Source organism: Amblyomma americanum, chromosome 10 (assembly GCF_052857255.1).
Source record: "Amblyomma americanum isolate KBUSLIRL-KWMA chromosome 10, ASM5285725v1, whole genome shotgun sequence".
NCBI lineage: Eukaryota > Metazoa > Arthropoda > Arachnida > Ixodida > Ixodidae > Amblyomma > Amblyomma americanum.
This window is the reverse complement of record NC_135506.1, coordinates 48,092,328-48,164,008: the sequence shown is the minus strand read 5'-3', so window position 1 is coordinate 48,164,008 and position 71,681 is coordinate 48,092,328. Positions and strand designations below refer to the sequence as shown.

The following is a 71,681-nucleotide window of genomic DNA, read 5'->3' as shown; positions in this document are numbered from 1 at the left end:
TGTTGTCTTCATCATTCTTTCTCTTGGCGCTGGACGCTTGAACTATATACCAAACCAACTTGATCATCACAGACATTATATGCCTCTATAAGTTCTTCAATTGTGTTGTGGAGCTCTTAGTGGAACAGTCGCTTGGTTGATGTTGATTGCGGTGGTCCCATAACTATATTATACGGCATTATAACTTTGTCGAGATACTTTATATCAGGTTTCTTCAGGTGAAGGTATCTGGCCACATGTACTATACGGCTGAAAACAAATGCCCGTAGAAGGCGAAGAGTGTCATTTTCCTTCATACCGTGTTGTCTGACTGTGATTCGAGCAATGATACGGGCAACTTGTTCATTCACGTCACGGAGTTTTTTTAGTGTCAGTGAATTATTGCCCCTGTTTTGAAGCCCGAGTATTCAATCTGTGTAGAAAGAAATAAACTGTGAGCTGTTAGTACACCTTACGTGTGTGTTGTCTTCATCATTCTTTCTCTTGGCGCTGGACGCTTGAACTATATACCAAACCAACTTGATCATCACAGACATTATATGCCTCTATAAGTTCTTCAATTGTGTTGTGGAGCTCTTAGTGGAACAGTCGCTTGGTTGATGTTGATTGCGGTGGTCCCATAACTATATTATACGGCATTATAACTTTGTCGAGATACTTTATATCAGGTTTCTTCAGGTGAAGGTATCTGGCCACATGTACTATACGGCTGAAAACAAATGCCCGTAGAAGGCGAAGAGTGTCATTTTCCTTCATACCGTGTTGTCTGACTGTGATTCGGGCAATGATACGGGCAACTTGTTCATTCACGTCACGGAGTTTTTTTAGTGTCAGTGAATTATTGCCCCTGTTTTGAAGCCCGAGTATTCAATCTGTGTAGAAAGAAATAAACTGTGAGTTGTTAGTACACCTTACGTGTGTGTTGTCTTCATCATTCTTTCTCTTGGCGCTGGACGCTTGAACTATATACCAAACCAACTTGATCATCACAGACATTATATGCCTCTATAAGTTCTTCAATTGTGTTGTGGAGCTCTTAGTGGAACAGTCGCTTGGTTGATGTTGATTGCGGTGGTCCCATAACTATATTATACGGCATTATAACTTTGTCGAGATACTTTATATCAGGTTTCTTCAGGTGAAGGTATCTGGCCACATGTACTATACGGCTGAAAACAAATGCCCGTAGAAGGCGAAGAGTGTCATTTTCCTTCATACCGTGTTGTCTGACTGTGATTCGGGCAATGATACGGGCAACTTGTTCATTCACGTCACGGAGTTTTTTTAGTGTCAGTGAATTATTGCCCCTGTTTTGAAGCCCGAGTATTCAATCTGTGTAGAAAGAAATAAACTGTGAGCTGTTAGTACACCTTACGTGTGTGTTGTCTTCATCATTCTTTCTCTTGGCGCTGGACGCTTGAACTATATACCAAACCAACTTGATCATCACAGACATTATATGCCTCTATAAGTTCTTCAATTGTGTTGTGGAGCTCTTAGTAGAACAGTCGCTTGGTTGATGTTGATTGCGGTGGTCCCATAACTATATTATACGGCATTATAACTTTGTCGAGATACTTTATATCAGGTTTCTTCAGGTGAAGGTATCTGGCCACATGTACTATACGGCTGAAAACAAATGCCCGTAGAAGGCGAAGAGTGTCATTTTCCTTCATACCGTGTTGTCTGACTGTGATTCGGGCAATGATACGGGCAACTTGTTCATTCACGTCACGGAGTTTTTTTAGTGTCAGTGAATTATTGCCCCTGTTTTGAAGCCCGAGTATTCAATCTGTGTAGAAAGAAATAAACTGTGAGTTGTTAGTACACCTTACGTGTGTGTTGTCTTCATCATTCTTTCTCTTGGCGCTGGACGCTTGAACTATATACCAAACCAACTTGATCATCACAGACATTATATGCCTCTATAAGTTCTTCAATTGTGTTGTGGAGCTCTTAGTGGAACAGTCGCTTGGTTGATGTTGATTGCGGTGGTCCCATAACTATATTATACGGCATTATAACTTTGTCGAGATACTTTATATCAGGTTTCTTCAGGTGAAGGTATCTGGCCACATGTACTATACGGCTGAAAACAAATGCCCGTAGAAGGCGAAGAGTGTCATTTTCCTTCATACCGTGTTGTCTGACTGTGATTCGGGCAATGATACGGGCAACTTGTTCATTCACGTCACGGAGTTTTTTTAGTGTCAGTGAATTATTGCCCCTGTTTTGAAGCCCGAGTATTCAATCTGTGTAGAAAGAAATAAACTGTGAGCTGTTAGTACACCTTACGTGTGTGTTGTCTTCATCATTCTTTCTCTTGGCGCTGGACGCTTGAACTATATACCAAACCAACTTGATCATCACAGACATTATATGCCTCTATAAGTTCTTCAATTGTGTTGTGGAGCTCTTAGTGGAACAGTCGCTTGGTTGATGTTGATTGCGGTGGTCCCATAACTATATTATACGGCATTATAACTTTGTCGAGATACTTTATATCAGGTTTCTTCAGGTGAAGGTATCTGGCCACATGTACTATACGGCTGAAAACAAATGCCCGTAGAAGGCGAAGAGTGTCATTTTCCTTCATACCGTGTTGTCTGACTGTGATTCGGGCAATGATACGGGCAACTTGTTCATTCACGTCACGGAGTTTTTTTAGTGTCAGTGAATTATTGCCCCTGTTTTGAAGCCCGAGTATTCAATCTGTGTAGAAAGAAATAAACTGTGAGCTGTTAGTACACCTTACGTGTGTGTTGTCTTCATCATTCTTTCTCTTGGCGCTGGACGCTTGAACTATATACCAAACCAACTTGATCATCACAGACATTATATGCCTCTATAAGTTCTTCAATTGTGTTGTGGAGCTCTTAGTGGAACAGTCGCTTGGTTGATGTTGATTGCGGTGGTCCCATAACTATATTATACGGCATTATAACTTTGTCGAGATACTTTATATCAGGTTTCTTCAGGTGAAGGTATCTGGCCACATGTACTATACGGCTGAAAACAAATGCCCGTAGAAGGCGAAGAGTGTCATTTTCCTTCATACCGTGTTGTCTGACTGTGATTCGGGCAATGATACGGGCAACTTGTTCATTCACGTCACGGAGTTTTTTTAGTGTCAGTGAATTATTGCCCCTGTTTTGAAGCCCGAGTATTCAATCTGTGTAGAAAGAAATAAACTGTGAGCTGTTAGTACACCTTACGTGTGTGTTGTCTTCATCATTCTTTCTCTTGGCGCTGGACGCTTGAACTATATACCAAACCAACTTGATCATCACAGACATTATATGCCTCTATAAGTTCTTCAATTGTGTTGTGGAGCTCTTAGTGGAACAGTCGCTTGGTTGATGTTGATTGCGGTGGTCCCATAACTATATTATACGGCATTATAACTTTGTCGAGATACTTTATATCAGGTTTCTTCAGGTGAAGGTATCTGGCCACATGTACTATACGGCTGAAAACAAATGCCCGTAGAAGGCGAAGAGTGTCATTTTCCTTCATACCGTGTTGTCTGACTGTGATTCGGGCAATGATATGGGCAACTTGTTCATTCACGTCACGGAGTTTTTTTAGTGTCAGTGAATTATTGCACCTGTTTTGAAGCCCGAGTATTCAATCTGTGTAGAAAGAAATAAACTGTGAGTTGTTAGTACACCTTACGTGTGTGTTGTCTTCATCAATCTTTCTCTTGGCGCTGGACGCTTGAACTATATACCAAACCAACTTGATCATCACAGACATTATATGCCTCTATAAGTTCTTCAATTGTGTTGTGGAGCTCTTAGTGGAACAGTCGCTTGGTTGATGTTGATTGCGGTGGTCCCATAACTATATTATACGGCATTATAACTTTGTCGAGATACTTTATATCAGGTTTCTTCAGGTGAAGGTATCTGGCCACATGTACTATACGGCTGAAAACAAATGCCCGCAGAAGGCGAAGAGTGTCATTTTCCTTCATACCGTGTTGTCTTACTGTGATTCGGGCAATGATACGGGCAACTTGTTCATTCACGTCACGGAGTTTTTTTAGTGTCAGTGAATTATTGCCCCTGTTTTGAAGCCCGAGTATTCAATCTGTGTAGAAAGAAATAAACTGTGAGCTGTTAGTACACCTTACGTGTGTGTTGTCTTCATCATTCTTTCTCTTGGCGCTGGACGCTTGAACTATATACCAAACCAACTTGATCATCACAGACATTATATGCCTCTATAAGTTCTTCAATTGTGTTGTGGAGCTCTTAGTGGAACAGTCGCTTGGTTGATGTTGATTGCGGTGGTCCCATAACTATATTATACGGCATTATAACTTTGTCGAGATACTTTATATCAGGTTTCTTCAGGTGAAGGTATCTGGCCACATGTACTATACGGCTGAAAACAAATGCCCGTAGAAGGCGAAGAGTGTCATTTTCCTTCATACCGTGTTGTCTGACTGTGATTCGGGCAATGATACGGGCAACTTGTTCATTCACGTCACGGAGTTTTTTTAGTGTCAGTGAATTATTGCCCCTGTTTTGAAGCCCGAGTATTCAATCTGTGTAGCAAGAAATAAACTGTCAGTGGTTTTGTACGCCTTACGTGTGCGTTGCCTTCATCATACTTTGTATTGGAGATGGACGCTTGAAATATATCAAACTGGCCATGAGCACATTTTATGCCTCTATAAGTTCTTCAATTGTGTTGTGGAGCTCTAAGTGGAGCAGTCGCTCGGTTGATGTTGATATGGGTGGTCCCATAACTATATTATACGACATTCTAACTGTGTCGAGATACTTTATATCAGGTTTCTTCAGGCGACAGTATCGTGCCACATGTACGATACGGCTGATAGCAAATGCCCGTATAAGGCGAAGCGTGTCATTTTCCTTCATACCGTGTTGCCTTACTGTGATCCGGGCAATCATACGGGCAACTGGTTCATTCACGTCACGGAGTTTTTTTAGTGTCAGTGAATTATTGCCCCTGTTTTTGAAGCGTGAGTAATTAATCTGTGTACCAAGAAATAAACTGTGAGTGGTAAGTATGCCTTACGTGTGCGTTGCCTTCAACATCCTTTATCTTGGAGCTGGACGCTTGAAATATATCAAACCAACTTGCCCATGAGCACATTTTATGCCTCTATAACTTCGATTTTGTTGGGGAAATCTCAGTGGAGCAGTCGCTCTGTTGATGTTGATTGCAGTGGTCCCATAACTATTTTACATGCCATTCCGTGTCGAGATACCTTATATCAGGTTTCTTCAGGCGAAGGTATCTTGCCACATGTACCATACGGCTGAAAACAAATGCCCGTAGAAGGCGAAGCGTGTCATTTTCCTTCATACCGTGTTGTCTCACTGTGATTCGGGCAATGATACGGGCAACTTGTTCATTCACGTCACGGAGCTTTTTTAGTGTCAGTGAATTATTGCCCCTGTTTTGAAGCCCAAGTATTCAATCTGTGTAGAAAGAAATAAACTGTGAGTTGTTAGTACACCTTACGTGTGTGTTGTCTTCATCATCCTTTATCTTGGATCTGGACGCTTGAAATATATAAAACCAACTTGCCCATGAGCACATTTTATGCCTCTATAACTTCGATTTTGTTGTGGAAATCTCAGTGGAGCAGTCGCTCTGTTGATGTTGATTGCAGTGGTCCCATAACTATTTTACATGCCATTCCGTGTCGAGATACCTTATATCAGGTTTCTTCAGGCGAAGGTATCTTGCCACATGTACCATACGGCTGAAAACAAATGCCCGTAGAAGGCGAAGCGTGTCATTTTCCTTCATACCGTGTTGCCTTAATGTGATCCGGGCAATCATACGGGCAACTTGTTCATTCACGTCACGGAGTTTTTTTAGTGTCAGTGAATTATTGCCCCTGTTTTTGAAGCGTGAGTAATTAATCTGTGTACCAAGAAATAAACTGTGAGTGGTTAGTATGCCTTACGTGTGCGTTGCCTTCATCATCCTTTATCTTGGATCTGGACGCTTGAAATATATAAAAAAAACTTGCCCATGAGCACATTTTATGCCTCTATAACTTCGATTTTGTTGTGGAAATCTCAGTGGAGCAGTCGCTCTGTTGATGTTGATTGCAGTGGTCCCATAACTATTTTACATGCCATTCCGTGTCGAGATACCTTATATCAGGTTTCTTGAGGCGAAGGTATCTTGCCACATGTACCATACGGCTGAAAACAAATGCCCGTAGAAGGCGAAGCGTGTCATTTTCCTTCATACCATGTTGTCTGACTGTGATTCGGGCAATGATACGGGCAACTTGTTCATTCACGTCACGGAGTTTTTTTAGTGTCAGTGAATTATTGCCCCTGTTTTGAAGCCCGAGTATTCAATCTGTGTAGAAAAAAATAAACTGTGAGTTGTTAGTACACCTTACGTGTGTGTTGTCTTCATCATTCTTTCTCTTGGCGCTGGACGCTTGAACTATATACCAAACCAACTTGATCATCACAGACATTATATGCCTCTATAAGTTCTTCAATTGTGTAGTGGAGCTCTAAGTGGAACAGTCGCTTGGTTGATGTTGATTGCGGTGGTCCCATAACTATATTATACGGCATTATAACTTTGTCGAGATACTTTATATCAGGTTTCTTCAGGTGAAGGTATCTTGCCACATGTACTATACGGCTGAAAACAAATGCCCGTAGAGGGCGAAGAGTGTCATTTTCCTTCATACCGTGTTGTCTGACTGTGATTCGGGCAATGATACGGGCAACTTGTTCATTCACGTCACGGAGTTTTTTTAGTGTCAGTGAATTATTGCCCCTGTTTTGAAGCCCGAGTATTCAATCTGTGTAGAAAGAAATAAACTGTGAGCTGTTAGTACACCTTACGTGTGTGTTGTCTTCATCATTCTTTCTCTTGGCGCTGGACGCTTGAACTATATACCAAACCAACTTGATCATCACAGACATTATATGCCTCTATAAGTTCTTCAATTGTGTTGTGGAGCTCTTAGTGGAACAGTCGCTCTGTTGATGTTGATTGCGGTGGTCCCATAACTATATTATACGGCATTATAACTTTGTCGAGATACTTTATATCAGGTTTCTTCAGGTGAAGGTATCTGACCACATGTACTATACGGCTGAAAACAAATGCCCGTAGAAGGCGAAGAGTGTCATTTTCCTTCATACCGTGTTGTCTGACTTTGATTCGGGCAATGATATGGGCAACTTGTTCATTCACGTCACGGAGTTTTTTTAGTGTCAGTGAATTATTGCACCTGTTTTGAAGCCCGAGTATTCAATCTGTGTAGAAAGAAATAAACTGTGAGTTGTTAGTACACCTTACTTGTGTGTTGTCTTCATCAATCTTTCTCTTGGCGCTGGACGCTTGAACTATATACCAAACCAACTTGATCATCACAGACATTATATGCCTCTATAAGTTCTTCAATTGTGTTGTGGAGCTCTTAGTGGAACAGTCGCTTGGTTGATGTTGATTGCGGTGGTCCCATAACTATATTATACGGCATTATAACTTTGTCGAGATACTTTATATCAGGTTTCTTCAGGTGAAGGTATCTGGCCACATGTACTATACGGCTGAAAACAAATGCCCGTAGAAGGCGAAGAGTGTCATTTTCCTTCATACCGTGTTGTCTGACTGTGATTCGGGCAATGATACGGGCAACTTGTTCATTCACGTCACGGAGTTTTTTTAGTGTCAGTGAATTATTGCCCCTGTTTTGAAGCCCGAGTATTCAATCTGTGTAGAAAGAAATAAACTGTGAGCTGTTAGTACACCTTACGTGTGTGTTGTCTTCATCATTCTTTCTCTTGGCGCTGGACGCTTGAACTATATACCAAACCAACTTGATCATCACAGACATTATATGCCTCTATAAGTTCTTCAATTGTGTTGTGGAGCTCTTAGTGGAACAGTCGCTTGGTTGATGTTGATTGCGGTGGTCCCATAACTATATTATACGGCATTATAACTTTGTCGAGATACTTTATATCAGGTTTCTTCAGGTGAAGGTATCTGGCCACATGTACTATACGGCTGAAAACAAATGCCCGTAGAAGGCGAAGAGTGTCATTTTCCTTCATACCGTGTTGTCTGACTGTGATTCGGGCAATGATACGGGCAACTTGTTCATTCACGTCACGGAGTTTTTTTAGTGTCAGTGAATTATTGCCCCTGTTTTGAAGCCCGAGTATTCAATCTGTGTAGCAAGAAATAAACTGTCAGTGGTTTTGTACGCCTTACGTGTGCGTTGCCTTCATCATACTTTGTCTTGGAGATGGACGCTTGAAATATATCAAACTGGCCATGAGCACATTTTATGCCTCTATAAGTTCTTCAATTGTGTTGTGGAGCTCTAAGTGGAGCAGTCGCTCGGTTGATGTTGATATGGGTGGTCCCATAACTATATTATACGACATTCTAACTGTGTCGAGATACTTTATATCAGGTTTCTTCAGGCGACAGTATCGTGCCACATGTACGATACGGCTGATAGCAAATGCCCGTATAAGGCGAAGCGTGTCATTTTCCTTCATACCGTGTTGCCTTACTGTGATCCGGGCAATCATACGGGCAACTGGTTCATTCACGTCACGGAGTTTTTTTAGTGTCAGTGAATTATTGCCCCTGTTTTTGAAGCGTGAGTAATTAATCTGTGTACCAAGAAATAAACTGTGAGTGGTAAGTATGCCTTACGTGTGCGTTGCCTTCAACATCCTTTATCTTGGAGCTGGACGCTTGAAATATATCAAACCAACTTGCCCATGAGCACATTTTATGCCTCTATAACTTCGATTTTGTTGGGGAAATCTCAGTGGAGCAGTCGCTCTGTTGATGTTGATTGCAGTGGTCCCATAACTATTTTACATGCCATTCCGTGTCGAGATACCTTATATCAGGTTTCTTCAGGCGAAGGTATCTTGCCACATGTACCATACGGCTGAAAACAAATGCCCGTAGAAGGCGAAGCGTGTCATTTTCCTTCATACCGTGTTGTCTCACTGTGATTCGGGCAATGATACGGGCAACTTGTTCATTCACGTCACGGAGCTTTTTTAGTGTCAGTGAATTATTGCCCCTGTTTTGAAGCCCAAGTATTCAATCTGTGTAGAAAGAAATAAACTGTGAGTTGTTAGTACACCTTACGTGTGTGTTGTCTTCATCATCCTTTATCTTGGATCTGGACGCTTGAAATATATAAAACCAACTTGCCCATGAGCACATTTTATGCCTCTATAACTTCGATTTTGTTGTGGAAATCTCAGTGGAGCAGTCGCTCTGTTGATGTTGATTGCAGTGGTCCCATAACTATTTTACATGCCATTCCGTGTCGAAATACCTTATATCAGGTTTCTTCAGGCGAAGGTATCTTGCCACATGTACCATACGGCTGAAAACAAATGCCCGTAGAAGGCGAAGCGTGTCATTTTCCTTCATACCGTGTTGCCTTAATGTGATCCGGGCAATCATACGGGCAACTTGTTCATTCACGTCACGGAGTTTTTTTAATGTCAGTGAATTATTGCCCCTGTTTTTGAAGCGTGAGTAATTAATCTGTGTACCAAGAAATAAACTGTGAGTGGTTAGTATGCCTTACGTGTGCGTTGCCTTCATCATCCTTTATCTTGGATCTGGACGCTTGAAATATATAAAAAAAACTTGCCCATGAGCACATTTTATGCCTCTATAACTTCGATTTTGTTGTGGAAATCTCAGTGGAGCAGTCGCTCTGTTGATATTGATTGCAGTGGTCCCATAACTATTTTACATGCCATTCCGTGTCGAGATACCTTATATCAGGTTTCTTCAGGCGAAGGTATCTTGCCACATGTACCATACGGCTGAAAACAAATGCCCGTAGAAGGCGAAGCGTGTCATTTTCCTTCATACCATGTTGTCTGACTGTGATTCGGGCAATGATACGGGCAACTTGTTCATTCACGTCACGGAGTTTTTTTAGTGTCAGTGAATTATTGCCCCTGTTTTGAAGCCCGAGTATTCAATCTGTGTAGAAAAAAATAAACTGTGAGTTGTTAGTACACCTTACGTGTGTGTTGTCTTCATCATTCTTTCTCTTGGCGCTGGACGCTTGAACTATATACCAAACCAACTTGATCATCACAGACATTATATGCCTCTATAAGTTCTTCAATTGTGTTGTGGAGCTCTAAGTGGAACAGTCGCTTGGTTGATGTTGATTGCGGTGGTCCCATAACTATATTATACGGCATTATAACTTTGTCGAGATACTTTATATCAGGTTTCTTCAGGTGAAGGTATCTTGCCACATGTACTATACGGCTGAAAACAAATGCCCGTAGAGGGCGAAGATTGTCATTTTCCTTCATACCGTGTTGTCTGACTGTGATTCGGGCAATGATACGGGCAACTTGTTCATTCACGTCACGGAGTTTTTTTAGTGTCAGTGAATTATTGCCCCTGTTTTGAAGCCCGAGTATTCAATCTGTGTAGAAAGAAATAAACTGTGAGCTGTTAGTACACCTTACGTGTGTGTTGTCTTCATCATTCTTCCTCTTGGCGCTGGACGCTTGAACTATATACCAAACCAACTTGATCATCACAGACATTATATGCCTCTATAAGTTCTTCAATTGTGTTGTGGAGCTCTAAGTGGAACAGTCGCTTGGTTGATGTTGATTGCGGTGGTCCCATAACTATATTATACGGCATTATAACTTTGTCGAGATACTTTATATCAGGTTTCTTCAGGTGAAGGTATCTTGCCACATGTACTATACGGCTGAAAACAAATGCCCGTAGAAGGCGAAGAGTGTCATTTTCCTTCATACCGTGTTGTCTGACTGTGATTCGGGCAATGATACGGGCAACTTGTTCATTCACGTCACGGAGTTTTTTTAGTGTCAGTGAATTATTGCCCCTGTTTTGAAGCCCGAGTATTCAATCTGTGTAGAAAGAAATAAACTGTGAGCTGTTAGTACACCTTACGTGTGTGTTGTCTTCATCATTCTTTCTCTTGGCGCTGGACGCTTGAACTATATACCAAACCAACTTGATCATCACAGACATTATATGCCTCTATAAGTTCTTCAATTGTGTTGTGGAGCTCTAAGTGGAACAGTCGCTTGGTTGATGTTGATTGCGGTGGTCCCATAACTATATTTTACGGCATTATAACTTTGTCGAGATACTTTATATCAGGTTTCTTCAGGTGAAGGTATCTTGCCACATGTACCATACGGCTGAAAACAAATGCCCGTAGAAGGCGAGGAGTGTCATTTTCCTTCATACCGTGTTGTCTGACTGTGATTCGGGCAATGATACGGGCAACTTGTTCATTCACGTCACGGAGTTTTTTTAGTGTCAGTGAATTATTGCCCCTGTTTTGAAGCCCGAGTATTCAATCTGTGTAGAAAGAAATAAACTGTGAGTTGTTAGTACACCTTACGTGTGTGTTGTCTTCATCATTCTTTCTCTTGGCGCTGGACGCTTGAACTATATACCAAACCAACTTGATCATCACAGACATTATATGCCTCTATAAGTTCTTCAATTGTGTTGTGGAGCTCTAAGTGGAACAGTCGCTTGGTTGATGTTGATTGCGGTGGTCCCATAACTATATTATACGGCATTATAACTTTGTCGAGATACTTTATATCAGGTTTCTTCAGGTGAAGGTATCTTGCCACATGTACTATACGGCTGAAAACAAATGCCCGTAGAAGGCGAAGAGTGTCATTTTCCTTCATACCGTGTTGTCTGACTGTGATTCGGGCAATGATACGGGCAACTTGTTCATTCACGTCACGGAGTTTTTTTAGTGTCAGTGAATTATTGCCCCTGTTTTGAAGCCCGAGTATTCAATCTGTGTAGAAAGAAATAAACTGTGAGTTGTTAGTACACCTTACGTGTGTGTTGTCTTCATCATTCTTTCTCTTGGCGCTGGACGCTTGAACTATATACCAAACCAACTTGATCATCACAGACATTATATGCCTCTATAAGTTCTTCAATTGTGTTGTGGAGCTCTTAGTGGAACAGTCGCTTGGTTGATGTTGATTGCGGTGGTCCCATAACTATATTATACGGCATTATAACTTTGTCGAGATACTTTATATCAGGTTTCTTCAGGTGAAGGTATCTTGCCACATGTACTATACGGCTGAAAACAAATGCCCGTAGAAGGCGAAGCGTGTCATTTTCCTTCATACCGTGTTGTCTGACTGTGATTCGGGCAATGATACGGGCAACTTGTTCATTCACGTCACGGAGTTTTTTTAGTGTCAGTGAATTATTGCCCCTGTTTTGAAGCCCGAGTATTCAATCTGTGTAGAAAGAAATAAACTGTGAGCTGTTAGTACACCTTACGTGTGTGTTGTCTTCATCATTCTTTCTCTTGGCGCTGGACGCTTGAACTATATACCAAACCAACTTGATCATCACAGACATTATATGCCTCTATAAGTTCTTCAATTGTGTTGTGGAGCTCTTAGTGGAACAGTCGCTTGGTTGATGTTGATTGCGGTGGTCCCATAACTATATTATACGGCATTATAACTTTGTCGAGATACTTTATATCAGGTTTCTTCAGGTGAAGGTATCTGGCCACATGTACTATACGGCTGAAAACAAATGCCCGTAGAAGGCGAAGCGTGTCATTTTCCTTCATACCGTGTTGTCTGACTGTGATTCGGGCAATGACACGGGCAACTTGTTCATTCACGTCACGGAGTTTTTTTAGTGTCAGTGAATTATTGCCCCTGTTTTGAAGCCCGAGTATTCAATCTGTGTAGAAAGAAATAAACTGTGAGCTGTTAGTACACCTTACGTGTGTGTTGTCTTCATCATTCTTTCTCTTGGCGCTGGACGCTTGAACTATATACCAAACCAACTTGATCATCACAGACATTATATGCCTCTATAAGTTCTTCAATTGTGTTGTGGAGCTCTTAGTGGAACAGTCGCTTGGTTGATGTTGATTGCGGTGGTCCCATAACTATATTATACGGCATTATAACTTTGTCGAGATACTTTATATCAGGTTTCTTCAGGTGAAGGTATCTGGCCACATGTACTATACGGCTGAAAACAAATGCCCGTAGAAGGCGAAGAGTGTCATTTTCCTTCATACCGTGTTGTCTGACTGTGATTCGGGCAATGATACGGGCAACTTGTTCATTCACGTCACGGAGTTTTTTTAGTGTCAGTGAATTATTGCCCCTGTTTTGAAGCCCGAGTATTCAATCTGTGTAGAAAGAAATAAACTGTGAGTTGTTAGTACACCTTATGTGTGTGTTGTCTTCATCATTCTTTCTCTTGGCGCTGGACGCTTGAACTATATACCAAACCAACTTGATCATCACAGACATTATATGCCTCTATAAGTTCTTCAATTGTGTTGTGGAGCTCTTAGTGGAACAGTCGCTTGGTTGATGCTGATTGCGGTGGTCCCATAACTATATTATACGGCATTATAACTTTGTCGAGATACTTTATATCAGGTTTCTTCAGGTGAAGGTATCTGGCCACATGTACTATACGGCTGAAAACAAATGCCCGTAGAAGGCGAAGAGTGTCATTTTCCTTCATACCGTGTTGTCTGACTGTGATTCGGGCAATGATACGGGCAACTTGTTCATTCACGTCACGGAGTTTTTTTAGTGTCAGTGAATTATTGCCCCTGTTTTGAATCCCGAGTATTCAATCTGTGTAGAAAGAAATAAACTGTGAGTTGTTAGTACACCTTACGTGTGTGTTGTCTTCATCATTCTTTCTCTTGGCGCTGGACGCTTGAACTATATACCAAACCAACTTGATCATCACAGACATTATATGCCTCTATAAGTTCTTCAATTGTGTTGTGGAGCTCTTAGTGGAACAGTCGCTTGGTTGATGTTGATTGCGGTGGTCCCATAACTATATTATACGGCATTATAACTTTGTCGAGATACTTTATATCAGGTTTCTTCAGGTGAAGGTATCTGGCCACATGTACTATACGGCTGAAAACAAATGCCCGTAGAAGGCGAAGAGTGTCATTTTCCTTCATACCGTGTTGTCTGACTGTGATTCGGGCAATGATACGGGCAACTTGTTCATTCACGTCACGGAGTTTTTTTAGTGTCAGTGAATTATTGCCCCTGTTTTGAAGCCCGAGTATTCAATCTGTGTAGAAAGAAATAAACTGTGAGCTGTTAGTACACCTTACGTGTGTGTTGTCTTCATCATTCTTTCTCTTGGCGCTGGACGCTTGAACTATATACCAAACCAACTTGATCATCACAGACATTATATGCCTCTATAAGTTCTTCAATTGTGTTGTGGAGCTCTTAGTGGAACAGTCGCTTGGTTGATGTTGATTGCGGTGGTCCCATAACTATATTATACGGCATTATAACTTTGTCGAGATACTTTATATCAGGTTTCTTCAGGTGAAGGTATCTGGCCACATGTACTATACGGCTGAAAACAAATGCCCGTAGAAGGCGAAGAGTGTCATTTTCCTTCATACCGTGTTGTCTGACTGTGATTCGGGCAATGATACGGGCAACTTGTTCATTCACGTCACGGAGTTTTTTTAGTGTCAGTGAATTATTGCCCCTGTTTTGAAGCCCGAGTATTCAATCTGTGTAGAAAGAAATAAACTGTGAGTTGTTAGTACACCTTACGTGTGTGTTGTCTTCATCATTCTTTCTCTTGGCGCTGGACGCTTGAACTATATACCAAACCAACTTGATCATCACAGACATTATATGCCTCTATAAGTTCTTCAATTGTGTTGTGGAGCTCTTAGTGGAACAGTCGCTTGGTTGATGTTGATTGCGGTGGTCCCATAACTATATTATACGGCATTATAACTTTGTCGAGATACTTTATATCAGGTTTCTTCAGGTGAAGGTATCTGGCCACATGTACTATACGGCTGAAAACAAATGCCCGTAGAAGGCGAAGAGTGTCATTTTCCTTCATACCGTGTTGTCTGACTGTGATTCGGGCAATGATACGGGCAACTTGTTCATTCACGTCACGGAGTTTTTTTAGTGTCAGTGAATTATTGCCCCTGTTTTGAAGCCCGAGTATTCAATCTGTGTAGAAAGAAATAAACTGTGAGCTGTTAGTACACCTTACGTGTGTGTTGTCTTCATCATTCTTTCTCTTGGCGCTGGACGCTTGAACTATATACCAAACCAACTTGATCATCACAGACATTATATGCCTCTATAAGTTCTTCAATTGTGTTGTGAAGCTCTTAGTGGAACAGTCGCTTGGTTGATGTTGATTGCGGTGGTCCCATAACTATATTATACGGCATTATAACTTTGTCGAGATACTTTATATCAGGTTTCTTCAGGTGAAGGTATCTGGCCACATGTACTATACGGCTGAAAACAAATGCCCGTAGAAGGCGAAGAGTGTCATTTTCCTTCATACCGTGTTGTCTGACTGTGATTCGGGCAATGATACGGGCAACTTGTTCATTCACGTCACGGAGTTTTTTTAGTGTCAGTGAATTATTGCCCCTGTTTTGAAGCCCGAGTATTCAATCTGTGTAGAAAGAAATAAACTGTGAGCTGTTAGTACACCTTACGTGTGTGTTGTCTTCATCATTCTTTCTCTTGGCGCTGGACGCTTGAACTATATACCAAACCAACTTGATCATCACAGACATTATATGCCTCTATAAGTTCTTCAATTGTGTTGTGGAGCTCTTAGTGGAACAGTCGCTTGGTTGATGTTGATTGCGGTGGTCCCATAACTATATTATACGGCATTATAACTTTGTCGAGATACTTTATATCAGGTTTCTTCAGGTGAAGGTATCTTGCCACATGTACTATACGGCTGAAAACAAATGCCCGTAGAAGGCGAAGCGTGTCATTTTCCTTCATACCGTGTTGTCTGACTGTGATTCGGGCAATGATACGGGCAACTTGTTCATTCACGTCACGGAGTTTTTTTAGTGTCAGTGAATTATTGCCCCTGTTTTGAAGCCCGAGTATTCAATCTGTGTAGAAAGAAATAAACTGTGAGCTGTTAGTACACCTTACGTGTGTGTTGTCTTCATCATTCTTTCTCTTGGCGCTGGACGCTTGAACTATATACCAAACCAACTTGATCATCACAGACATTATATGCCTCTATAAGTTCTTCAATTGTGTTGTGGAGCTCTTAGTGGAACAGTCGCTTGGTTGATGTTGATTGCGGTGGTCCCATAACTATATTATACGGCATTATAACTTTGTCGAGATACTTTATATCAGGTTTCTTCAGGTGAAGGTATCTTGCCACATGTACTATACGGCTGAAAACAAATGCCCGTAGAAGGCGAAGCGTGTCATTTTCCTTCATACCGTGTTGTCTGACTGTGATTCGGGCAATGATACGGGCAACTTGTTCATTCACGTCACGGAGTTTTTTTAGTGTCAGTGAATTATTGCCCCTGTTTTGAAGCCCGAGTATTCAATCTGTGTAGAAAGAAATAAACTGTGAGCTGTTAGTACACCTTACGTGTGTGTTGTCTTCATCATTCTTTCTCTTGGCGCTGGACGCTTGAACTATATACCAAACCAACTTGATCATCACAGACATTATATGCCTCTATAAGTTCTTCAATTGTGTTGTGGAGCTCTAAGTGGAACAGTCGCTTGGTTGATGTTGATTGCGGTGGTCCCATAAGTATATTATACGGCATTATAACTTTGTCGAGATACTTTATATCAGGTTTCTTCAGGTGAAGGTATCTGGCCACATGTACTATACGGCTGAAAACAAATGCCCGTAGAAGGCGAAGAGTGTCATTTTCCTTCATACCGTGTTGCCTGACTGTGATTCGGGCAATCATACGGGCAACATGTTCATTCACGTCACGGAGCCTTTTTAGTGTCAGTGAGTTATTGCCCCTGTTTTTGAAGCGCGAGTATTTAATCTGTGTTCAAAGAAATAATCGTTGATTGGTTAATACGCTTTACATGTGCGTGTCTTCACCATTATTTGTCTTGGAGCTGGACGCTTGAAAAATACCAAATCAATTTGCCCATGATCACATTCTATGCCTCTGTAAGATCGATTTTGTTGTGGAAATCTCAGTGGAGCAGTCACTCTGTTGATGTTGATTGCAGAGGTTCCTTAACTTTATTATATGCCATTCTGTGTCGAGATACTTTATATCAGATTTCTTCACGTGAAGGTATCTTGCCACATGTACTATACGGCTGAAAAAAAAGGCACGTAGAAGGCGAAACGTGTTATTTTCCTTCATACCATGTTGCCTGACTGTGATTCGGGCAATCATACGGGCAGCTTGTTCATTCACGTCACGGAGCTTTTTTAGTGTGAGTGAATTATTGCCTCTGTTGTTGAAGCCCGAGCATTTAATCTGTGTAATAAGAAAAAATGCCAGTTTTTAGTGCGCCTTAAGTGTGTGTTGTCTCCATCATTCTTTGTATCGGCGCTCGACGTTTGAACTCTATAGAGGCATATACTTCACGGCTAAAAGTCGTCCGACTGCCGACCAGGTATACAGAGAGAAGCGTCTTTAGTAACTTCAATATTGAGTGCCTCCTTATCCTTCTTACTAAACAAGGCAGCCCACGCGCCTATACAGAGCAAGTTTCAAGGCAGCTAGTTTGTTCCTCTAGTGCTTCCTTTTGTACTGGACTCTTTGAGCTGCTTTCAGACTCAGATTTATTGAGTGGAACGGGCTTTTTTCAACTTTTTCTGCTGTCACTCTTTTCACCTCTTGTATTTGCTTATTTTTACTCCACCGATTTTAGCCTTATTTAGCCCACTTCCACCCAGAATTTTCAGTCGGCCTATTCCTTCCTCAAATATTTCCCTTCTGTTTTTTTTACTTGCGGCGGTTAGCTCCACAAGCTTCAAATATAAAGTCAAAGCCTTCTGACCTCTCTTTCGTAGAGCTAGATCTTTGTTTTCTTATAATATGCGTGCTTCAAATGGTGAGCCTTTTCCGCTGTCATACATAGGGAGCTTGTTTTCGTATTCTTTAATTTAATTAATTTTGAGAGGCGTTAATTTCGAAGCTGGAGTTTCGCTTCCTATGTCAGCCAGTTCCGTCTCGCCATAGCAGGCTGTTTAATGCTTCCTCCTTACTTATGAAATAGCTCCAACATGCTTGTCCTTGCAATTGAGGTTGCTGTACGCTCTCTGGTCTGCTATGTATTCCACTGAAAACATGGCGTGACTTATGCTCCCATAGCTAGCTCATTCATAGGTACCGTATTACTTCGAGAACAAAACTTTACTACCTAGGTAATATGTATATTTGTAAAATATACCGTGGAAACACAATGCTGTTATATCTTAAACAATGCTGGTTTATAAGCTTTCTATAATACTTGGCAGATTTATTCAATATCACAGCGTTTAAAGGATTCCAGCATTAATGATCACATTGTTCCCGCTGTTGCACAGGGATTTGCAGTGTGCCCAGTTAAAATCAGAGCTGAAATGTACAGAGGCTTCACACAGCCCAGGTACGCCTATATCAGACGACAACGAATGGCACACCGTCACTGGTTGGTGCGATGTTTAGTGGAACCCCTCAACGTGGAGTGGTTTTGAGACGGAGTAATTACTCATAGCGTCAACCCAACGGCAGCCACACGGCTACAATTGAAAGCTATACAGCTTACCCAGAAACCTCGTCGTAGCTGATGAAAAATTCGGCCTGGTCCGAACCCAGAACCACCGCCACACCGGAGGAGTCACAGTACACACTGGGCTACCCTGGAAGGCAAGCATATGGTTGGGCGAGAGCACCAACTGAGCCACTGGGGAAAGCTAGCGTATGGTAAAGCGACAGCGTTTTACTGAGCTTCACTGAGCATCACTGGTTGATGAGCCGTCGCGTGATTTCTAAATGGTGACACCGCTAGATTGCATACAACGTTGTAATCTCCGCAAGCTTTACCTCGTATATACAGCTTTCGCTGTAATATGCGAGCCCAAACCCAAAACTAATCGCTGGCATGTCGCACTGTTACAAGAATTCTCGACAGCAAACCAACCAGAATGGACAAAAAGTAGATTAACCAGAGTGGGCAACAGACGCTCAGAGGTTAGATAGATAGCAAGAACTTGACTGTTTCTATATCCGAGCAAAGAAAATAACAGGTTGACAAAAAGAGAAGAAAAGGAGAAATAAAAAGTTGGTAGGGGTTTGATGTAGTTAAAACGAGTAGAAGTCATTTTTCAACTAGAGGGGGCACTTAAGCTCCGCCTTATGAATGTCAGACGATATTTTTAGTGGATTAATGCCCATATCTGCAGAACTGTTCATTCTCTACTTAAAATTTATGGATGGCGGTGAGTGTTCAAATCCACTGCCAGCGCAGAGGCACAGCAGTTAAGAGGCGCGCCACTTCACTGGCTGGTGGCTGTTTCCATCACAGCCACCGCTAGGGATTGTGTGAACCATGTTGTTCATCTTGAGCAGCTTTGCACGCAGCTGGCGCGATGCACCTCGATCCGAACTTATCCGAGCTTACCCGAGCTACTCGAGTAAGCTCGGGTAGTCACCCTCGTTGCTAGCAACAGCACAAGGTCGTATGTGCATACGTACAGTGAACGCACGTGCGGTGATAAGATTATTGATTGTGGTTGGTGAGCGTATGCGTGCTTTTGCACTAAAACTACAACATACATTCTAACAGTGTTCACAAGTGACGAAGGGCGACAGTTAGAGGTAAGTGTACGACAGCGCAGCGCGTGAGCTTTCTTGTTATGGTACTACCTTTATACCGTCCATGCGCTCTTTTGAGTCTGGAAATTTTCTTAATAGCAGTATTTTTTCAAACACCGGTTATAAGATGACTAGTTCTTGCGCCAGTAACGATTCTCTAGGTGGTTACCTGCAAGATTTTGATATGACGGGTATAAGAACATGGTGTGGCGGCGGATATCACGTCACACGTCCCCACTTATGCAGCGCGTCCTGCTGAAAGGGCTCCCGGATATTTGGGTCTCAGACATGAACCTCAGAAGGCCCTTAGACAGCTGCACAACTCTTCGTTACCCTGCGGAGTAAAGGCATGAGAGTGACAGTTTCATCACTCCTCTCTGCCTGATATAAAAATTAAAATTAGTTTCCAGTAAACGAAGTGGCGCAGTAGCTGTCTCATTTCTCTGTATACCCCTGAACCACGCCGTCAGGGAAAGGATGGAGGAGGCACTTGAAGAGGAAACAGAGAAAGATGTGCCGTAGTGGAAGGCTTCGGAATAATGTGAACTACCTAGGGATCTCTAACGCTCACGTACATTGCGCAGCACTTTGGCGATTCTTGCCTATATACGAGGGTCCAGTCTGAGGCGCAAATTAGCAAGGACCATGTGGAACATATGTGACCTCAATGTATGCATACCCGAGAGCTCCCATTCTCCTCCTTCCTAGCGCCTTTCTGCAAGAATGTGGGGTGAAGTGCCAGTATCTATTCATGCCGTGCAGAGGAGGTTTTGCACTTAATCAGGTAATCTTAACGTGCATTGAGTTTTTACGGTGGGCGGTCTGGCAGCTGCACTAATTGTAGTTGAGTTGCGCACAAGAAGTCTGCGAAACATAGCAAGCTATTTACCTTCGAATGTTCATGGCTTCACATGCAGATAAGAAATACAATTTCCCAGGGGTGTTGCACAATCCTCTCACAGGGATGACGTGATCTGTGAAATAGCAGAGGCTCAGATAGGCAAAACAGGAGAGAAAAAAACATGAGTCAACCCGCACTCTGCATCGCTGCTAGAAGCGGAGCTTCTGTTCTTATGCACTACGTAGGTTATTTTCGTGTTTCAGTCTGTTCTCATTCTGTTTTCTTCTGTCCTATTGTGTACATATTCTCTCTCAGGTAAAATCGAACTTGCTTTATTCAGTCTGCGGAACTTCTCTTTTTTGCGACCTCGTCTGCCTACGTTGTCAAATAACCAGTAAAATAATGACATCTTCGATTATTCTAACGCATTAAGCTTACATGACCTAGAGAACAGTGTTGTCAGTTCGGTACTTTCTAGTGATGCAGTTTATATGACGTACTCAAAAATGCTGCCAAGTTGGTACTTTAGAATCATGTTTGTACTCTTCTCCTCTGTACATGTGTTTATCTCTCCCACCGTCCCCTGTGTGATGTCCCCTTATGATCTTCTGGGTCAACAAAATGAATGAATAAATTAATGAACAAGAGTACGCATGATAGAATATAAGAACGAATGACAAACTTACATCAATCCCACAGGTATCCCTCCTTTCGCGAGCTTCTATTCTGGAGATCACGTAGGTGGCGTCCTGACATACCTGAAATTGAATGACGGAGCCTGCAGTCATGGCAAGCAAGGAAGAAAACGCAGATGTCATGAACACGGTAGAAACCGCCGTATTCAACCATCCTCGTGAAAGCACCACCCCGGCATCCGAATCCTTTGACCAAGCACCTGGAAAGAGAGAACGCTGAAATGGCACCTCCTCGAGTATATAAAGCTGAGAAAAGAACGATATAAAAGAGTAAAACCTTCAAGATCGCTTGCAGCATACTGATCGAGTAGAGGCAGTAACCGTGAGAAACTGAGGACAACGTCCAGCTTATAATGATAAGCTAGAGCACAATATCTGCACTTTCCAAACGCCTGTACATGTTACCAAGAGGTCAATAAAGAAAACACGTTTGTAAACTATCCAGGCTTTTCAACGTTGCTCATGAGAAGAACGCCTCGTCACCTTCCTGCCTTATTGACGCTAATTTAATGCAGGCCTTTTCTAACTTTGGGAACAGTACCTAGACTGTGGTAGCTAGATTTGTCAAGACCAAGCCTCTTGGATAATTAATAATGCTTTCCTACTTTTCCTGCTCAATTTTTAATTTCTGTGCAAGAGCAGAACGTGACCGACGCCGCACAAAAAACGGAATGCGCTGGCATTCTACAAATCTTGATACATCTTGCAATAATGGCCATAACAAATCGGCTCCGTCCGCGATGTTCTGTTCAGCTGCTGCCTATCCATTAGACATCAATGTAAGCATTTTCAGGAAGAAGTCATTCCTCATAGAAGCGTGGCTTTCTTCACATTCATTACTGACTGAATTATATGTGAAGCTATTTTAAGCCTCCAACTATGCCACGCTGCTTAATGCCTTCGGGTCTTTAAGGGAAAAATAAATGAAATGTTATCTATCAAGAATAGCTAATCATAACTGGGAATTAACAAAACAACAATGATAAACCTCAGAAACAAATACGTCCCAATGGGTATCAAAACATGAGGTAGCAGGCAAGGCAGAGAATCGTTAGTGGCTAACCTCCTGGCTCCTTAGAAGAGGCACTCTGCTTTCTACACGCTTCAAGAAACAAGCGCTAAACGTGTTCACATCGGAGCCCACTCAGTGGCCTCACCTTGCTCTATAAAATTATCTGCGGAACAGCTTTAATGCCTTTTTGCTACATATGCGGAACAAATTTCAATAAAATGCATCCTTAACGTCTTTTTCGATTGTAGGTACAGCCCTGAAATATCCTTTGCGATGTGAAATTCCAACAGCTCATTTTGCCCAGTACTGTCGGCAAAGGCACGTTACAGGTCATTGATATGCCTTTTGGTCTCTTCCCCAAACCATCTGGAAGCTAACCACAAGAGAGATTTAGATCAGACTAATAATGAATTATGTTATGAAGAGAGATGAATAAATAGGAACTCACAGGGAACCACTCGATATCGAGGCTACAAATTCTGCTGGTGGCACGGCAATGGAGGTCTCTTTGCAGAGACGGAACAAACAGACGAGTGGCATGCCTCGCTCGAACGCTTCAGTAGAGCGACTATTATACCGAGTATCAGTGAAGAGTTGAAAATAAGTACAGTACCTTGAAATACAACGACGTCATAATCTGAAGGCTTGGTACAAAACCAATATTGGAAGACACTGCCGAGTGCACACTCATTCCAACATCGTAGAAACATGCCGACACATTCCCAATAGCTCGTGTCCTGGTATACCGCGCCTGGCGTGTTCAAGCCCCGCAGTCTTGTATGCAGAGCTCCTGCATCATGGGAGATCACACAATACAATGAATTCAAATCACGATATATATTTAGAAGATTGCTTACGATGGCCTCGTCACGTAGTTATGGGTACCTAATATCAAATGTTATCTTGAGCGAGGCTCTCACGCAGAATGCGAAACTACATAGCATTCAGTTTTCATCTGTTAAGGCATGATGTAACACCTGCTTAACGATATAATTATGTCTTTTCGAACTTCGCACGTACTGACTCTGAATTCGGCACACAGGATGTGTGAATAATTTGGTCGCTAATATCGTGCTGTGCAGAAGCAGGACACCTTCTAGAAAGATCAAGGCAGCAATATATTCCGTGTTTCCCCTTAAAAAGCCATTTATGGCAATAAAGCGAGATGAAACGAAACGAAAGAAAAATTCAAGTGCAGGTTGAGTACGCATAAAAGTTCCTCCAAATTTTCGATGTGCAAAACCACGTATGTGTGCAGTGAAAACAAAAACAAACAGTTTCTGTACCTTCCTGGACAGAATACTTCCACGATGTGTGACAAAGTTCGTTCGCAGCTCCAAATCATTAAGGAAACACATGTGGGGCGAAACCCACATGTTCTCCAAAAATGCTGGCTAAAACATGACGCACCAATGGACCGCTGCACTAACACCTCAAAACTGATGTGATATCAAACATCATCCTCAAGTACACTGCTGTGGAGCACCTCATTCAAGCGTAAAAAAAATGTAAAAAAAAACGAAGAGCCTCCAGCCTGTCGTCTTTATGTCGCTGCGATCGCCAGTGTAGATTTCGATATTATCACGAGGCTTGGTCGTGCTTCACTTATTTAATTGACGAGTCTCTGGAAAAGTTTTGTTTTCTAGATAATTCTCAAAACTTTTTAGGTGCACTTTTTTTAATTGTCAAAAACAGAAAAATTCACCCATGCAAATTCTCACGTCGAGTGGTTTCGAAATAAAACTCAGTTCATGTGGGCAACAATGACATTATTGGTTTGGCGGCAAAGTACTGTTATCAGGAGGTTCGCGCTTGGTTCATGCTTGGTTCACGCTACGCGTCCGGAGACGCAAGCGCTTTTATGCCGTTGTTCTAATCCGTTATCAGAATAACGCCGGTAAGGACACCACAATACGGTGCACCCAGCGATCTGACAGCAGTCAAGAACGGCGTGAGTCCAGCCCGCTTTGGCAATCTGCTGGGCCAGAGTAAGCCATCGTCTATGAACTTTCATTACGTATAGTCGCTGCTCTTTAAGAGTTTTCTTGTTTTCTCACAGTGGCTATTCTTTATTTCTGTGCAGTAGAAAACTACCGAAGAACGATGACATCAGCACCGCAGCCTCTCGCTGAAGATGGATTCCGCGATGCCTCAGCGGCGTCACCTCCGAGTATTCCGGCTGTCATACTGGTGCCGTTAGCTGTTTGCGATGGCCGCACTGAATATATGCCTGTTCCGGCACGATATTTCATTTTCGTAGGATTCCACGGCGCTCCACCGGCGTCATCTTCCAACACGGCTGAAATACTGGTGCCGATTCTTGATTCTGATCTCCGTTTTTGTTACAAGCCTGTTCCCGCACGGGATTGTGTTTTCCTACCAGAAGGACTCTGCGTGCTGCCGATGATTAATGCCGAGACACCGATGGAAGTCGACAACTCGTCTGGGCCCTCTAGCTAAGAAGATGTTATGCATTTCACCGATGAAGCTTCGTCCGGTGACGATCCACTCATCGATTTCTCGGTAGGGGATTAGACGGACAGTAGAGACAATTTTTATGCTCTCTGTGCATTTTTTTTTGTTTCATCTCTGTTTACTTGACTGGTCTCAATCGCAAAAGTGTTGAAATGTTCTGGTCGAACTCTAAAAAATGTCATGTGGTGTGCATGAGTGCGCGATGTGTGAAATAAACGACATAGCGGCGCCGATGAGTTTCCCGCCAAAATCACTGTCGTGCTTCAGACATTTTCCTTCATTCAAGAATGAATGGTTCAGAATGTTATCACCCTTGTCCCTAGTAGGTAGGTTGAAACATGGGCTGTGAATTGTTAAATGCTGTAAAGGCAAGCGCATAACTTTTAATTAAAGGTTTTCGAACGCAGAGCTGGTCTCTCTTGTTTCAGTGCAGAGGGAGAATTTCACACTTGCGATGCAAGCTCCGGGCGGCCACGGTAGATGGCGACACTAGCCTTAGGCGAAAAAGCCTTTTGTAAAAATTCATTCCAAAAACATCCGGGAGGTGTCACTTGCAACCCGCTCGACCTCAGCTACTCGATATCAGTAGCTATCGTCACCCCCTTTAATCCGCAACTTGGAAAGGTGTACGGTAATATCTCCCACTCTTCTGCCCATCGGTACAGCATTCTTCCCTCCGAACATTGTAGTGTCTTATCACGCTTTACTGCCATGCTTATCCATTACTTTTATTGCAGGAGGAAGTAAGAATTGCAGTTACTGTTCAAGAAAGCGCGGCTAACAAAAACGAAAGGGGCCATTTTAGCTTAATAAACAAAATTCAAACACAGAGGACAAGCTCAGATAGGCAGAAATAGCAGCTCCTAAACAAATGTTGCGTTATAAAAACAAGCGAATGTTCACTGAAGTTCGTTTGCGTTTCACGTCCCAGCTTCGGCACCAGCACTGCAATCAGAACGTTTTAGGATACCGCTACCACACTGGCGCAGTCGGTTCCCGATGCGGTGACAATAGCGGCAGGGCTGTAACTACAACATTAAGCACACTTACAGAGTGTATGCGAGCACCGTACTAGCTCCGAACCGCAGTGGTAACGGCAAGAGTGCCCATTAGCCGGTAGCACACATGCTTTAGATTTAACGTTTCACGCACCCCGAACACCCCGTACTCTTCAAGACAACAGCAGCAGCCTGAAATGCCGCTGTTTTGATTTCGAACGCCAACGAACATTAGGAATGACCCTACGAACAGCTTTAGTGAAACTGCAACTCACCGCGTTCTCGGTTGCTTGGGAAGCGTACTACGAATGTCAAGAGTATCCATCCAGGTAGTGAGATTGCCCCCTCACCAATCCCGGCGAGAAATCGCCTCCACAGACATCACATTTGAAACCACATGCGCACACTTGCTCGCCATTTTCCTGGAGTCAAAACTAGCCTGCATCGAACATAAAGTCAATCCTCGCAGTACAAGACTTTCGGCGAAACTGCACATCACTACGTGGAGTTTCTTATCAAGGCAGCTTAATCATCGTATCCGAGCTGAGCTAGCAAATGCATGAATGTACACCCCCATGCTTTTCACTTTCGCGCGAAAGAAGCGTATCTGTGAGCGCTTTTACGCTCGATTAGACAAGGAGGAAAAACAATGGCACAATACGAATTCGAACAATGGAAGTGGTTGTCTCATAGCAAGCTTCGTGAAGAGGCCAACGCCAAAGACAAAAAGCGTGCTTCAAAGTAGGCCAAGAAAGTTGTTCCTAAGCACTGTATATCTCAACGCGTGACTGCCGAGGTATCTCTCAGTGCACACCCTCCATGTCTTGACATATTTTTTTCTTTGCATTCCGCAATGGGCGTAATCTCGTGCGAGTCGCTGCTTGAGTCAACATTGCACTGCAGTAGACTAATAAGGAACTTTCTACGCGAAAACCTGAGTCGTTACTGGCACTGCATTCGCATACAAAAAAATTTCGAGCATTCAGCGCGTGCCCAAGGACAACTTTGCCCAGAGCAGCCTGAGTCATCAGGGACATGGGGATAGTGCCAAGGACAACTTTGCCCAGAGCAGCCTGTGCAATCAGGGACATGGGGATAGTGCCCGAGGACAACTTTGCCCAGAGCAGCCTGAGCCATCAGGGTCATGGGGATAGCACAGTGACCAGTTATGATACTGTGCCATCTGGTGTAACGAGGTGCCGCAAGACTTCGGAACAAGTGCACTCATGGAAGCCATGAGAGACTTGAGCGACCGCTATGGACAATGTGCCACCTATGGCAACAAGATGGTGCTGTGTCTGGGAACGCGTGCACCCCTGGGAACGTGTGGACTTTCAAGAGTTCTCATGGCAATCCTCCAACTGAAGCGTCTGATGATTAACGCAGGACTATCGAGTGCAGAGTGGCAATCACATCTCAGCCACGTCGTTGAGTCTTATGAGTACGGTTTAGAAACGCTGAGTAACTGAAATGTTACTGACTGTTTGTGTGGCCTACTGTAGCATCTAATAGGCCCATAATAATGGAGGCTGCATCGTGTGTTGGCTTGTATTTAAAATTTGGGAAAACGAACAGGCGCATTGGTGCCCAGGTGTGCAGTGTCTGAGCTAGGAAGTGCGTATTTCAGAATTCAAGAGTACCGCCAAGGAATATGGCACTCCTGATATTCCATTAATTACACATCACCGCCAACCTGCCAATTCCAGCCCGAAACCTCAAGCGGATTGCCTGCTGTGAGGCCCTCCATCTCATCCAGATAACGGTCAGTACTTTAAACAGACTGCATTATTTAAAGGTTGCCTCCTTCTCCAAGACAAAGGCGTCCCTATTGTAGTACTGTACTACAGATTATCCATGTCTTCCAGGTGAGTCTAGGAATAAGAGTAAGAAATGTTAGAAATTAAATACGAGGGCTTCAGCAGAATCATGTGGGAGCTCTCACTCGAAAAAGCAGAACGGAGCAGTAAAAGCACGATAATCCGGCGCCAGTTGCAGGATCCCTACGTGGCAGTGAATTTCGGCAGCAGTCACATTCAGAGTATCGCAAGTGCACGTTCTAATATTTCATTTTATGTAATGACGACAATTCGCAGACAAAAACCTGTTCGTTTTTCCAACACTTCTCATCGACAGTAGCTGCACGGTCGCTTTTACTTAGCATGAACATTATATATTCTGCCATTATCTTGTGCGCAACATGAGAAGAGTAGCACCTTGCTCTTCCAACCGTTTCTTTCACACATTTGAGGAAACGGGACATTTTTGACCGCATGATATCGCCACGGTCAGCAAACAAGCGGAAGTTTGTGGATAAATTTTAAGTCAAGAGCGATTCTACACAGGGTGACACCGGTAGCAGTGCTCTCTAATGTCGCCTTATTGGGTCAATTAACACGCCGCCTCTACGTCGTAAAAATCTCGCTGTGTCCATGAAGGCTGACGTTTGTAATGCGGCTAATCCTCTCCCCTTCAATCTCATTCCCACATCTGCTTAATTGGAAAAATATAGCCCGAAAAGCAAACAGTACAAGACTGACTGCTCTGCCAGGGTTCAAGCTGCTTTTTTTTTTGGTACAAATACTCTTAGCACTACTTAAGACGTAGCCTCACTGTGCGCACGTATGATGTAGCACGAATGATAACGCCGGCTGCGCATATCAATAGAAACTAAGTTTTGGAATACTTTTCGATTATCACAGCTTACAACAACACCACACACAACAACAGCGTACTTAAGCCGGAATGAGTGACGGTGATCAAGATTGTATAGCTTATTGGCGCCATTTACGTCACCAGCGAAATCGAAAGAGACAAAGCAAGCAGGAACGTGAGCCAAGATTGGTGAGCAAGCGAAAAGAGAAAACTAATTATTAGATTGCAACTTAGGAGCGTGGCCTCAATGAACGTAATAACGGCGACCGCGGAAAGTGCTACTCTGACAGTCCTCATTATAGAAATAAATCCTGGGCATAAACTAAAATATTTTATTGTCCTTGAGCAAGATCCTCGCGTTTCGAGTGGGTGAGAATCCTCCTTGCATCATCGAACTACGTCCCAGGTGTATTCAGCTGAAGCATCACTTTCTATTTGAACGTGGTATTTCGAACAGTATCGGCTTGCTCAGCAATGTTATCAAACCTGAGCCTTCGTATGACAGTGTAAACGTTTGTAGGGTATGCCTTGACTGTCCACACATTCAACCATTTTCATGGATCTGAAAAAAGCGGCACCTCTGGTGTGCCCCCGCCTACCACTCTTGAAGCACGACCTACCTCCTCCGTCACTCATGTGACCCAAACAAACCTGGATAGCGTTTTCGTTGGTGTTTATTGAAGCGCCTGAGTATTCGTTGGCAGTATACCACGAGGTCTTCGAGAAAGTACCACCATCGGATGTTTCCTTAAAAGTCGGACTTAGCGCTGGGTAAGACGACTTTTTAAAAAAAAAAAGCCTAACATTGTGGCGCGCGCGCCGGCACGCAGCCCGTGCATCAGCCACGCTGCCGAAGACGACGAAGAATTATCAAGACGGGTGGAGGCTGAGCTGGTGGACAGCTCGCAGCGTTGCGATGGTAAGTCACCTTCTTCAACCGCACAAGCTGGGCAACGCCGGTGCCACAGCGGCCGTAGTCACGCTGGGCGACTCGCGGTACGCCGCGGTGCGTCATTTCCGCCGTTACCAGCCATGACTACCTGCGCGTTCACACTTGGACATTCGGCGGCGAGAGAGAGCGGAATCCGCGGCCGCCGAATTGCTGTCTCGTTCACACTTCCCGGCCACCGCGTCGCCGCTCATCGTCTGCTCACGGCGTACAGAGATGTGGCAAGAGGTTAATCGATGCTGTCTACATACCAAAACCGTATGCACGCTTGCGTACGCTAAATGCAGCTATTTTGTCGGATGTTACGCCATTTATAACATTCTCACATTTTAAACGCCTAGTGGCGCCATCTGGTGGTTAGGAGAGGAACCATTGTTGTCAACAAACCGACGCTCTTATTAAGCCTAAAAGGCGAAGAATCGTCACCCGAAATAAAAATTAAAGCAAATTTATCGCTCAAACGTTTTCTTATGGGCGATATAAGACAAATATAAAGAGCGCTAGCTCTTTTATGACCAGTAAACGCGCTAAAAAAGGCAGTAACAGCGACGAATTCAGTCCGAAGCGCGGCGTCCTGCATCGAAGGGCGCCGCCATGTTTGTCGCCGCGGGTACTCGCCTTCCTATTTATTGGCTGACGAGATTCGGCGGGTTTTTTTCCGGCGGCAGAATTCGGTCCTGGACCGATCGGCCTTTCCGCTGGGTATTCCGGCGGAATCTGTGCCGCGGCAGCGGATTCCGCTCGCTCTCGCCGCCGAATGTCCAAATGTGAACGCGCCATACGAGTCGGGACGATACTCGAAAGAAGTTTGGAAAACCCTGAGCGGGCTTGTGCGCAGCCTGAGGGTGTTCGGATAGCTTGCTCCTTTCGTTCTTTTTTGTACGGACGCCAAGCGTAGCTCGTGGAGGCGAGACAGCCGCACTTAGGCCGCGCGGTGTATTGGCCAAGCCTTGCATGTGGAGATTACGTTTCCTACCGGAACGTTGACAGTGCGACGCGTTACTAGATTGGTCGTGAATAGAGCAACAAGTTCGACAGAGGTGAAGTATCTATTTGTGGCAGACAAAGAGACAAAGCCCATCCGGTTGGATCTGCGTCTGCCCTATTCTCTTTTTGTTACGCTTCGCTGCCTTACGGCTGATGTGCAAGAATTCTCTTTTAACAGATTGCCCAGCTCGCTGCTTTAATTCACTAAGTGAACTGCATAATGGCCGAGCTGGTACCTAATTCAAAAACCAATTAGCGCGCGAAGCAGCTATGGAAATCCTGAAGATTCAGTTTTAAGTGTAGCAGATTTAAATACCTTCAATTCGTGGTCGGCATGGCGAGGCTTGCACCAAGGTTATGTCACTTACTCTTAGCACTGTGTCGCACTTCCTGTCAAAATTAAACAGCTTTTATACAATTCCATTCTCCATTCTGTGCTCAGCTATTGCACACTGATGTGGGGAAACACCAGTGCACAAAATTTAAACAAGCAAATCTTACTACAAAAAAAAGGCTGTTAGGGCAATAGAAAATGTTCCATTCAACGCGCATACTAAACCTCTATTCTACAAATACAAAATAATAAAAGCCGATAACATATACAAGTACAAACTAATAAAAAGTTACACTAGAGCGATACAGGGCAAGTTAGATACACTCCTCTCACTCGCTAATCTCCGCAAACAAGAATACGTATACCCTCATCGCCATAAACTTCCCTGGAAAATTCCTGTCACGCGCACAAGTTATGGCCGCCAACGCATTGAATACACACTCCCCCACACACTCAATGACTTCGCGAGGCGAGATAAAGACATTACGGCAGTTAACAAAGCTGACACAATGCAATTGTTTGTTAACGACCATTAGTGTAACAAAAGACTACTTATTTATACTTTTTTCACTGTGATTTCTTTTTTCCTTGTAAAATGAACAAATTATTGAATTGTTACAGTGCTGTCATTGTTGCCAGGGTGGTTGGAGCTTTGTCAAGCTGCTATTGTGCAGCTTTTTCTCCTACCCCCCTTTTTCGCCATGTATACTTTATTTTGGTGAAAAATAAAATTGAGAATTGAATTGAATATTATGGTGACGAAGCTAACGTTTCCAATGGTCTGCGCCGTTGTTTGCTGGCGGTGTCCATTCAGTACGGCCAGCAGGATGCGTACGCCCAGAGCGCGTATGTCCAGCCGGGGGGCATCTACTCGCCGGGAGGCACCTACGCCCCACCGCCAGCGGGCTACATGGACCCGGCGTACGCGGCCCAGCAAGCGCAGCCCATGTACGGCCGACAGCCGTACGCCGAGGACCCGTACGGACAGACGGCCATGGGCATACCCTCTAATCCCGCCATGTCCCGTAAGGGTGCACCTAATATTTTTTTCCTCTTTTGCGATTTGTAGCCACAGCAGAACTACGAACTCTCGGGCAAGTGTCGCCGAATATTGCGGGATGTAATTGCGAACTGTAGGTGCTAACATAGACTCCCAGGCTAACCTAAAGGCTCGAAATTCAATTCAGCGCAGAGGCAGCGAGGTATATAATAGAATATTCTAGGGCTAAACTTGACGCACTGAGGGAGCAGATTGGCTTGGGAATAAGAGATAGTGCATGATATGCTACACTCTTAACCTAAATTACACTAAAAACGAGTAAAAGACAGTAAACTCTCCTTTAGCTCACTCCCTCTTAGGGGCAGGGTATGCTGCCCATTTCCAGGAGTTGATTTCGATCAATAAATCCACGAGTGCTTACTGTTGGCAATGGAGGCATATGCCCAGCGCGAATCATAGTTACTTGATGGAGTTACCAACTGAAGGAGGTTTTTAAACACGTCACCGGCGAGCATAAGGTTAGCAAAAATAGGAGACTAAAACCTCGGTTAAAATCTGCCTAACATTTAGAACTTCGCATGTTTTCAAGAAGGAATTTGTTTCCGTTACCAGCATACTTCCTACGGCTTGGCAGCATAATCTGCCTCTGAAAGGCAGTGTGCTAGAGGACAGCTTGATCCTTTCAAATCCCATATATACTAATTCTTATATTCTTTTCCTTACCTCCAGACATTAACATCCAGACATTAATTAACATGTATAGGAGGAAAGAGGTAGTAACTGGTATAAAGCATAAAGGGAGTCGGTGTCATGAGCACACCTAGCGATCTAAGAATGTAAAGTAGAGAATTGTCAGTTCCGCAAATCCGAGCATTAACCCATTAACACTATGGCGTCATGCCCCTAGGGTAGATTTTAACGGTCCCCTCCACTTTTAGTGCACTAGCACTAAGACCCCCCTCACCGAGTTAGCTGAAACTTGTCTCAAGCCTGCTGACCTTGAGAAATGCGCTTCGAGCCAAAACCAAGACCAAAGTGAAAATCGAAGTGTTAGCGCACCTAATTCGTATTTGGCCTAACCGCGCTACCCGCCGTGGTGGCTCATTGGTTAGGGTGCTCGGCTACTGATCCGGAGTTCCCGGGTTCGAACCCGACCGCGGCGGCTGCGTTTTCATGTAGGCAAAACGCTAAGGCGCCCGTGTGCTTTGCGATGTCAGTGCACGTTAAAGGTCCCCAGGTGGTCGAAATTATTCCGGAGCCCTCCACTACGGCATCTCTCTCTTCCTTTCTTCTTTCACTCCCTCCTTTGTCCCTTCTCTTACGGCGCGGTTCAGGTGTCCAACGATATATGAGACAGATACTGCGCCATTTTCTTTCCCCAAAAACGTTTATTATTATTAACCGTGCTAAATTGTTCGTCATTTTTCCTCCCATATGTGCTAATTCATGATTACACTCTATAGACACAGCCAGAGTATATAATGCGAATACCAGGCAACTAGTGGTGTCGACAGGCTACCTAATGTGTTCAAAGGCGAGCCAGGCATCACAGGTGTCGAGAGGGTTAACTCGGCGGATAAGGTTAGGAAGCTTCGTGGAGATAGGCTGGCCGTTGCTGTCGCTTGACTAGGTTCACTATAGGTCAGTGGGATAGGCTCTTGCTTTGTGTTATGTGTAGTTGAGCTGCTAATGATGACGACAGTGTATGTGAGCACAAAATGAGCTCGGCAATTTTTGCGAGATAGAGAAAATTTACCGCCAGCCCTGGCGGTTTGATCCGAGGACGGGTTGTACCTTTATTAAGCGCGGCATCCTCAAAATCCGACCATCTGACCAATGGACTTGTTGGTGTTAGTGTTCAAAGCGGTAGAGGAATTCGAGCCCAGGAACTGTCACGTCGAAGCAGAGACTCTGCCGCTATTAGATCTCTAGCTGCGTTCTAAAAGAAACACTGGAGTCGTCATTTCAATGTCCGTAAGTTCAGTGAAATCGGCGAAGGTAGAGTGCAGTTCAATTAGGAATTAATTTGCCGGTTCTAGTTGTTGGTGGATTCGGCATCTCCAAGTTAACCGCTATCCGTCCTGGTTAGCTTAGTCGGTACAGAAACTGTCCCACACAAGCGGTGGCCTGGGTTCTAGATTCGGTTTTGATTTAATTTTTCATAAACTATGCACTCTTCGAGAAACCAGCTTAATTTTCATTTCTTAGCTCTTTGGCTGGCCGAAGTTGCGTACTGATACGGAGTTACTCTCTAACCTCGGCCGTCTTGTTGTATTCAAGGTGCACAAATGTATGAGAGCCTGTTCTCGATCACTTGGCGCATGGCCCCAGCCAAAGTATCTATCGTGACGTCGTTTGCCCTTAAACTGCTTTCCGGAAATTGTCTAGAAACTGGAAGGTTTCGTTGATACCTCTAGACGCTGTGTCAGTCGGCACCGTTACAGAGTAGACACCTTGCGCGTCCTGTTCTCGACAGTGTTTGCTGACATGTATCTCTACACCTCCCAATCGCAGCAATGACTTATGATCCGGGCTATGTCAACTACCTATACGGAATGCAGAGCCCCTCCAGCCCCAGGCGATTGTGAGTACACGCATCAGACTGCACACCTGCTGACATTCCCCTGTTGTGAAGAGGGGCGTTATGCGTCCCAGGGCAGGATTCACTGCTCTGACATCATCTGATCAATCAAAGGGCGACATTTTAGCTTCACATGAAACTGTGCAAACCTGTCCTGTAGAAAAACAGGTTCTGAATTTCTACCCCTCGTACAGCGGCGGCGCCAGGCAGCAACGTGACATGGTTTTTCGAGCCAAAGAGCTGCAAAAGTGCTAGCTTTCACGCAGCATCTCCCCATTGTATGATGGTGAAGGACGTCACGGCACTCTACGGTAACGTTGTCAGCGCAACTGAGTGTGCTCAGAATTATGAACTGGGCTGGATAACGCCAACAGCGCAACGAATACTTCGGAGAGCAGCTCGTGATCAGGACCCCACGACCCGATTTCCCATTTGGACTCCAGGCCACCAGGGCCTACCAGGGAATGAGGCCGCCAACTCGGTCGCCCGCGCACTCGCTAACCGGGCCCCCGGCGTAGACCCTACCGATCTGGACCAGGGCTCCTATTCTCTGTTAACTTTCAAAGATATCTCCGCTTATTACCGGGACTCGCACCGTCAGTACCCGGCTCCTCTCAGGGGGCTAGGGAAAGCGGACAAGAGAATACTGCTTAGACTTTTTACTAACACTCTACTGTGCCCGGCAGTGCTCAAACATTTCGACGCTTCTTTCTCTGGCCTCTGCTCTTTCTGTGGGGAGGTAGCTGACACGTTCCACATGGTCTGGGCATGCCAACACAATCCTTCTCTTCCGCCCCTTCCCCTACCCGAGAGGACTGGGAGGCGGCCCTGCTCAGCTGCCTGGACCTACCGGCCCAACAAGCCCTAGTTCAGCGAGCTCGAGTGGCGGCCCAGACCAATGGGGTCCCTGAATAAGGGACTCCCCGTAGTACTGTAAGGGGAGCGGCCCACTAGGGAGTGCTCCCCACGCAACCTCTCTGCAATATTCAAATAAATGCTTTCACCACCACCAGCATGAAGAGCTCGAGTTTTCAATGCGCAGAATGACAGAAGTTCGATTAGAATCCGTAGAGAACAAAAATGGGGGCAATAGCTCTGCCGCACCAACCTCAGTCATTCTTAAGAGCGGTAACACCCGCACCCCACCGGTTCACATATCAGAGCTGACATATACCAGAGAGCAATCGTGTTCTGGACCAGCTATAGCTCACATGGTCAGCATATTCGGTGGTCGTCAGGTGAAGTTGGCGCTTGAAACTACAAAGTACAACTGTGACGCTGCTAGCGCTTATTTAGAGGAAGTCCCCTGTACAGATACAGTTCTGAGAACAAAACAAAAACAAACCTCCGCGCTGCTTCTGTTGCCGGAAGCGGAGAAGAAATAGTGAATAATCAGAGCACTACAGCGGGCGTTCTCCAAAGATCCAACAACATGAAAGAGTTATGACGCCACCTGTGAGGTAGAATTATGTCTCAACCGACCACTCGCTTTCAGCTGCTTGTTCATGAGATTGTTACTCAACGCTTCCAGGCCACGTGGGCTCAGTGTGCCGAGGGACAGGCATTCGTTATAAATCTACTTCACTAGGTACCATACCCAACCCGGCTCAGCAGTGAGTGCTATCGTAATCAGCCCATATTAGTTATTGATGCCATCAAGTGGGGGTCTTTGAGAGCAAAAGTTGGGTTAGCTGTAAATATGCTGTCATCGCTCTGAGAGCTCTGGTGCCGGTACAAAAGGCCGTTATAAATTTCTGGCGCATATAGAAGGCCAGCACTAACAGGGCGAAGATATGAATCGAATCAGTCTACTCTTGCAAAAGATATCATATGCTTAGAGGGGACGGCAAAACATAGTTGTCACAGTAGAAAGCAGTACCTCGGGATGCGCTCAGCTATGCATATAAAAACACATTCCGGACTAGCTTTTAACTTGGTGAGACTGAAAGATGAATTGTTTCAACACGTTGTGGACACTTCAATTGTTAGTACTAATAACAGAAAGTTACAGGGGCGGATGAAATTCAATAATGCCTTCCTTCGACCATTAACTCCTTGTATGCATGATTTAGACTCGCCTTCACGTTCATTCAGCACTTCGCGGCCACAGCTTCGGCTCCGTGCTATATAGTTGGCCTGGATAGCACGAAGGGCGAAAACAGCGCTAATGACGAGGACGGCACCACACACAGGAGCCAACGCGTACTGTTTCGGTACCAACATCATGCTCAAACTACGCCTCTAAAATGCCTTTTTGGATAGTAAGCTAGTTTGAAGTTCGGGCCATTGTGTTAAATAAAACGCACACGTGAAAACTGAAATCCAAAAACAACAGGGTAAAATTTTCGTTTGTTGCCATCAGGTGTAAATACAGGCAGAGTCTATTTACACCTTGACGCCGTGGTTTTCACGCCATCGAAGGCTCCCGCGCTAGTGTTTAGTCCGCCTAAGGCAACGTCTTCTCGTTTTGCCCCTGCCGTTGCAGTTGTGTTCGCGGTTCATTTTACGCTGATAGTATACATAGCTCCGTATGCCATACAATATATACTTGGCCGAGTAGGTAGAAAGACAGGTGGTCCATTTTATCTAGGCAAGCTTATACTAACAGGCACATGAAGAGGAGCTACAGCATTGCCGGAGGGAACCGTGAGAGAACACAGGACTTTTTTATGTACTTTGTGTAATCGATTTAAGTTAGTATGTCGAAGCACTTTCACCAGAATTTCCGCGTCCGACAAGCAGCAATCTCATTCTCGCCATCATACTTACAGAATGCTTTGTCCACCCTTTTATTCGTTTTTATAGTTCCATACATCTTTCCTTATTGCTTCTCATCGTCTTTCTTTTTAGGTGCTAGCAGCATTAATGTCTCTCTTTACTGGAGAATTATCTGTTCACAAACATAGGATAAATAAGTGGAATTTGGTATACTTCAAAGTCATCCCAAACAACGCATGATAGCGGAGGCAGGCCCCTCACTGTCAACGGAAACCGTTCCATCGTTTCCTCTTGCAGCGTGATCCAGCAGCCCCAGCGCAGGAAGGGGCTTTTCAGCTCGGACAACATCCTCACCGTGCTCATCGTGTGTGGCACACTGTTCCTAATCCTCGTCGCCATGCTGGTGATCGTTACCGTGGTCGTACCTAGGCGTGAGTTTGCATCCCTACTTGGCCATCCACGGGAGGCTGCGGAGCATTTTTGAAGACTCGTGGTTTTAACTCTTGAAGCAAACGCGGGTTTCCTGCTTAAGTACAGTACGAGCAGCGTGAGATCAAACATTTTGCTACGGAACAACCTACAAGACGCGGACGGCCTAAAGTTATGTGGAGGAATGTGGAATGTAAGAAGTTATGTGGAAACAGCGCGAAACACGGCGCCTTCTTTCTTGCCGGCTCGGCTTTCCGAGTTGCTGCAGGCCTAGAAGTTCGCTGATGAACATAATCAATATGCTTCCTCGTCTCCAGGGAATGCAACGTGTAAAAAGCTTGCAGTGGGAAGGGACATTTGGTAAACCTGACTGCAGTGATTCTTTTTCACTGCGAGCCTCCTTGCAAGAAATTGCTCTTTGCTTTCTCACTATGTTCAACAAATCTCCCACTTAGGGCTCATAGCGCGCACGATCTAAGGTTTTCAACGTAGTTTCAAACTATAAAGCGTCCCCAGAAATAGTTGTAAATATATACGCCAGCCACTTTTCCGTCTTCATGCTGTAAATCTGGGGAACGCATCTATTACTGCGCTGTGATGAAAAATGTCGAGAAAGTCTGCTTTCGCATGCCCTAATTAGGTCCAGCTCAGACTTGTCGTCCACAACTCCACTAGCGGGACTCTGCAATTATATTTCTCATTTTTGCAACTCCGGAAATCTGATCGAGTGTATAGTTTTGTTTCCGCGGAGCATTTCGTACAGTTTGTTGAATATTGTTACTTCGCAAATCATCATCCTTTTGCGCATGTTTGCGTTTTTAATGGCTTTATTTGGTAAGCAAAGCGTTTGTTGGTCGAAAACACTCAGAACTCGTTATGTAACTCCTTTGGTGCCGCAAAATTACGGGGATGGTGTCCTTGTCAATTATGACCTGCAAAAGTAAAATTTTAACAAGTTTCAATGCCACAAGTTATGACATCTGTTTCAATCACAGAAGCGTGCAATTAGTTTGCGGCTTCCAATGCTCACCCGGTGATGCTGGGCTCATCATTGGAGCAATATATGGGAAACGCATTCCAACTGTGCAAGAAGTCCATTCGTATAATTAACTCGCTTAATCCACCGTACGGGAAAGTGCATAACATGTGAAGAATGCTTTTTGAACCGGCCCATTACATAAAAGTATTTCTGTCTCTAATTATCAGAAAACCTAATATAAAATCACCAAGCTGAATATGAATCATTAATGTCTTATAAAATACTATACCTCAATAGGCGTAATATTAGCAACGCCCTGAGAAAACGGATCAAATTTAAGCCTTAGACGTTCGTACTGTATTATTGTGTAGTATGGAGCCCTCCGTCTCTAAATTTACAGATCAACTGGAACTCGTTCAGAATCCTGATGTCTTATTTTTTTAAGGAACAGCTTTTTTACAGCATTGAAGAAATTTATATAATAGTCATTTGGGAAACACTAGCAAGCTGAGAAATAACTATGAATCAAATTAACAACTTTTTCTTCGCCCTTAGTGGTTTCTGTGAAGTAGACAACGTACTTTGCTTCTCCATTTTATTGCTCCAAAATGTGTTATTGAGTTAAAAGTGCACAAAGTGTGCTGCCTATTGTTGCATTGGGTAATGTTTTCAGCATACTTGAACAGGTTAGTTTCTCCGAAATCAACGTTAACTCAAGGTAATACAGTTAAGAGTTTCAATCTCTACTCTTCCTTGCGTCTCGCAGTCACCACAAAGCATCACTCAGGTCACAAGAGGCGCCGCGATTTCGCCATGAAGCACGAGAATGGTAAGAGATTTACATGGTCCGGACTTACAGGCGCACTTCAAATTGATAATGATTGATTTTTATGACGCAAGGGCATCTATAGCCAAAAGCGCGTCATGACACAAGGTATTTTCGACTTCTCAAAGGGGGGTAAAAGACCCATTTTCCAAGCATTTCACACTCAATAAGTCCAGCACCAGAACAGGGGAAGCTTGTGCCCATTGTATTTCACCCTAAATAAGCCGAGCATCAGATCAGAGGAAAGCTTGTACTTATTGTATCACCGATGGGTACCCGGAAGTAACGGGTATCGAACCCCCCACCTCCCACATGCGAGGCAGGTGCTCAACCACTTGCCCACCGCTGCGGTGTGCACTTTAAATTACTTTACCTCGCTCCAGTGAATAGAAGTGCTGCGTGTCGCTCGGACGAAGGCTACCAGCAAATAACACCTCAACAAGTGCTTAACAACGGGCATTACGTGATCCATAAAATGCTGCCAGCCTGCACTGGCGACGTGGGACTATATTCCATTTGCAGCTTCATGGGTTTTACTTCCACCAAAGTAGCAGTATAAGAATGAAGTAGATCAAACAGTTTTACACTGATAAAAAATCCAGCATTTCGTTCGGGTAAAGGCCATCGATGTCCGGCGTTTCCTCTCTCACAATCCCCAAGGTTATGCTCAGCGCAGGCCAACTACACCCAGATCTGGATTCAATTGGCCGTGTCCTGGCTCAGCCACACTACAACTACAAATTTCCTCAGCTCATCTCCCAGACTGACTGTCAGCGTTTTTCATTCCTTCGCTAGGTATCCTTCTTGTGTACGATGGATTTCAATATCTTGAGTCTTGCGCGTCTGAGTCGCTTCCGCTGATAGCGCGGGTAGCACTTGTCGCACGCTGTGCTGGCATTTTTTTTTTTGTAAAATAGGAGGAGAGGAGATTTCGGGGAAATAAAAGTTGCGCTCCGTTCTTTGGGTTCTCGTTTATCTTGCCGCGTTCCTTCTGAACTAGTTTGAATACATTAAAAGCCTGGTGCTGGCCGGTTGCTTAAGCATGAATATTTCCTTTCGTTCAGTACGAGGCACAATAAAAGATTGCATATTACGGCTGCTTGTCTTGCGCACTCCTTATAGTGCAGTTTCTCGTGGCTCGCGTTTTAGATTTGATAATGCGGAGCTAGCCGCAGTTTTCCGTTCCTTACACCACCCTAGAACTTGGTCTTCATCGAGACGGCGTTTTTCGCAGTGGCCGACCTCGACCTATCGAACATGGACGCCCCCCAAGTGACGGTTGCCGACAAGGCCGGACATAGCACTCCCAAGCACAGCGCCGCCGCCAAGCACGGCTCCAAGAACAGCTCCACGTACCTGGCGCTGTTAAGGAATGTCAAACTTCGCATGAAAGGATAGGCCCTGCAACGCCTCCGACCCGTTCTAGGGACTGGGCGACGAAGTGCCCTATAAAATTACTCTTTGCCACGCATACGGGAAAGGCTGAGAGGTTGTAATATTTTATTGCGGTAGCACTAAATGCCTCGTTAGGGAAAAAACGCTCTGTCTGCAGTTGAAGCCTCTACGTTCCAGCTGCTACCTGCCAAAGATTGGCACGGACCGAAATGCGGAAAAGAGAATTCCGCTTTCCTTTGCGAGCGCTACAACTAGGTGGCTCACCAGCGGAGAAGCCGTTATGTCTCCTTGTGAATCCTGGTGATGTCCAGTTGGGAGAAGACCGGTTTTACGGCAGCTGCAGCCACGTGGCAAGGACGAAAACCGTGCATGCCACCTGCTGCAAAGTAGAACGGAGGGTGTCGTTTCTGTTGCAGTCTAGTACAAAGGAGGCAAACCGGTTTCGCGGCAGCTACAGCCGAGTGGACAGGCAGAAACGGCGCCGCTCCAGCTGCCGCTTGCGGTGTCTATAAAACCGTACGCGAAAGGTACATACATATTGCACTAGCCTATCAAGGTCCTATCTGGTTTAAGTATATCGGGGGGGGGGGGGGGTATTAAATCTCACGTAGCGACAGCTCATCAGCGCCCGTTCCTGTGTTTCGCGTCATCGTACTAGTAGCAGTAGTAGCAGTAGTACTAGTATACAGTAGTCAATGTAACCAGTGGATGCGGCGCCATGGGAAGCACTCGAAGGATGGTTAACATGGAAGGAGAAGGGTGGCTACCTTGGAAGGAGGAGGGTACCGTGAAAGCGGAGGAATCCCCTACCGGAGGATGGCTACGTCTGTTCTTCGTCAGGTAGTTACACGCAGTGACCGAACGCTCCGCGAGTTCTACCTTGTACGATTAATAACTGGACGCCCCACTCCAGTTGTAACCAACACAGTGCTGTGCGCGTGTGTGAAATGAACTAATCACGCGCACAACCTGGACGCATTTCTTATTGTGTAAATAGTTTGTACATATTACTTCTGCCCCTATCCTCTCTTCCTGTCCCCTCACCTCTTTCATTTTATTTCTCCATTCTGCCTGCTATCCTTTATTTCCGCTGCCCCAGCTCAGGTGCTTCAGTATCGATGGCAGATGCCGGGGCTATCAAAAATTTTTTCCTTTTAACTATTATTTTTAATAAAACCACCACCACCACCAGGATGGCTACCCCTGAAGGAGGGGGCATGGCGACAGTGTGAATGGGTTCAACTAGTGGGTGGTTGCCACTGGAACCAAACTGAGGGTAATTACCCTGGAACGAGGGGGTATAGGGGGAGCATAGGAAGTCTTAACTGGAGTATACTCCCCTGGAAGGAAGAGGAGGGTATGAAATGACGTCAGCAGGGCCTGTCCGAAGAAGATGTCACCAGCAAGAGCACAGCCAGAATAATATATTAGCTTGCGGCCAAGAAAGTACTTGGCAAGGTTCCAACTGGTACTTCCCCACTGACACCCACGAACTCAAATGGCGAATAGCACAAGCGCATTTTTGCGGCCTAGTAGGTTCGACATGACACCGAGGAACAGCGCAGGCACAGGAGGACGAAGGTTATCTTCATCGGTTACCTTCATCGTCTCGTGTCTGAGCTGTTCCTTTCTGCCGTGACGTGAAACATGGTCACGCCCTTGCCATGAGCAGCATTGATTTTTATTTGCTCTTTGACAACTATGGTAGGCACAAACGTTGCTGCGATGCATTACTGTACTTTTTTTTCATCTCAGTCTATTACCGGTTTCGGCACGCGACCTCACCGCTTCTTATGCAACGTGAGACACGATCAGGGGCCGTGTTTTGTAACATTTCATTTGGTCGCGGTGTCAGCAGTGAAGAAGAAAAATTGGTGGTGGTTTAGCTTTAGTTAAACCTGGAGTAACGCGATAGCTACAGCTGGCCGAGTGGAACTTGGTCATGTGACCAACCACGTGACGAACCACGTGATTAGCCACGGCGCCGCGCCGCCGGCAGCTGCTCCGCACCACGTGACCAACCAAGTGACAGCGTGGCGGCAAGGCACAGGGTGGCGGGTATCGCTACAAAAACAAAGCTGGAAATCGTACGTCAAATCGCACGTACGCATTAATTTTTTCGCGGCGCCGCTACTTGCCACCCCAGCTTCATGGGTCTCCGTCTCCCGTTCGTCGCGCAACCACCCTGCAGTTTCTTAGCCCGTCGTCGAGCTCCGTGGATTGTAGGCATCAACACCGGTCGGTCCACCAGTGAGGCATGGGCGCAGGGCGCATTCACGCATGAGTCATGGGAGCGTTTCTACCGTGAACAACGGACTGTCATCCCCACGGCCTATTTCATTTGGAGCACGGACCAATCACAGGCGATGCAATACAACGGAAACAAAAATTGATGGAATAAAGAACAGCCGAGATGTATATCCTTATCCTGTTACCGTTCTAAATCTGTGCAACATGAGTAAGCATTCATTTGAGAGTTAATAGAGAAGGCAAGGCAGCATGTTTTGCGCAAAGCATCGTTAAGCGTGTTTTTAAGCGTGACAAGCTATTTGCTTCCGTTCTCGGCAAACTCTGGTGGACATTTTCCAGTTCACGAGGTTTTTGTGCGCCCTAGCTTGCTGCTAAGCAACGAACCGATTTGGGGAGTTTCTAAATAAAGAAGAATCACGGCGGCAAAGAGGCGCCGTGGGGCACGCGCTCTCGCTGCTGGAGTGCTCGACCTGCACCGTTTACGTTATGCTCGTGCTTGGTAGGGACAAGACGAGGTTCAGTTTGAATTAAAAGACAGTAATATTACAGGCCTGTACTGTCAACTCGTGAGAGCGTGCGTCTCTAGTTTGCCCTGCGCCTCAACACGGTCAATGACAGAATAGGTTTCTAGTGTGCACTTGCGTGCCATTACCCTGACGAAACTCATTTCAGGAATGCGTCTGCCCCCACCTATAAGCCATCCTAGACATTGCTACGTCAGTGTTGTAAACAACATCATGCCTTATGCGATCTTGTCAAAGACAATGTGCGCTTTCTTTCGTTTATTTTATTATTTCATCTTGATTTATATTTTCCTTCTTTTTTATCGTGCATAATGCACTGCGTGTCTCCGCAAAGCATATGTTTACACTGTTGGGGGCGGGGGTGGGGGCGAAAGGTAGTAAAGCTGGCTACCTAGCTTTTTATCCCACCCTTCCGTCACCGTTTGGATGAAAAATAAAGTTTTTTGGTCATATCACATCCGCTGTTTATTGCCGCCTGTGTGCGGCCTACTTATTTTTTCAGCGTGATGGGACTAGATCTCTCCGGAACGATCAGGAGCATATGCACCACCATCTGTGATGTGCCTGATCATAGTACTCAAGACGTGTTGAACATCTCGAAAGTTATCAGTTATCTTGAAGAGTGGCATGGCTGAGAGCGACGTCCGTGCACTCGAAAGACACGTGAACTCGGCACTTCTCAAGATCTTGATCCTGAGAGGCATCGAGTACATGCATATATCACCGCCGCTTTTTCTTTAGGTGCTCAGCTTGGGCCGATTGAACTGTTCTTTTCGGACGCCTTGTGCCGTTTCCCTGTCTGGCCGATTGTCGTCATGGGCCATGACAAAATTAACGCTTTGATGGGCCGTTTTCTTTCTGTTTAAAAATTGCCGCCGATTTACCTGCTTAAGCTAAAGTCGACTTCTGTGCGCAAGCACGCTTGTCCTTGTTTAGCTTTGTTTCATTGATTATCTTTTCATAAGCTTGAAAATTCGAGTCGCACCCAAATGTTCTCGCAGTCGTTCCTCAGCTTTTCTCGTGCGATAACCGCCTTAGCTGCACTTTGCAGTTCGAGTCCCCGTTCCCTCTGTTCAGCAGTCTCTGAGGACATTGTGCACGTCTCAAGACTGCACATTCCTCTGATGACTTCATCATTCGCCCCTTCTTACTTGCTCATCTGTTTCCGTATCACGTTTAGCAAGGTTAGATTGTCTTCGTCGATCTGCTTCGGCTTGCTGCCCCGCTATAACCACTGGATCAGTTGACTCCAGTTGGCGCTTTCTTCTTTTGCATTGCTCTTCAGCTCGACTTGCATGTCGTTCGGCTTCGGAGTCTTTGAAGGACCGGCTTCATCCATTATTTACCTTTGGCACTTCGCTTCCTAAGGGCGAATGGCTTGAGGAACCAATTGTGACTGTACCCCTCGCCCTTTATTTCAATTCTCAATGCCAACATCCCTCTTGCCCGTAAAAGGTAGCAAACCACAACACCCTTCCGGTCAAGACCTCTGCCTTCACACTTCCTCTTTATCTCTCTCTCTCTGCCGTTAGTTGCACTGCATGTTCCTTCGGCGAATTCATTCTTCGTTCAAACCGACCGCAGTGGCAGCGTTTCGATAGAGGCGAAACGCAAAAGGAGCTCGTGTGCTGTGCGATATCGGTGCACGTTAAAGGTCTCCAGGTGGTCGAAATTATTCCGGAGCCTTCCACTGCGGCATCTCTTCCTTCGTTTCTTCTTTCACTCCCTCTTCTATCCCTTTCTTACGGCGCTGTTCGGGCGTCCACCGAGATAAGTGAGACTGTAACTCAGCCATTTCCTTTCCTCAAAAACCTATTTTCATTTTTCTCTTCTTTCTGGCATCTGCATATGCACGAAGCCGCGTCTGTTACTCTTCATATTGACAGCCTCTTCCCACGCGCCTGCAGCCGGTAGGACGCCCTCCTCCCATTGGCTGCGGCTGGCGCGACACACCTTCGAATTTAGCCTAGCTTACTTGATTTACTTTTAGACTTCACATTTCAACATTAGGAGTGACAGATTTTTCGTTAGTGATACATAATACATCGCCTTCCATTGCCTCTGACCTCGTGCCTGGACTGCGGCTTGAAAAATCACAAACAAGCAACAACGACCTGCTCGATAGGACGATACTACCGGAGCAAGTCAGGTCGGCGAGATGGGACTTCTCCACGGGGACTGATAAGTAGCACAGCCACTTCAAGCGCTGATAGTAGCCACTATGGACGTTTAAGCATCGGCGGCAGAACTGAGCGAAGCCGTGACAGTCGAGGTGGCATGCGCGGCAAAGAAGACGCCCCGCACAATATAACGTCAACAGCTCCACCGAAGCGTTCTGCGGAAGCTTAACAAGAGCCTTTCTGCGCCTGTGAGAACAAGAAGTTCCTGAAGACAAAAACTAAGAACGAAAATGTCTTCAGCATGAACGATATGACGGTCAGTCACCTTTTTCTGCGCAGTGCATCGAATCAGAACCATTGAGGTAAGGAATAAACTTCTTGCGGTTAAAGGGCATGTATATATGTATTAATATATGTATTAACTTGATCTGCAAGGACCCACAGGAGCCATTTTAAGGTTTTGCCAGTTAAAATGTTGTTCAGTTAATTTATAAGAACTGGGCGATTAATGTAGCTTCTAAAACTCGCACCCAAATAATCGCGTAACAAATTATGACGAAGACAACGCGCTAGTATATTTTCAGAGTACAATTTTTTTTGCACACCATGCACGGCAGCCGTAAATTAACCTCTCCAAAAGGGAAGTGCTTTGCAAAGTTTAGAAGATATAATATTCGGTACCAACGTTATTCATTAAGAGCATGGAACTAATGCACCCAAAACGCAATATTGCTCTATACGACTTCAGCCGCCGCGGTGGCTGAGTGGTTATGACGCTCGGCTGCTGGCCCGAAAGACGCGGGTTAGATCCCGGCCGCGGCGGTCGAAATTCGATGGAGGCGAAATTCTAGAGGCCCGTGTGCTGTGCGATGTCAGTGCACTTTAAAGAACCCCAGGTGGTCAAAATTTCCGGAGCCCTTCACTACGGCGTCTCTCATAGCCTGAGTCGCTTTGGGACGTTCAACCCCAATAAACCAAACCAATCTACGACTTCAGGTTTGTTTTGCGCGTTATTTTCTTTCTTCAACGCGATTGTGGACACGCGAGCAGTTTCGTTCGCAGAACAAGGAGATCATTACAGGCCCCAATTATTTCTTCCCGAAAAGTCTTTTTTTATGCCTGCATGATACAGAAGCTTGTATTCAATGCAAAGATGGTCCAGCAAGCATAAAAAAAGTGCGTTGCCTCCAGAAGAAGGTTTATTGTGACAGTGGGTTGCGCCACCTCTTTTTTGCAGGCACCGTAGAACAATATAAGCCTGCTTCTGATCACTAATTTTACTTGCTACATTCCCCCACCCCTATAAGCTATATTCTAAAACCAGAGGAGCGCAACCAAATAAGACTTCAGTGTAAAGCACAACACTAGTTAGCTTGCAGGTATGCTCCCGCGCAAAAGGGGAGAGACCACGCGAACTGACGTGACTGAGTACCAGCGCTTTCTCGAGGTGCAGCATCTGCTTTCAAGATATGAAAGATATGCGTGAGATGCCTGATCAAATATATTAGCCTGTTTGCCAATTTGCCTCTTTTGAGCATGACTTATTACACAAAAATATCGCAATCACTGCCATTGACATGACTTCTCCACTTCTGCGTACAACTGTACTTGTCGCCGGCTCGGCGTTGAAGTAAATAAAAAAAATTAAGGAGGCACTTTAGGAAATTACGTGAGAGTAATGGGAAGGAAATGCAGTTATACTCTATTCTAATTCTATTGTAGTCTTTAGCAGTTGGCGCTGTAGCAAGTGCTAGTACTGACTATTGTTAAAATTTAGTAGTTCCCTGCCTCTATTGACGTCGCACTGTTTCGACCAATCGCAAGTTTTTTAGCGCCGAAACTTTGTGGGCGACACCGGTTTTTGGTGTCGATTAGCCAACTGATGCTTTTGCACCAAAATATAGAGCTTCGATCATGTGCTGAAGCAATTATGTGCTAAAAGGAACGTATCTTCGATGCCAAAAAGACGGGCCGCTACAGGTCAGGGCGAAAATCTCGTCTCGGAGTTCATAGTTCTTTTATTCTTTTACAGACGGCTGACTAGTCTAGAAGCGACGAAAACAAGATGCGGGAGATCAGTGCGCTGATCGGACCACCCCGGTGGTACCACTTGATCGTCTGGTTGCTTACATTCGTCCGAGCTTTTCCGTCGTCGTGGACTCAGTTGACAGCACTGTTCATCGCCGCGGAAGTCCAGCACTGGTGCTCCAAGGCGGACATTCCGTCACTTGCCAACTGGACGGAGCAGCATTGGAAGGAGAACGCTCACCCAGCAGTGTACAACGCTTCCGGACACGCAGTGGTGGGGAAGTACGATTCTTGTCGAACGTTTCCCGTTCAAGCTGCGCAGATCAACGGTTCGGAGGTGGTCAGGTTCGACCGGTCCAGGACAGTTCCGTGCCACTCGTGGACCTACAACGAATCTTTACCTGGATCGTCTGCAGTGCCTGAGGTTTGAATTTTTTTCTCCTCTAGAACTCGTACACAAATATAAAAGAAATTCTAAGAACTGGGCCTACCTTAAATGTTGATGGTATCCAATTTCGCAATATGATATTGCGAAGTTCACCTGCTCGAGAAAGAAATCACCTATCTCTCCTGTTCACTTGACAATGATTGAGCGTTTTGTATCGAGTTGTCTGTCATGTTGTGTTTTGTTTTGCTTTGTTATCTTTCTCTTTCTGGAAATACCTTTCGCTGCTGGCGGATTGAACTGCGCCAAAGTGTCGTTTTCTTCCTTCGTCTCGTCTTGTGCGCCGGTTTACCTTTCTTTAGAATGAGGTTGCCCCCTAAGATCAAAAAATAAAAGTTGATTAGTTAATTTCACCTAATTATTCGTGCAAATATTCAGCTCTATAACTTGCATAATGTCCGCCTTGCTATACAATCTACGGGCGCAGACGGCAGGTAATTCTGACAGTCATTAAAAATATATGTATGTCGCATCATCCTATTATATGCAACGCAAGCGTTTGATTAGAGCACTTGTGGAACGCCCCTTCAAACTAACTACGTTTCCATTTCCGATTATATTCCAAACACAATTCTTTTCTTTCATTTCACTTCACGACAGGTGGAGCCAGGGGAATGCCCTAACGTGTGACGATGACGGACACCGGGTTTTTTTCTCCACGAGGCTTCTATGCTATCAAATAAAAACGGGGGTAATGCTGCCGCAATATAATCTAACCGCTTCACTTGGCTTGATATTTCTCTTTAGCGTGCCTTTAAGCCTTGACATTATTTCTCTATGGTTTACAGCATAAAGGCTCCCCAAAAGTTTCGTCCTTTGTGTAGCAGAGGTAGTAAAAGTGGTTGTAACAAAGGCAAACGGCAGTCATGATTTGCAACCGCGTTCGTAATGCATGGACAGGAAATTTCATGCTAGTGGCTGAAGTTTCTGTTAATGCAGTCTGAAGAAGGAGATGACCTGTCACAGTTTTGGGAAACGTTTAACATGCCGACGCGCTCATACTTATTTATCACGCAGCTAGGTTTTTAATCTAAATTATCCCTCCAGTGCGAACACAGAAATACTTCGCTATTTTTCTGTTAATGCGAAAGCATTTCTTGTCTCATGAATGGCGTCACCGGCGCTGCGGACAGGCGCTGCGGACGGCACTTGGGCACAGAACGTGTTCGCATGAATTAATTGAAAGTAATGATGCGAAGTGAATGCACAGGTGTCTCAGAAACGTATCTTCGAGATATGTACTGAGGCGCGCATGAATAATTATGAGCATCTAAATTACAGATGTACTACTGCGGATAAAAGTTTCCGGGTCGCGAGCTCAAGGAAAAACGTTTATTGTATGAGATATTGTATGAAAGAATTAAAGACCTAAAATCTCCCTCTCTTCACAGTTTCAGGAGACTAGGTAATGAGGTGAAGCTACAATAAACGTTTTTCATAGAACTCGCGTCCCGGAAACTTTCGTCGCCAGTAGTACGTCTCCGGTAAATTTCCTTTGTGCTTGGAGTGCAGTCATAGCGCTATCAAGTGGCACCCACTGAAACCCCCTCGCAATGTGGGGCGCTTGTCCAGCAGATGGCGCGCGCGTAGGCGAGATAGCGGACGTGCGTGAGAAAGGAAGGACGGGCAGTTAGGGAAGTGATTTCGCATTACGGCACCTAAGCAGGCTGAAGTGCACCCCTGTAATTTTTTTGTGTGTGTTTCAGTGGGACCTAGTGTGTCAGCACCAGTGGCAGCGCTCGATGATGACAAGCGTTGTATTTGTGGGCTCCCTTGTCGGATCGTTGCTCATGGGACACCTTTCCGACAGGTGAGCTCTGAGTTCTAAATCGGTATCTGACGTGCTACGAGTTTGAAAATTAAATCCAATTTGTGCATGGACAAGACATGGAAGGCGCTGTTCGGATGGTGTCTGCAGAACTGTTGCTTTTTACCGACGCATTGCAGTAGAGCGTCGCGCAAAAAGAAAAGAAATAGGCGCAGGAATAGAAGACATTACACGAACAGCTCTTCAGTGTAGTTTCTATGTCTGTTGCCTTTTCTGCGTCGTGCTAACATGAATGAATCGCAACTCGTCCACTTCCCTGTTCTTCATAAGTGCATCTCTTCTCTGTCTTAAACCCAACCAGGTTACCACGTGGAAAGAAAAACTTGCCGCCGCTTATTGCGCCTGAGTAATGCCAGATTCAGTTATAGCTATTCACGGTTCTGAATGCGTCGCTCACTCACAGTGGCGCTCTCTTGCTCAAAGGAGTGAATGGCGCAAGTACTATACTTCCCGCCACTGCGTGCTGAGGACGCCACAAATCCCTAGTGTGCCGACTAATGCCTCCCTCCTTTGCTTCCCGTTTCCCCTTCGTGTTACACCAATGACGCCATCAATGCACAACCGAAAAACGTAACAGCTCTCGCTGTAAATAGATTCATTTTTCAGCCGAATTTTTCGGTTACTATGGATTGCCGAGAATATTGCGGACGGCTATCGAAGAGACGTGTACTAATGTCTTATCCTGAGGTGCTGCTCAAGTCCCATTGCTGCGCAACTCTGAATGCACGTTCGCTAAGAAACTTCTCCCGATGAGTGTTTCCGCAGCTGCCGAATTGATAGCCTGTTACTACGTTTTGCGCAGGTTTGGTCGTCGCACCGTATTCTTCTTCTCCGTATTTGGAGCCGCCCTCTTCGGGTCCCTGGGTGCGGTCTGCTCGTCGTTGCGGGCGTACATCGCTTTACGCTTCTTTGCCTGCGTCAACATCGCGGGCATCCAAACCAGCTCGGCAGCATTGTGTGAGGTGCCTGCAGTGCTGTAACTCCGCCCAGCTGGGATGCGTCGTCGGACGGGGCCATTTTCGTTTCGGGATTAGCGTTTCGTAATACAAAAACTCAGTACTTCACTTTGCGGGATTCCCCTAAACATCCGACCAACACTGGTCTCACTTCGAGTTATTGATCAATTCGCTCTCGTCCTACCATATGCTAGCCGTTCCGATTAGTGGAGTTCGTAGAGCGACTGTTTTGGTGAAGCGGTGGTACTGGGTTCGAACCCCGAACCAGGACGAATTTTCTTTGCGGATTTTCGATAGAAGCTCTATAGCTTTCCTCTTAAGCCATGTGGCTGCGCTTGGGTGGGTGCCAATGAGTAATGTGCTCCCATATTACAACCAATAGGAGTCTTTACATGTCCAACCTTCGTGGACAAAAATTTTGAAAACTGGAAAACTGTAAGATACTTGCACATAAATATTGAAGGCAATGGTTCATTCTTCCCATGTGTACCAAAATATTTCTTTTAAAGTCTCACATCGCTCGCAAGCGGCAGCTAAGGCTGCCATAGAAAACCGATGGGGAACGCTTCTGACGGCCCCGCCGCGGTGGCTCAGTGGTTAGGGCGCTCGACTACTGATCCGGAGCTCCCGGGTTCGAATCCAACCGCGGCGGCTGCGTTTTTATGGAGGAAAAACGCTAAGGCGCCCGTGTGCTTTGCGATGTCAGTGCACGTTAAAGATCCCCAGGTGGTCGAAATTATTCCGGAGCCCTCCACTACGGCACCTCTTCTTCCTTTCTTCTTTCACTCCCTCCTTTATCCCTTCCCTTACGGCGCGGTTCAGGTGTCCAACGATATATAAGACAGATACTGCGCCATTTCCTTTCCCCAAAAAACCAATTATTATTAACGCTTCTGACGATAGCAAAAACGTGAATAGTGAAAAAATGCAAGCCTGCCGACGGAAGATCTGCATATATATTGATTGTTGCAGTGCAATCTTACAATATATGAAACAATTGCGTTCAAAATTCTTTTCCCGTTCAAAAGCGTTTTTGTCAAGAATTTTTGGGTATGTTGCACAATGAAGCTATTTAGCTCTCGTTAGACTCGGGAGGTGAGCATATCAAAACCTAGTAACGTTGCATCGTGTACGCTTCGATCTCATGGCCGGTGATAGTAGTGTGGGTTCTACATAGCCATTTGGACACCTTGTGAAGTTCCCGTCATCGACGTGAACCGGACTGTTATTGCAATCTGAAACTTGTGCGTATGTAGTGTAGCTCGATATTTTTTTCAGCCAAGAAACATTTAGTACAGTGTTATGGCCACAGTATCAAACCAAGTGTGGGAATTCGACAGCGACCGACTTTTCGGACTAGACGACAAAGAAGAGAGAGCGCTGATAAAGTTTTTCTGTGGACATTTTTCGTCCGACCCTTTTTTCGTGCTGTATTTGAAGGTGTTGTAGCGTGCACAAGCTACCCCAAACCAGGAATTTGACTCAGAATATTTTTTCTTCTGATTCATCAGTACCTCAGTGCACTTTTTGCTTTCTTGCTGCACCTCCAACTTTAGCAATTTACCCTTGTTCTTCCTCTGGATGAACGCCTCTGCCGTGTTCCTACTTTTCTCGCTGGACAAACTCAAGAATAATTTCTTCAGATATAATGTTTTTATCCTTCTCCTAACTCCTACTCCTTCCTAGAGATATGTGTAAAAGTCAATTTATAGCAAAACTGCTTGGTACATCTTTGAATACAAAAACAGCGCTGTCGCATTCGCTTGTCGCTCCTTTTTTGCCTCCTACCGCAGCGCTGTTTTTCTATTCAAAGAAGTACATTTACATCACTACCCTCACGGCATCAAAGCTTTGCATCCTGCCGGGGTGTGTTATGCTTGCGCGCCAGGTTGTGACTTCCTTGCAGGGAGGTCCTTAATTGATGGCCTTGGTTCTTCATGTTTTTCCGTCACAATTCTTCGGTACCCTAACGTAGACAAGCAGTCCAGAATATCTTTCCGGTTTACAATCCTCTATCTTCCTCTTCTTTCATCTCTCTCTATCACTCTGTTTACACGCCCTATTCTGATGTCTTACTAACTATGCTCTACGCAGTGGCTGAGATATTGGATCCCCGCTACCGGACTTTCCTCAACCTGGGCTATACAGCAGGCTTCGCCATACCCACCATGCTGCTGCCAGGAGTGGCCTACCTCATTGGTAGCTGGAAGGTTCTCCAGCTCGTCTCGGGACTCGTCGCTCTGGCCTGCGTACCTTTCATGCTGTCAGTGCCTAAGACGACTGTGGCGGCTTGTACTGTTCTGGCGCTTCTGGCGACATAGCGGTAGGAATGAGCTCAGACGTCCGCCTGCTCCTTTTTGCATAAGGCTTCATTAATTAACACGACTTGTGTGTTGCCGCTCCGGCGACCACTTTGGAATTCAGCTTCAAACCAGTTGCATGCTCATTACTGTGAGCGCAATTCGCTTGTCGATTTCAGCGCAGCATCACCCAGCACAAAGGCATGCCGCATTTCTTGCCACAGAGCGCCTCAGAATTGCACACACGCACCTTAAGTGCACATCGTTCAATAATTCCAGCCCGTAGAGCCCAATTCTTGTTTTCTGCATAAGGGCTCCTGGATATGCATTCTACTACTTATACTAGACAGTTTTAGCTGTGCGTACGCAACGGCTTAGCGTACGCAAGGAGTTTGCGGGGACGGTAGTGCGCATGCGCAGAACGCTAGCGCAAGCCCTGCGTCTTGCGTGCGTACGCTAGCCAGCGGACTTTGCGTTGCGGCGCTTGCGCGGCTTGCGTACGCAAACGTTGACAAGATGGCGGCGCCCTGCTCGCCCGCTTCGGAATAAATACATGTCACCGCTGGATTCTCCGACGCAATAGGTAGCTCAAATGGTAGCGGTTCGCTCTTATTTCGCCTACTCTTGCCCACACCTAGCGGTATAAGCGATAACTAGCCCCTGTTTTTCGAATAACTTGGTGATTTTCAAGCTCCTAGGCCTAACTAAATGCAGTGTGTTTTCCTCGTAGCAACGACACTTGGCGAAGCAGTTTTCTAGCTTTTAGCCAGTTCTTACATTTTCTTCGTTTGCATAGTTTTTCTTCTTGGAACAAAAAAAAAGGCTCCAAATGCACTCACACTAGTTATCAGTAATCACGGATGAAATTTTCTTCAACCGAGCGATGATGTGCTTTGACGTCTTGTCACTAGATGGCGCTACGTGCGCCTGAGGGACGCTACCGCTCGGTCAGCTAAAACTATACTTAGGAGCGGACAGCGTAACGCACGCAGCGCCGTAGCGCTTTGCGTACGCACAGCTAAAACTGTCCACTGTTACATAACATGGTAGCTTCTTGGTAATGTTAAAACGAATCCTTGCGTGCCAAATGCGCAATTCTCCGCATTCACATCTTACCAGCAAACAATCCGCAGGTCTCCTGTCCAATGAAGCCTACCGATGCATAAATGCAGTTGTTGTTGCGACCGGAAGAAGAAGGAAAAGAAAATTGCACGGGCCTATCCACTGGCACGGGCTGAGCCGCAATCGCTGCCACGTGCAGATAGAGGAGAGTTGAAAGATGTGAGAGGAAAGATTGAAAGAAAGGACGCGAATCGTAACTACCGCGTCATCTGAAGCGACAACAACGGTTTAGCAACAGATACACCCGGTGACGAGAAGGCCTCGCCACATGTGTGAGAGCCCCAACGTCACAACCACGTAAGGCCAGGGCCTCTCTCACATAAATGCAGTGTGAAGACATCTTGTGCAGTGCTGTCGATAAACGCAAATATTTAATAACTGATTGCACTTCCAATAGGCTGGGCAGGTAGCGATACTCTGCGAGAGCACGCATAAACGTTGCCTTTTTGTTATTTAATTCCTCCTCTGTGATACCTCCTTTTACCCTTTCGTTTGCGTGGTATGGTTCGGTGGCCACTTGCTATAAAAACTCGTGCTATAGCGCCTTTCCTTATAACTACATATAACTTCTGCACAGACACCGACAGAGCGTTCGAGATGCGTTTTGAAGCGTTTTTAAGGTGTCATACGACCGCGCGGCCTAACCAATGGCAATATTTGCGGCCAAGAACACAAAAACCAGCCACTTATCACAAACTCTGAAAATACGAGGCAGAGGCTAATAATGGATTCCAGCGTCATGACATAGGACATCTCAAAATTATGCAATCAGAGATTGCCTCATGTTTTAAAACATGTTAAGCACCTGAAAAATTAGATGATTATTGACCGTTTTTTACACTGGAGAAAGGCACGACAAGCAGAAGTTAGCAACGCTTGCATTCAGGCATCCCACTGGCAGCGAACCACAGGGCGGAGCTCAGGATCCGAGTACAAATGAGAAAGGTGGGATCTTTGGGCGAAGGAAGCATTTCTGCAATTATAAAAAAAAACGTGGAGCCTTTCGAGCAGAGAAAATCACTTTTCCTGAATTTCAAACACTTAGCGCCGTTTTGTCCCTGGCTTCCCACTCACCTTTGACATTAACTACCGAATTGTGCTAATTTAAAATTATTTCCCATATTTCAATCGTAACCTACTTCGATACGATGATTGTAATATTCGATGGCACCTTGCGCTTCTCACAATTTCTTCTCGAAAATAATGTTGGTCTATTTCCATCTCAATATCTTTGGGAATTTTTGTAAGTTGTAAGTGTTCGCTAAAACATGCCGTACATCCATCGCCTTTATTTTATAGTTCTCGGGCCCCCGAACTCCCTGTTGTTCCATGCAGGCGCACTACTGAAGCTTGACAGTTCGGACGGCGTGAAGAGGAAGGCCCTCTTTAAATACTTAAAGCTACGAGGATGCCACGTCAGCCAGAGTGCAATACTAAGAACTGACCCCGGCCACCTGGGAGATTTTGAAACGAGCTTTATATATGGCTGCGTATCCTTTTAGTGCGCAACTCGTTAAGCTGCGCTCGGTGTTATCCAGGAGCCGCCTTTACTTCTTGGAACAATCAGCTATCACGGTGCGGCTGGTGAGCTTCATTCGTGTCATGTTTTCTAGGGTTGTTCAAGAGTCTCCCCGCTGGCTCATCACGACTCGCCGGGAAGAGCAAGCCGAGCGCGCCATCGCAAAGATACTGAAGATTAACCGTCGTGTGGTGCCCAACCTGCATTCGGCCATGCACGCGCTCGTGGCGAGAATCCGGGAGTCGTCGGTGAACAGCATTGGTCCCGTGGAGATAATGAGGCATCGAGTGATCAGGAGGAACACATTCCTTTTGTTTGTCATCTGGTGAGTCCTCGCACATAGGACGAACGTCCCGGTAACACAATGATGCGAAAAAAAAGCAAAACTAAATCGCCTCTGCTGGCGCTTGAGTGAATTGCTGCGACGCTAATACGCGGAAAGTTTGCTTTTATTCCCTGAATTATGCAAAATTCGCGCAGCACAGGAACTTCAGTGAACCAACCGTCACACTGGGTATTCATTTGTTGTAAAAACATAGTCATCGCGTTGTTGTCACAACAAACATTCAGTAATAGAGGAGTGAAGAAAGGATTGACAGGAACTCAAAACGTCGTCACTAATTTGTACTGTGTGCCTGGAATTGTTTACCGGGCAGCTGTCAGTAGCTTGTTTCTGGGTTTGCAGACGTCGACGGCGCAGGTGGGGGTGCAACCACATCACGTGACTCGTGCACCGCTGATTATTGGTGATGCGTGACGCTGCTTACGTGACCTAATTAACTGAAATAAGGATGGTTTAAAGTAACGAAGGAAATAATAAACAGCGAAAGCTAAAATAACAAATTATAAATTTCATCATTTACCATAACGAAATTGAGACTAAATTCATTAAGTCGTAGAATTCACCCACAACGACTGCGCTGCAGTAAAGCTGTACTATGTTTCGTAATTTAACTGCGAATTCTTTATGCAACTTTCGCCTAGTAACGTTTATTCTTTACAACAGCCGAAATTTTGTCTCTAGCGGCCTCTGGTGGTGTGAGACAGGACCTACAGCGTCTTTGCTGTTGCAACGCGAAGAGCAAATTGCTGGCGTCCTTGCGAATTCTTGTGACCATGCGAATATGTAACCGAAAGTCAGGTCAAGCACTGGCTTGTAGTTGGTGTGCATTACCCATAAAATGTTCCTGCAAGCTTCGGTTCGAGAAGTGTGCTTGACTATATGTTTTGAAGCTGCTCTTGTCAATGGGGTGGCAACCAGAGCTCAAATCGGATTTGGCATGTTCGGCACAACGGATCTGTGAATCCAACCGATGCTGCCAAGTTGTAGCAGCCGCAGCTTATGCGCACTACAGTTGACCTCAAGACTTTACGCATTATGTGTGTTTCCTTAGAGTATTTTACGTGCCTGCAAACAAATCATTACGGCATGGGTGCGTGCCTTTCAAAGCTTAGTTTGCTTTCGTAGCACTAAAGGCGCTCGTACTATGCTATTCCTTATTTAATATGCTCCAGGCTTCGGTCCCAAGCTGGCGCATATAAACCAGAACAAACGGCTTTGCTTTTAGCATGACTCTCCTCAGTTTTTTTCTCATGAAATTGGTTCATTCACTAACTTGATAAGTACATCTAAGGTTGTATTTAGCATTTTTGTAACCAAAATTCATGGCACATACGCGCTCGCAAGCTACCACCTACGGTTGCTTTTAAAACAGGGAGCCACGCATTTGAGCCGAGGCGTCACTTTCACGTGGTCGAATTGAGCGCGGCAATACAAGCACACGGATGTCAGAAACTGTACTAGATACGGTGTCAAAAGCCACTAAGTATGCTTCTGATTTTCGCACCCTCGCTGGGCCCGCAGGTTCTGCGACAACTTCCTCATGTTCGCCGTCATGATCGGCTCCGTTCACATCGAGGGCAACCATTTTGTGAACTTCGCCGCCTCCACAGCTCCGGAGATCCCTGCCGCCTTCGTAGGCCTAGCCATGGTCTACTACTGGCGCCGCAGGCCCTCCCAGGTGGTCTCCTTCGCCTTGGCCGGAATGGCGGCGACAGCGGTGGAGCTGACGCCCCCAGGTCTCACTTTCATCTCTGGTGGAGGTGGTGGTGATGCTGAAAACGTACATTTTCAATTAATTATCGTGGGGCAGGATTAAAGGCAGGTGACGATCTTCGTCTGTACAGCCGAATCAGAGCTGAACAGCAAGGCCTCCCACTGTTGGTTTGTGAGGGTATCCTCTTCGGAGGGACGTTTTGGGAGTGGCCGTCGACGGACGGCCGGCCATTTTTGAAGCACTCGCTCCGCAAAAAAATGTATTTTTATCACGGCATTCGCTACGAAATCTTTCTGCAGCTTACGTTGTGTTTCTGCAGAGTTTTGTTAAATTCATAAATAATTTTATGCAGATTTTTTTTTAACGTCCGTCATTTTGGTTGAAAGCAAATACGCCGAATCACTGAACACACTATTCGAAAACCGAGCAGAACAAACCAATGTGCCCTCTGTGCACGGCTGTCGGGACATTGATAGTGATAGAAAAAACAGCCTGCTCGTTATTTTTACTATCGGAAAGAAGTAGTGCACCCAGTTCGAGCGCACTGTTTAACTCCCCGAAATTTTGAGCAACACCTTGTGTGATGTTTACTTGTCGATTAGCTGGTTGTGTTAGTAGAATTTATTGGGCCTTCCTGTTTAAATGGATGTGGGGGTAGTTACGGATGGCGGACTGACTAGAGCGGATAATATGGTCTACAGCTCAGGCGATGGCGACCTCATCCGCGTCTTCCGGTAAGGGTGCTTCGACGGATGCGCAGATTGCTATTTTTCATGTTTTGCTCTTTTTCTGTTGCCATTATGAGTTGACGAGCTCTGTATACATGTGGCCACGTCGGTATAGTCGATGCCAGGGTGTGCGTACACGGGAGTGTGGGGCGCGGGAGCGTTCTAGGCGTCTTGCTTCGTGGCGTCATGGGCTCTCGTTTTTGGTATCGATATAATAATTTGTTTTTCTTGGAGGTTAGGGGGATATCTGGTTTAGGGTTTCCTTGATAGGTAATAAAAGTTATGGGGTAGGTTGTCTAGGACTATCGTATCTATAGGAGTTAAATGAGCGTGGTTAAATGAGCTTCGAGTGGCTCGTCCAGATGGTTGTGTGCTCCCTGTATACCAGTAGTTTTTCTGTCGAGGTGGGAATTGAGAGAGGGAGGTCTAGTTTTCGGGATTTTTGAATTAGGAGTGTAGATTTTCCTTCTTTTAGCTATTTTAAGGGTAACGTGCGGGGCCACGTATATTGTGCAGCTAAGGATGAAGGTCTGAATTAGACATTCAGTGTCCTGATCCCTCACACCATACACTCGACCGCTTACGTGTGATAGGAGTCGTGGAATCCGGAATGTGACCCTGTTAGTCGTTTGACTGTTTGCAGGTTGGCGCCCGTACCATGTAGGTGGAGGCAAAAAAGTCGGATTTGCGAAACTTACGGCATGGGTCGGCCTCGATGTGTAGTCGAATTTTCTCGTACTGGTGCGCGTTTTAGTCTTTATAGCTTCGCGAAAAAGGATGAGTTCTATTTTGTTTGAGGAGAATTGTAGGTGGCATATGTGGTGGCGTACTGTTCTACAGCTTTGGCCGCTTGCTGTAGATGATCGTATATCTCAGCGCCTGAGCCGTTGTAGATTCAGATGGTGATGTCGTCCACGTACAGCACATGCCTTATGCCCAAGATGTTGTTGAGAATTTTGCGAAGGTGTATTCGGGCGATGCTAAAAAGCAATGGCAATGGGACGGTGCACTGCATGGGGTGTTCTATACGCTCCCGAGGTGTATAGGCTGGCTTTTTAGTGAATCTATCCGAGGGTAGCTGTGTGTCCCCCGAGAGAAACTCGGACGTATTTGTACAGTCTGGGTCCGCATTTGGTGCCTTGCAAGCTTTTTAGGATGGAAGAGTGGTGTACGCCGTAGAACCTACCTTTGACGCCAAGGGTGAATATGGCCATGGTGCTTATTCAGCCGACTAGTTCTATTACGTTATGTTTGAGTTGAGGTAGGACGTGTTGGAGTGGTTGCGGGAGGGTAAAAATCGTGCATGGTAGTGTATAGGAGGTCCTCATTGTCCGGCTGGTTTTAAAGCCGGTTCAGGATTACACGCTCCATAGTTTTCCTGATACATGATATGAGGAAGATGAGCCCGAGGCTGGAGGTAGCCGACATCCAGTTTTTAACCCAGAAATCGCCAAAGAATGAAAATGCCGAATGAAAGCTACCAACTATCTGACTTTTGTCGTTACTGATGCGTGCATTGCAGAAATGTATTGAACTCGTCGATTTGTTGAGCCAGTTGCCGCCACTGCATGTCGAAATGAGCGAATTTGACTCATTCATAGTCATACAAGAAATCAACAGCAAAATTAAATAGCATTTCATTACTGGCTAATGTAGGAGCACGCTTATAAAATTATATATTTTGTTTCGCAGGGAGCCTTTTCTATCGCACTAAATTATATGACAGCAAGAATTCTGTATCTCTGGCAGCTGGCACTTTGGCTTTCACATGAAAAACACATTGAAGAATGTGGCTTTTCTGGTATTTTTTCTGAATTTGCACTCTTTTGTGAGGGTATGCGAAAATTAGTGAGTAAAGGCTTGCCTTATTCATGAATATTCCAAAGAGCCTTTTTCGTTTCGGCTCCATCGAAACGCGGCCTTTGTGGTTGTGTTCGAACCCGGGTACTCCGACTCAGTAGACGAGCGCCTTGGCCACTGCGCCACCGCGTCGGGTGAACCGCGGCGGCTGGGCCTGTCTTCCGTCGCTAAGTTTCCTTCTGCTCTGTCATCGTGGGCATCCACGGTGACAAGCAGGAAACACACATTCACGTTTCCACGCAGGACATCCGTACGTGTCCCTGTCGCTGTCCATGGTCTGTCGTTTCGTCCTCATCCTATCGGCATCGGTCAAGTGGGTCTGGACCATGGAGCTGTTTCCCACAGCTGCCCGAGGATTCGGCTTTGCTGCCTGTTTCACCATTGGCCGCATTGGAGGCATCGTGGCTCCATTCATGACTGACCTGGTGATTATGAACAGTACAAATTCGTGTGGGTACGTTAGGGAGTACTTTGTGCGGAGAACTGTGAGAATTCTGTCGAGTACTGGTAGTTAAAATTCATGTCTGACACTTGTAGTGCCTGATATGTGTGTTTTTTCCAAGAGTACCGGAAGCAGGGGTTTAGTTTGAAGCTTATGAGATTGTTTATATCAGCCACACTGGCTCAGTGCCATTGGCAATCGGCTGCGTAGCCAAAGGTGACGGAATTGATTCCAGCCAGTGGTGGCCACATTTCGACTGAGCCGAGATGCAAAAGACGCTCATGTGCTGTGCGAGTGCAGAGCAGGTTGAAGAGCCCGAAGTGATTGTAATTTATTTATTTATTTATTTATTTATTTATTTATTTATTTATTTATTTATTTATTTATTTATTTATTTATTTATTTATTTATTTATTTATTTATTTATTTATTCATTTATCTAAGGCCGCCGCTGTGGCTGAGTGGTTATGGCGCTCGGCTGCTGGCCCGAAACGCGCGGGTTCGACCACGGCCGCGGCGGTCGAATTTCGATGGAGGCGAAATTCTAGAGGCCCGTGTACTGTGCGATGTCAGTGCACGTTAAAGAACCCCAGGTGGTCGAAATTTCCAGAGCCCTTCGCTACGGAGTCCCAATCGCCTGAGTCGCATTGGGACGTTAAACCCCCTTAAACCAAACCTAATAAGAACAAATGATATGAAGGCCCGGAGTCATCACAGAGACTAGTTGTATGTTTTTAGGCTATACTGATGTCAGGCAAATGCTTAATGAACCCGTGTATACTGTGCGATGTCAGCGCACGTTAAAGAACCCCAGGTGGTCGAAGGCTATGAGGATGTGAGTCCCAAAGCGACTCAGCCTAGATCGCTTTGGCAAGTTAATCCCCATAAGCCAGAAAATGAAGCTACAAAGCATGTTGGTCGACGATCTTGAAACTGGTGGTGCCAGGGATGCAGACTGCTAAGGCAGGCATGCAGTTCTATGCAGTGCTGATTCTAGAGGCAAATGAATAGTCATAAATATTAGCGTCAAGATGGCATGGCAACTTTCGTTGCCAATCTAGAGCTCTTAAGTACGGCGTTCCTCATTGCTCATGCTCAGATTAACAATTTAAACCAAACTTAGTACAGAATGGGATAATTTAGGATACTCGTCCGACCACATTTTCAGCCTATTACAGGCTGGTAGTGGCATGACGACGTGACGACAAATTTACTTTAATATGAGTGATTGAAGTATAGCACTGCGATGCTGCGGAGTCTGCTGCGAAGTTATTGACCCCTAGGACTATGCGAAAGATGCGTTTTTTTTTTTTGCAGATGAGTCAGAAGCGCCAAAGAACTTGACGATAGCTATTGTTCTCGTTAGGAAGCCATTACTGATATCTTGCCTGTTGGTTTAGCGGGTAGTATAAAACGGTCCCAGATTACCGTGATTCGCCTTCACATCATTTATCACCCATTCTTTTTCCTCTTTTTGTAATTCATGGTTTATCGCTGCAGTGGCATTCAATGATCCGTACCCACGCTCAGCCAAACTAGCATGACCGCTCTTCATGCGTCTATGGCTGTTTTGAAGCTCAGTGCGCACTTCGCGCAGAGCATGCAGCTCCTTCGCCACGACACAGGCGGGACCCTCGGGTCAGCCGCAGTGATCAGCCCAGAATAGGCGTGCTCGTCAACGTAACAAGCGCCGGCAGCTGTAAACTTCATCCATGCATTCGGTGGAACGCGAAGCTTCACAGTCAAACCGAATGAAGAATGAAGAAAGAAAGAGGGGACGTTCTAGAGGGCTGCTGATTATTCCGACCAGCTAGAATTCTCCAGTTTTCACTAACATACTTTTCTGCGTTTCGCCTCAATCTAAATGTGGTTGCAGCGGCTGGTTTAGAAGGCTGCTCAACCACACATTATATACTTAGGCGGGCGCGTTGGGGCATGACATTCCCACCCAATGAAATTAACATGTCACTTAGGGCAGACTAATGAAAAAAGAATTACCTTACATATTCGACTAAGGAAAAAAGTACTGGTACGCTAAACGTGTCAAGCTTAGCGAACCGGCGTATCGCATTAATCAGCGAAAGCTGTTATAGCTTTGATTCGGCCATTTAGCGATTCGTGTGGCCCTACACCGTAAGCCGTAAGAGAAAGTCTAGCCGTGCTCATGCGAATCAGCGAGATATGACCTGAAAAGCTGTCAGCTCCTATACACTCTTTCCCTCTCGTACTTTCCTCTCTCCTTTTTTGCACCTGCCACGGTTGGCAGGTACAAATTAAATGGAATTGAATTTTTCATCCTTTTAAATTAGATAGCATTGTTTACGTTAAGTAAAATATTTCACTAAGTAATTGAGATTTTCGCCAGGTAATTAAGCACACAAGACAAGGCGGATAACAAGGAAGAAAAATCCGTTTTCCTTCAACTATAGCATTAATGGCGTTCCGGTTAAAGAAGTGCCAAGGTATAAGTATCTTGGTATTGTAATAAACTCGCAACTAAAATGGAATGACCATATAGACCACATTAAATCCTCAGCTTTACGTAAACTTGGTTTTCTTCGCCATAAACTTAGGGACGCACCAAGCAGCTGCAAGCTATTAGCCTATAATACGCTTATAAGACCAAAACTTGCATATGCCGCCATCGTTTGGGACCCCCATGCAAAAAAAGACATAGCAGAATTAGAAAAAATACAGAGACGCGCAGTACGTTTCATATTTAATAAATACAAGAGAACTGATTCCCCATCTTCGTTAACGGCAGCAAATTATATTAAACCACTCCACGTCAGACGCAAGATAGCCCGCCTATCCTTCCTTCACCAGCTAATCCATGGAAAACTAGGCATTTCTCCAGTCCCCTATGTGCAGTTCTCAGAAACGCGTAGAACTCGTCGTCATCATGATCACACCTTAGCACCATACTTCGCGCATACTAACACATTTAAATTTTCTTTTTTTCCACAAACGATTGACGAATGGAACGCCCTGCCTCTACAGGTGATATCGGTTGTTGATTTTGACAAGGCACTCTGTGAGCTATTTTAAATATATGTACTACATTACACAATTTTATTGTTCTGTGTTTTACGATGTAACTGTTTTTGTGTTGAGTGAATGTATTTTTCTGCCCTCCCTGCCTGGACTCAAATGAGGGTCTGCAGTATTGTGGAAATAATATAAATAAAATATGCCTACACTAAAGCTATAACCGCTTTTGGTGTAAACAAAAGTGGAAGTCAAACGATTTAATGTCAGGCACCTTGCTTCAGTGGATGTTAGCAGAACAATGCAACACCAGCTGGGTTTTCTCATAGGCCAAATATTTTTTCTATTGCAGAAAAAGCACGCGCCCGTGCTCGTTGTTCCCGGACTTCTGGCGGCCGCAGGAATGGTGGGCGCAGGGGCGTCCACCCTGCTGCCGGAGACTCGGGGCATAGAGCTGCCTGACACATTCGACGAAGCCGAAGACGTTGCCAGAGCACGACCAAGGTGAGGGCTTAAATGCAGGATGTTACTGCTGAAGTATTCTTCAGATCGAAAAAAAAGTTTTCGGGGTCGGTATCAACACCAATACGGGCAATATACTCGGTACACCAGCTTGCAAAACTCTACCAACGATATTTGTGGAGTTAGGGAGACTTATGTAATTAGTCTATACGTGTAGGTACACTTTGCAGCGGAGAGTGCCAAGAACTGTATAAAAGTGCTTCGGGCGAGAATTATTGGACCAGATTAGTCAGCTGATTCACCAAAATGTCGAGGCGATATCTGCGATCAACGATCAACGTGCAGTGAGGTTTTGCAGTAGGAATCGCAACTATTGTTATTTGCACTGAAGCGAAAAACAATGTCACGGCGATTCCAGCGCGGTACCTGCGGATGCTCAGCGTTAGTGATTCCTTCGTGTGCTTTCGCGATTGTTGCGTTCGTCGCACGTGAGTTATGTGAAGATTGCGTTTCTGTTTTGGGAGGGTTCGCTGTGTGAAGCGTTTTGGCAGGCAAGGGCTATGGGCATGGGGTGTTCATGTTAATTCAACCCCTTGGGGTGGCACACCCGTGACGCGTGTCCGTGCGGGGTGCCACCCTGTCCCCCGGTCACGCCCGGATGCACGACCGTCACGTGACGACAACTGCTATGTTTATGCCGGGGAGCTTCACCTCGAGGTCTACAACTATAAAAAGTTTCGAAAGCATTCCCTAGGTGCTGTCAATGTGTTCGGGTTGATATCAGGTGGGCTTTACATCAGAGAAATCCATGCTCTTTGTTTTTCTACAGCAGTAGTGTGCCAGTTACAATTCGTTAAACCTCAGGATTTTCCCGATTCGTATCCCTCGCTAGCGCGCTAAGCTGTCGCACCGCTCTAGGCACAACAAATTGTTGTGAAACTTTTTGTCTCTTACGAATTCCTACTCTCCCCAAACATGACAAACAAGTTGTTTTTATCACAACGAACAAGTATGAGGCATTGAGCACGTCACTGCTCGCGCCGTCAGTGGATGAGAAATGAATCGCCTGCCGTATTTCTCTTTTTCATCCGCAGGTCTGAGGAATACGGCTTGGCGACGAGGTTTTCTTCCGAAGAAAGGAACCAATTCTTTCTCTCGTGATCGCAAGGGACTTCATGAAAAAATTATGAGCAACATTGTTGGACGGCGCCTGTTCTGCGGCTGAAGCCAGGCCTCAACCGGCGCGGCCAAGTGGCTTTTGTAGTAGGCGCTGCAATCGAAAATGCAGACGTCCTTTGCCATGTTCAGAATTTACGTGCTCTCAATTTCAGTGCACCATACGTGTTCACACAAGTTTCGCAGAACTCTCGCTGTAATCAAAATTTCAAAAAGGAAATCTTTTCGAATTTTCACAAAGGTGTACATGAATACAAGCAAAATCACAAACGTTTAACTTCTTGCCTTGACATGCACCATCCGCTTAGATGTGTTCTTTTTGAAGTGATCAAGAGATCTTTTGAGAGGCTATTCTCTGCAAACATGGTGGCGAAGCGGGCGCCAAAACAGAAGCTCAAACTTTGCAAAACTTTACGTCTCATTGGCATCTAGAGAAAAAGAACGTTCCAATCTCAGAGGCCGGACAGAGATTAGAACCAACATCCTAGACTTTCCCTTAAAGTCTCGCGCTTTCTTCTAAGCGATTAGTGGCACGGGCAGGGACACTTTATTTTTCGTTCTTTTTATCGTTCCGCCATAATTTTTGCCTTCTAAGGGACATAAGGCCCTTGCTATTCACGCGGAGAACATTCTGTGCCACTGCTGGGCTGGCTACGCAGGAAAGGGGAGGGGCCTCAGTGCATCTGTCACTGCGCCAAGCTGTCCGGCCTGTAAACGCGCGGTATTTCCTTTTTGTGTAGTTCCTTTATGGTGAGCTCACACCCTCCACATTTCTTTCCCTTTTAATTAAATGGAGGCACAAGCACGTTTCACGGTTTCACTCCTGTTCGCCGGGAATGTGAAACACACGGATGGGATGCGTGCCTCTAAGCTGGTTTATTGTAAGAGTGGAGCGGCCTGAGCGATCCTATGATCCTTCCCGCGGCGCTCGAGCAAACCAGCGTTTTCACGTGCGGTTGCGAGAGCTGCAAATAATAATAATAATAATAATAATAATAATAATAATAATAATAATAATAATAATAATAATAATAATAATAATAATAATAATAATAATAATAATAATAATAGAAGAAGAAAAAAGGAAGAAAGAGGTGCAGTAATGGAGGGTTCCGGGCATTCCTGATCGCTTGCAATATCTGGTTATGAACATGAAAAATTGTATCAGATACGTTAGGCTGGCTACTACTGTTTAACCCTAGATACAGCGGCAGCTGTAGAGGTATTTTACTTTACTATACACTGAGGTAAAGGATGGTTACCACTCTGTAACGCGAGATTCAGCGAGATTCAGTGGGGAGATATAGAAAAGGCCTTTGCCCTGCAGTTGACGTAGTCAAGCTGCTGTTGAGGCAAAGAATTTCAGAGCGACATGCATCTATATACAATTATTCTAGTTGTGCACACAAACTCTTCCTTCTATTCGCGCTCCCGAACCATCCCCCGGTTGGGGATTCCTCCGTTCTAGCGATACCCTCCTCTTTCCACGGTTACCACCCTCCGGTTAAGCATGCCTCCACTCGTCGCTCACCTGTAACCACCTGATTCCCATGGCAACGTACACTCCGGTTACGACCATTGCTACTACACCGACGCGAAACACAAGTGCGGGCGCTTAACACCTGTCGCGGTTATATGTAGTTTAGAAGTCTTATTGGCATTTACGGTTGAAACAGTATTGCTGAGCAAAATACTCTTTGGGACTATACAACGCGCGCAGCTAAGCTCGTGCTTCGGTGCTTTGGCTCCAGGGACGTGTAAATTTGTCTCCTAGTGTAGCAACTAAATAACAGTCAACGTCATCCTCCACGCGCCCTTTCCGCGATTACGAGTGCCCGGCGCCTGCACAGTGGCTGATGTGGCCGTGCAGTGGAATTCGTACGAGTCAAGAGGTAGGATAGCTGGCCTATTTCACTAATGGCGGGTTTACGTAACCGCGCACAAACGTAAGAAGACGGCCGAACAATCCGCTAACTCTCGGGAAGAGCAGGCTTTAGCGTTGTGGCACATCAAGGAGCAAAGGCATCGCGGAACGCTGAGCACACTGCCCAGCGCGAACATTATTAGCACCTTAGTCCCGCAGCACGTAAATCTCCGAAAGCGGCGGTCACAGAGGAAAAAAAATATGGAAGGACAGGCCATGACGTCCCTATTCCTGAAGTCGCCGCGGGGCCGTAGGATGCAGTTGCACTATCCTACTAATTTGAATCTACTGGAATTTATCTAACATCGCGACCGCAATATCGTCAGGTACACGCGTACTTTGGATTTCGCTGTTGCGAATATGAGTCCGCCAGCAGCTGGAATCAAGCCCTTTTATCAAAAAAGGCGACGAATAAAGCAAGAACTAAAATTTAAAAGTTAAATGAAATGACCTTATGACACTGGACGTAATCTTCGACGTGTCCAGCTTTAAAATGCACTGGCGAAAAAAAAAACAATCTTGCAGGTTCAGTACGAAGTTTGTAAGTAAAATTAACGTATTATATGCCCGATCAGCGGCATCAGATTGACTAAAGCGAGCACTAAGGATTTTTCTGAAAACCGAAAACCTGTTGCAGTCCTCATCGGTGTCTCCTTAAAGGCAGTATTTTTTTTTATTTGCCTTGAGCTGTCCAGTACCTTCCGTATAATTTGGGAAACCGACAAGAAGGAGGAGCAGAACAACCCCTGCAGAGGAGAGTTCAGCAGTCTGCCGCCAGGCTCCGCCACCCTAACTAGGTCGCCAATTCCGCGCGCTTCTGGCAGTCATCCCACTAACTTCTATCGTCACTGATTCCAGTGAGACGTATAGTGATTCCAACATGACGGTTAAGGAGAGATGTACCATTTTTGTCACCATGGTTCGTCATCTTTGGCCACCAACGCCATCTATACCACTAAGGCCATCTACAACATAAAACATTTTTTCTTGGACGGGAGAATGTAAGTGACCGCAAAAAAAGCCATCGCTCTTGTTAAGTAATACAAATCACACATGCACTAGAGAATGGCGACACCTGCTGAGGAAAACTTGTAGGCACGAAGCGAATTTTAGCAAAACAAAGGGAAAAGCTCCAAGGCTGCGAACACCCGCTGTATTGCAGGAAGCACATAGCTTGCGCACGAACGGGTTTATGAGATGACGCTTTGCTCCCTGCGTCGCCTCCTACTGCAGGGAGTGTCCTCGGAAATATATCGTTCTTGGGAAGGAACTGGGCGCCGCAACAGGTGGCGCCGCAACTTACCCCCAACCAACATCCTCCCACTGTGTTCTTCGGCTGGTATGCGATCTCGCTGATTGAGTAATTGAGTAAAATGCCATGTCTCTTTACGAGCGTTCCGTTAAATTATGAAGTGCATATGTATTTAGAGATGCAAGATGGTTGGCGGTGCAGTTTTTTTTTTCTGAGCGGAAGCTTTTGCATTCGTAAGCATCGTTTGAGGTCGACTTTACTGAGGAATGCGGCTAGGGTCTTGGAATTACTCCACTAATATTTTCGCATTTATTTTTTCCCGCACGACCGCAAAACTTCAGCGCGATTCCTTTTGCTCCGTGCGCAGTAGATTCACGATGTAACACGGCGCCTCTTTCTTCCAATTTACGTTAAAGAGCGCGCTTATGGCGGTTTCTATAGTCTGTTATATTGTGGAGTTCTCAGCTGGTTGTTCATTATTCGCAAAAAAAATACATGTAAAAACAAAGAAAACATACAGGAACAGGAACTAATCTGAAAAGCGTTTGGTCGACGAGTTTTGTTTTATGCATACGGCAGTCGCGCTAAACATTCATCACCTTAAACTAGTTTGGTTCGCTCGTTTTGTTGTGTTTGTTGCCTTACATTTGTATGAGTGATGTCTTTTTCTCTTTGTTTTTACCTACATTTAGCAGATATTAGCGGTCGGTGGGCGCGTCGCATGTTTCAGTCACACCTGCACCTGCGTACTTACCTTTGCTCTTGCTCTTTTTTTTAGGTCATATTCTGAAATAAACCGCCAATCGATAGACATTGTTGGCTGTGTCCCTCTTTATCCTGTCTCATCATTCACGCTCTAGGAAGCATGAAAGTTTTGAGTCTTAGGTGCCAACATTTTGATGTGTATTTTCCTCCCTTCCGCGCTCGCAGTGCATACCTATGGTTGCGAGAGCGTGCCCCAGCTGTAGATGTTAAAAAATTCTCTTTAGCCACATAGTTCCACAGCTCTCTCGAAGCGAACTCCTGGAATGAGATTCATTTTGTTCCGCGTTAACTCACTGTAATCCTAATAATCCGCGTTAATCCGCCCACCAATTCACCTTAACCCATCTTCTCGACTGGACCTACTTTCAAAGTTTTGGAGGGTTCTTTGGAATATTTGAGGGTGGGCCAACTCCCAAATGGTGTCGCATTTTCTTCTTTAAGAACGTGGTTAAGATGGCCCCAAGTTTTTTGCACCACTTTCGTTCAAACAAATGTCGATGCTTCAATCACCGCGAAAGCTCCTGCAATATCCTTAGCGGGATTGAGACATGGTATCCTATCTCTAAAGCATTCCTGCACACGACGGAGACAATGGAATAGAACCTTTCAAAGGTCTTCAGCTAATCGCGCTGCCGATAATGCCAATCCGAAGGCCGAGCACCCCTGTATTTTTGCAGGCACCAAAGATAGAGCCGAATAGCTGCTGGGGCGTAAATCATAGCTTAGAATTGTACTCGAAGAGCGCTCGTATCTTTAATGTGACCGTCTTATCTCTTCGCTATCTTAGCTGCAGCTCCCTTGGAGAGAGAGGTTAGCGCGTGTAGAAGCAGCTCCCCTTCCGATAAAGCCTAGTACACATTATTTAGCGCATTCGTTGGTCATTGTATTAGCAATGAGCCCCCCAGCGTATAGAGTAGATTTCGGATAATTTCATCGAATGCTAGTATCAGCGATCATAACTAGCTGAAGAGCCCCTTAGCTAACATGTACACTTCGAAATTCAATTTTTCCTGACACGTCGTTCCTCTTTTGGTTCATTTTCAGCGTTATATTCATCACCATCGTCATGAAGAATGGTTTTTTTTTTCGAAGTTTCTTCGTTACCTTCTGAGGCGGAATCTGAGGCGGTAGCAGGCTGGCCCTCAATGCAGCTGAGAATGCGCGTGCACTATAAATTTTACGCCGTCCAAGACTTACGTATCAATATTGTGACGCAACCGTTCGTCCTACAGCGTTCCAAATGGTGTCATACGCGCCTGTGTAGGAGGGGGGGGGGGGGGGGGGGGGCGTCTCAAACAATCAAACGTCTACGTCTTGCCTTCACAACATGCATGCTCGGCCAACATCATTGCCGTGCAACGATAGAGTGGGGACGTTCGTGGTCTGGTGCACAACCAACATGCAAACGCACAAACTCGTAGAAAAGAACCTGAACGTATGTACAAACATTACGCGTAAACAGTGCACCCCGGCACAGCAGTGCTTTTACATTCCCCCACATAAGCAGTCTCATGCGTCTCTGGCGAAATTTTATTATGCACGCTGTACATAGGCCCGCCCATAAATTTGGAACCCGCTTCTTCCGTAACTCAACTCGCATTATTATAATGCTGTGCGCGCCCGTTAGGACGTTGAGTAAGAGAAATGCATGTTAATAGCGAACCCAAAAACGCAAGAACAACATATAGGTTCGAAATACAAAAATGATTTGTGAACAGAATAGATCGTTAAAGAATACTAAGTAGTTTGAAATCATTTTTCTAGCGCTTAGCCAACGCTCTAGACAAAGAACACAAATACACAGGACAGACGCTAGTCTTTAACTGGCGTTTATTCGAAGAACATTAAATATAAGACCTCTCAAAATGCTGACACTCACACACGCGCAGTAGCAACGCCACGCTTCAGGAACAACATTTCTTTTTTTGATAGATTGACAGACGGGGTGCTGACGCATTTCGAACCTTCTTTATCAATGCACATAGCTTCGAAAATTTCGCATTACGACTGCGTTTTTATTGTACCTAGGATGCTAGTATCTTGAAAGATTGGCGGGCAAGGTACAGGGTCAGGGTCGCCAGGGTACCGTTCGATAAGACAGCGTTTGCAGTGCACAGCGAGATTCCCCCCCCCCCCCCCCCCTGCCTATTTGGATTCCGTCGCTAAGCGGTGCTCTCTCAGCCGTTCATTTAGGCATCTTCCTGATTGCCCAATATAAGCCTTGCCACAATAAAACAGGATTTTATAGACAACACCGATTTTGCATGGTACGAACTTGTTTTGGCATTTCGTAGTGCACAGTGTGTTCCTTGCCTCGCCGTGTACGAGCGGCCACAAGCGCACAAGTCTCTTCGGGGCAGTCAATACAAGATCGACGCTATACTTT

The 71,681-nt window shown here is 45.3% G+C and overlaps 2 protein-coding genes and 1 long non-coding RNA gene across 8 annotated transcripts; 2 read left to right on the top strand and 1 right to left on the bottom strand.

The window, feature by feature from the left end:
* Window positions 1–17,975: 17,975 nt before the first annotated feature.
* On the bottom strand, window positions 17,976–26,270 carry LOC144108788 (uncharacterized). 5 transcript variants are annotated; one of them, XR_013309502.1, is made up of 5 exons: window positions 25,975–26,270; window positions 22,840–23,016; window positions 20,568–21,414; window positions 19,848–20,012; window positions 17,976–18,723 (listed from the first exon to the last, which is right to left on the bottom strand). It is a non-coding gene; the product is annotated as an uncharacterized LOC144108788 (long non-coding RNA). The 5 variants fall into 5 exon arrangements; XR_013309504.1 differs by having other exon boundaries at window positions 21,206–21,414; window positions 25,975–26,266; XR_013309503.1 differs by lacking the exon at window positions 19,848–20,012.
* Window positions 26,271–29,184: 2,914 nt separating this feature from the next.
* On the top strand, window positions 29,185–41,061 carry LOC144107056 (uncharacterized). The gene is made up of 6 exons (XM_077640033.1): window positions 29,185–29,270; window positions 31,436–31,646; window positions 34,136–34,205; window positions 37,218–37,351; window positions 39,095–39,157; window positions 40,389–41,061. Exons 1-6 carry the CDS (start codon window positions 29,268–29,270, stop codon window positions 40,550–40,552), a joined length of 645 nt encoding a protein of 214 aa, XP_077496159.1. The 5' UTR covers window positions 29,185–29,267; the 3' UTR covers window positions 40,553–41,061.
* Window positions 41,062–45,113: 4,052 nt separating this feature from the next.
* Window positions 45,114–66,163, top strand: LOC144106306 (organic cation/carnitine transporter 2-like). 2 transcript variants are annotated; one of them, XR_013308968.1, is made up of 10 exons: window positions 45,114–45,805; window positions 47,476–47,895; window positions 49,623–49,726; window positions 50,547–50,701; window positions 52,795–52,963; window positions 55,736–55,966; window positions 57,506–57,720; window positions 60,530–60,740; window positions 64,069–64,220; window positions 65,273–66,163. XR_013308968.1 is itself a non-coding variant. In XM_077639087.1 (10 exons), the coding sequence occupies exons 2-10, from the start codon at window positions 47,509–47,511 to the stop codon at window positions 65,337–65,339; spliced, it is 1,662 nt and encodes a 553-aa protein (XP_077495213.1). In that variant the 5' UTR covers window positions 45,121–45,805; window positions 47,476–47,508; the 3' UTR covers window positions 65,340–66,163. The 2 variants fall into 2 exon arrangements, 1 of the variants encoding a protein (XP_077495213.1); XM_077639087.1 differs by having other exon boundaries at window positions 45,121–45,805; window positions 60,530–60,711.
* The last annotated feature ends 5,518 nt before the right edge of the window (window positions 66,164–71,681 follow it).

Coding starts and splice junctions, on each gene's coding strand:
- LOC144106306 (XM_077639087.1), top strand. CDS start 47,509: ATGCGGGAGATCAGTGCGCTGATCGGACCACCCCGGTGGTACCACTTG. Junction 50,702..52,794: donor AACCAGCTCGGCAGCATTGT/GTGAGGTGCCTG, acceptor TGCTCTACGCAG/TGGCTGAGATATTGGATCCC. Junction 60,712..64,068: donor CTCCATTCATGACTGACCTG/GTGATTATGAAC, acceptor TTTCTATTGCAG/AAAAAGCACGCGCCCGTGCT.
- LOC144107056 (XM_077640033.1), top strand. Junction 31,647..34,135: donor CTCTAATCCCGCCATGTCCC/GTAAGGGTGCAC, acceptor TCCCAATCGCAG/CAATGACTTATGATCCGGGC. Junction 34,206..37,217: donor CCCTCCAGCCCCAGGCGATT/GTGAGTACACGC, acceptor TTCCTCTTGCAG/CGTGATCCAGCAGCCCCAGC.